The 72,089-nt window shown below is 41.4% G+C and overlaps 1 pseudogene; it reads right to left on the reverse strand.

Moving 5' to 3' along the window:
• Positions 1 to 14,947: 14,947 nt before the first annotated feature.
• On the reverse strand, positions 14,948 to 43,549 carry LOC100730610 (phosphoglycerate kinase 1-like; annotated as a pseudogene).
• Between the last annotated feature and the right edge of the window lie 28,540 nt (positions 43,550 to 72,089).

Here is a 72,089-nt window from a genome sequence, read left to right on the forward strand (position 1 = left end):
TGTAAATAGTGTATACTATTTACTACTCACACTGCTCTGCTTAGATAGAACTTATTTTGTCCCAGTTTGTCTACATGCACTAGATCTGAGGTCACAGACAGCTATTCCAAAAATATCAGGATATAGCACCTTTAAGTTCCTATTAACTTAATCTAGAGCCCTGTATAACTTATACTGTTTAATTATGACTGATCTTAGTTAAATCTGATTTGTTTGATTGCTGTTTGTTATGAACAGGTTTTATTCAAAACTGTTATAATTGATAATATCAAGTCTGAGAGTATAGACAACTATACCGAAAATGACAAGATTCACAAAATACCCATTCTAGCTTGATCACTGCCTGTTTTTGCAGTTTTACACCATTTACAAAGTCATGTTTCTATCAATACTGTTATGTACTGATATATTCGATTATACTATGTCTAATGATATAGCCAATTCTATTGAAGATAACAAAAGACAACACAGTAACCATGATAGAACTCCTACAGTGGTTTTATATGTCTTTTTAAAATGTATCTACAGGAATATGTTTTGTTTTGTCTTGCTTTATTTTGTTTCCCCCTCTAATATAGGAAGGGTAGAAATACATGTTAAAACTCATGCATGCATAGAACATATAACAGTTTACAAGAAATGATCTTATGACACATGACAAAATGAACAAATACTTTGAAGGAAAAAAGACACTACTGTACCCAGTGGTGATCCCGTAGTGTCATGATGTGAAATCCAGCAATACTATTATTCTTTGTTCAGAGTGATTTTAGTCTGCTTTCGTTTGTTTAATCTCAACAAAAATGAAGATATGGATAACTGCATGTATGTTTAAGTGTATAGGATTGATAACCATATTACTAGATTTTGGTTGGATAGTTGAATAGAACTATCTGCAATCACGCTGTTTTAATTCCCACTTACATGTTCCACTTTTGTATCTTGAACAAATATTTGTAAGAGGACAATGTGTAAACATCAACTAGTAACTTATTACTGTTTATTTTTTTTCTTTGAAAGTATGTATTACATCTGCCCATTTACTGTTTGTTTAGTCTTTCTTTAAATAAAAAATGGCCATCTCAGATGGAAAAAATACACTTGGCAAATAAATATATGAAAAAGTGTGCAACATCATTAGTCATTTGAGAGATACAAATTAAAGCAACATTGATATTCCATCTTGCCCTGGAAAGAAAGGCTGTTATCAAAAAATCAGCTGTTAATAAATGCTGGCAGGGCTGTGGGGGAAAAGGAACCTTGCTCCCCTATTGGTGGGCATGTAAACTTGTGCCACACTCTGGAAATCAGTGTGGAGATTCCTTAAAAAACTAATATTAGAGGTCCCATTCAATGCAGCTGTTCTGTTTCTCAGTACTTTCTCAGAAGAATGAAAACATCATACCACAGTGACATATGTGTACCCATGTTTAGAGCAGCATGATTTGTAATAGATAAATCTTGGAAATAACTCAAATGCCCATCAACTGAAGAATAGGAAAAAAGGTTTTTTTTTAGATAATGAAGTACTGCTCAGCCATAAGGAAGGATAAACCTCAGATTTTTGTAGGTAAATGGATGCAACTTGAGACCATACTGATTTATAAATCAGATCCACATGCGTGTACATGGTATTGTCTCACTAGTGTGATAAACAGAATGAGTAACTAAGATCCAAATTGTACAACAGATACTGAGGATTGAGAAGAAACTGTTCAAAAGAAAAAAAAAGTTGCTTGGCGGACTCTGGGGTTTTAGGCCTGCTGGTACCCTCAGTTCTAATACACTAAAAAAAGAAATTGAAGAGGATCTCAGAAAATAGAAAGACATCCCTTGCTCATGGGTAGGAACAACAAACATTGTGAAAATGGCCATTCTCCCAAAACTGTACAGATTCAATGCTATCCCAATAAAAATAACATCAGCATATCTTATAAATCTAGAGAAATCACTCCTACAATTCATGTGGAACCAGAAGAGACCTAGAATAGCAAAGACAGTTCTAAGCAGCAGAGTCAAGGCAAGAGGCCTCAGAATCCCTGACTTGAAGTTATACTACAAAGCTGCTATAATAAAATCAATATGGTACTGGAATCAAAACAGAGCTGAAGATCAGTGGAATAGATTAGAAGATACAACCACAACTACAAACACACTCAACCACCTTATCTTTGATAAAGAGGCCAAAACAAACATGTTCACTGGAACAAGGACAGTCTCTTTAACAAGTGGTGTTGGAAAAACTGGCTCTCCATATGCCAAAAACTAAAACTAGACCCATGCCTATCACCATGTACTAAATTAAAATCTAAATGGATCAAAGATCTGAATATTAAAACAGAAACACTAAATCTATTGGAAGACAAATTGGGGAAAAACCTTTAAGACATAGGAGTAGGTAGAGAATTCATGAACAGGACTCAAACTGCATGGGAAATACTTCCCAGAATCAATAACTGGGATCACCTATTATTAAAAAAGTTTCTGCGTGTCAAAAGAAATCTCCAGCATAGTGAAAAGAAAACCCAAAACTGGGAAAAAATCTTAGTGAACTGTCCCTCAGACAAAGGACCTCTGTCTAAAACATATAAAGAATTAAAAAAAAAAAACCAGACCCTCAAAATTCAAAAATGGGCATTTGAGATGAATACACAATTCTCAGATGAAAAATACAAATAGCAAATAAATACATGAAAAAATGTTCGTCATCATTGGTCATTAGAGAAATGTAAATTAAAACCACACTGAGATACCATCTCACTCCTGAAAGAATGGCCAGGATCAAGAAAACTACCAACAACAAATGCTGGAGAAGCTGTGGGGGGAAAGGAACTCTCCTGTACTGTTGGTGGGAGTTTATACTGGTGCAAGCATTGTGGAGGTCAGTCTAGAGATTTCTCAAAAAGCTGGGATTGGAAGTCCCATTTGTTCCAGCTATTCCACTTCTAGGCATATTCCCAGAAGAACTGAAAACGTCATACCACAGTGATATATGTGCACCCATGTTTATAGCAGCACAATGTGTAATAGCCAGATCTTGGAAACAACCTAAATGTCCATCAACTGAGGAGTGGATAAAAAAGTTTTGGTATTTTTATACAATGGAGTACTATTCAGCTATAAGGAATGATCACATTGAAATATTTGTAAATAAATGAACGCAGTTGAGACCATTCTCATAAGTGAAAATAAATCAAACTCACATGTATAATTACCAAATAGTTTCCCTAGTGTAAGAGATGGTAAGAATACATAAAAGTATGTGGTAATCATGATCCCCCATTATATTGCTTTGAAGCCTTCTAATGTTTTCATTCATTAATTGGAATGGTTTTATTCTGGGTTGCTTGATTTTATTGTCTGTGATGATATGAACAGTTATTTTGAAGAAAACAAAACATTATAATAGCTAGTGCTGATTTAATATCATCTTGTTTTGAAGTCCCATTAAGCTTTTGTTCTTCAGTCTCCATCGGTTTTATCATGTTGTATCTTATTGGATTTTATTATATGTGATAGTATAAACAAAATTTTTTACAGACAAGGAGATAATATAGTAACCATTGTTTGTTTTCTGTTAGTTGGTTCTAAATACCCTGTAATACTTTCATTCTCTTAAGTGGTTTTACACTGTCTTGTTATGTTTGTTGCTATAGTACACGAAGTTGTACTCAAATATTTCAAGGTAAGAGACACTCTGGTAACTACTGTTATGTCTGTTATGTGGGATTGTCTTGTGGTGAAACACTATGTTGCCTAAATTGTTCTGTTCTGACCTGTTTTATTATGTCCTCTTTTATCTTAATCTTTTTTAAAAAGAAAAAAGAAAAAGAAAAAAATGCATGTATATATAAGATAGTTAACACAATTCACCAAAAAGAAAACTTGTACTAATATTATTTGGACAAGATTTCATGCCTATATTTTGTACTCTGATTAACTACCACAAAGCTAACATAAGAATATACAGTGTATTAATTATTGTTACTCTCTAAGCCTGTTCTGAAGATATGTTTCATTGTTATTTTTGTCTTTCTCTTGAGGGAGAGAGAGAGACAGAGAGACAGAGAGAGAGAGAGAGAGAGAGAGAGAGAGAGAGAGAGAGAGAGAAAGAGAGAGAGAGGAGAGACTCACAGGCCACTATTCAGGCACAACACTGGGCTTCTAATTTTAAACTTGCTCCTTCTGAGTCACATTAAAACATATTTTTCAGAACAGGAAAATAGAGTATTATTTGCTCTCTGGTTTGCTGGCTTGATTTGTGCCTCCTGAAGGGTGACATGTACTGTGTATGACCTCCTGTCCTGCCCCTGTTGTAAGTGTCATGGGTCGCCTGGGGAGGGTCAGAGTACAGTGCTCAGGGACACAAACACTGTGTGTGTAGAATCCAGAGCCAAGCCCATCTCCAAGCCAAGAAGCTTCCTGCACTGCAGAGCGCGTTTGCACAGACCAGTGGTGGTGATCCGCGACATGCATGCGGCAGCTGGCTCTTCACAGTTATCCAAAGCCCTAAAAAGCTTTGCCATTGCTGGCATTGGTCATTGCTATTTGCCGAGTAGTGCTCTTCATCCCTCTCCAGTTTTTCCACCGCTTGATGTTGGGGTGCATGTGTCCTGCCAGTCACGTGGCACCTTGATGAAAACAATCAGTTTGTCAACACCCCGTGGCAGTCTTGAATAGTCAAGGGGACGTGAAAAGGCAAATAATCCGTTCTTTACTGGAAAAACATTTGGAAGCACGTTTTATCATGCAATTAGTCACTCTTCCTCTGAGTGCCCCTAGGTGCTTATGTCACAGTATTTGCCAAAATTTGTTTATGTTCCTGTCTCCCCTACTAGGTTTAGAGCTTCTCAAGAGTAGGTACAACACTTGCCTCTTTGTTAGATTTCCAGCCTCCAGCCCTGTGCTTTGCATATAAATAATGAGTAGTCTGCGCTAGCATAATAAAAAACACATGCATGGTATACTTTGTCTTTGTCTCTGGCTACTGGCACAGAGCTCCTAATGCCCTTGGAATTTCCCGAGTAATTGGAGAGTCTCATCTGATTAAGAAAAAAAACCGACCAGAGGGAGGGTGCCTGGCCCTGAGAAAAATTAATCAGGTTAATTTAAAAAACGTTTAGCCCCCTCTTCCCCACAGAGGGCAGCGGAGCTGGAGATGGAGCTGAATCACTAATGGCTGATGATTCAGTCAATCATGTGTAGGTAATGACATTTGATTACAACTGGTGAACAGTGTGGCTGGGGAGTGTCGGGTTGTGGGCGGATCCTGCTTCCTGTGCACTATGAGTCTCTCCCATTGGACGGCCCCTGGGTTGTACCCTTTATAATAAATTGGTGGTGGTAAGCTAAGTGCTTTCTTGAGTACTGAGTCATTCTAACCAAGTGTCAAATTTGAAAGAACAGGCATAGGACTCCCCAGATTTATAGTCAGGTCAGACTCAAGTTCAGGGGGGCTGAAGGTCAGGCACTTATGGCTGGGGTCTAAAGTGGGGGTGGTCTTCTGGGATGGAGCATAATTTTGGGGGTCTGTGCTAATCACAGGTACTTAGTGTCAGAGTTGAACTGGTAACCTGGTTGGTGTCAGAATTGGCGAACTGCTTGGCATTGGGACACTTTAGGCTAGTTTTGTTAGACATTAAGAATTCTGGTAATTTAACACTATTCCTTTTAAAAGAGAGGGCCACGCTCCTTTCCTACTATATGGGGCGCTGTGTGTAAGCGCTTTAAACAATATGCTATAGTAGAAGTGATACCATTTGCTTCCAAAACTGAGTCATAAAAACTCAGGCAGCTCTTCAAGAGAATGAAACAATTACAGGGTATTTAGAAACAGCATACGAAGTTACACTCAAATAATTCAACGAAAGAGGCACTATGGCGACTACGATTATGTTAGATTATCTGGTGGTGGAACACAATGGTGATTAAATTGTTCGGTTCTGACCTGTGTTGTTCTGTTACAATGTCCTCTTTTATCTCAATCTCCTCCCCTTTTTTAAATTAATCTATTTTCTCTCATTTTTTTAATTAAGGGAAAACTAAATTTAAAAATAGCAGGACATATTATAGTAATATTTTTGTTTTCCTATTAACGTGATTTGAACCCCAGTATTACTCTCCCCATCTTGTTCTGATTATTCTATATTCTATTTTGTTTGATAGTATCAAGTTTGAGAGTATAGGCAACCACTTTGAAGGCAATAAAATATACTATGATGCCCATTATGGTTTGACTATTATCTTCTTATGAAGTCCTGTAAGGTCTCCAGTGTAGGTTTTATTGGTCTTGTTCTGTACTGTTTTGATCAATTCTATTATACCTGATGATATAGGCAACTCAATTTAAAAATAGCAAGAGGCACAATGGTAACCATTTTTGATCACCTGGTATTCTATTTTTGCATCATGTACTATGCCCACCCTTCTGTTCTAACTGACTCTGTTTTGCTTAGTCACGTTTGGTTTTATTCTCTTCAAAAAAAGTAATAAGAACTGTGGGAGTAATAAAACCCAAAAAGTGTAATTGTTATCGTAAAAAAGAGAGGAAAGGAAGGTGGACTAAAGGATATAACTGCAGGTATGTTTGAGTGTGTAGGATGGAAAACCATATTACTGAGCTTTTGTTGGATCATTGAACAGAACTGTCTCCAATATCACGTATGAATGTCCATTTTATATGCTTTAATTTTATAATTTGGACAACTGTTTCTAGGAAGACAATATGTAATCCATTAACTAGTGATTTCTTACTGTATATTTTTTTCTTGAAATTCTGTATTACTTGTACCTATTTACTGCTTTGTTTCTTTTTATGTCCTTTCTTTTTTCTCTTAAAAAAAAACTCAGGCAGCCGCCATCTGGTTCTATCTTGGAATTCTCTGGGAATCCCTTAAGAACCAAGCTGCCATTCTGTGAGATTCCTCACCCGCCTTCACCTAGCATGGAGGTTCTTTGTGCCAGATAAATCTAATGATCTAGTCTTCTGTGACTGGTGCCAGCGGAGTGAATGAAGAAGCCCCAAGTGTTTCTGCCCATAAACACTGGAGTTTCCACCTGAGGCCCCAAAATACCAGAGGAGAAACAATCAATCCCTGCTGTGCTCTATCCCGATGTGTGGCCCGCAGGACCCTTGAGCATAATCCCATAGCTGTTATTTAAACCACTTTATCTGGGGGGAGTTTTTCCTCCAGCTATAGTACGCGGAACATGGTGTGCTTACCACTGTGTTATGACCAACTATTTAAAACTTTTTTTCTTTATTTCAAATGATCCTGCAAATTACAAAGTCATTATACCAGAAATGCATATCAAAATTAGGCCTTAAGAATTCTGTGAATTTGGAAAGAATATGTGCATTTCAGCATAAAACTGATACCTTTTGGGGATACAGGGAAATATTTTTTATGCATGGCAATTATTTTGCTACATAAACATATCTTTGATTTTTCCCTAGATAAATCCTAGAGGTGTGTCTGCTGGGTCCAGGGCGTACCAACATTAAAGGCCGTTGATTCACGTGACCAACTGGTCCTGTTTCACCTGTCACTCATCCCTGCCTCTGCCCAGGCTGGGGACAAGCTCTGGGTGGGGTCTGGCCTTTGTCCTTCTCCGTCCCTCCCTCCGCTGCTTCCAGGTCCTGGAAGAGAGTATGTCAAAGAGTGCAAAGAGACAAAAGTCCGCCTGGTGCAGCCGTTTCTTGAGATCCACGTCCTCTGAGTATTAGACATCTCATGGAGCACTTAGGAAAGATCTTCCCCTCAAAAAAAATCTTCCTCTCAGCACAGCTCCCTTAACGGGGAGGTGAGCGGCTGTGTCCTTCTTCCCCTGACATCCAGCAAATACTAGAAACCCTGTGGGCTCTTGCCGCTGAGCCCATCTCCCTGCAGGGAGTTGCCCTCCAGGTACACTGGCGACAAGCAGCACAGGCCTGGCCTCTCTTCACAGCACACACTTGCCCACTTGCTCTCTCATCTCTAGCCTAGTGATGCGCAGCCCCCTGTCCCTGCTGCTCTCTCTCTGTGCAGTTCCTTTTTCCTGTTTGTTTACTGCAGAACGCAAACCAGCAATTTCATTCTTTAAGCAAATGATCATGGAACAAGGTGCCTGACTCTCCTTCCCAACATTTTCAAACCCTGCGATCCATTTGGGCAGGAGCCCAGGAACCGTTCCCTGCCAGGTCAGGAACCCTCATCGGACGCCTCCTCCAGCTCCCACTATTCTTTGTGTTTAGACATGGAGTAGAGGTGGTGGGGGGGACAGCAGTGGAAGTGGCAGATTTCTGCGGGGAACAGCTTTGTGTAGGGTGGAAAGGTAGGCAGGGTTTCTGCTCTTTAGCTTTTTGTCTTCTAGTCTCAATAATTTGACAGTAGGAAAATTTCCTCCATTCTTTTACAGTGACTGCTTAAATAATTATAGGATATTCTCTATGAAGGATATAAATGTAGCCTTTCAAAATCCAAGAATTACTTTCTGGGAAATATTTCTTTATATATACTATTGACATATATTTAATGATATATTGCTAAGCAGAGAATTTAGGTACCGAAAACCACTTCACTTCACATTTGAGAACTACATTTTGTATTTAAGAGGCACACATACAAAATCACTAAAAAAACATTCATCAAAAGAAAAACATTAGAACAGAATCAGGTGATTTCTTCCCTATGCTTTATGGGCTTTTGAAATTTTTATGACAAGTACACTACTGTGATACATACAAACAAATTATTTCTCTAATATAAAAATTGAATGTGGGTGTGTTACACACATCCCCTTTATACAAATATTCTTCGTTCTCATTTTTCTTTTTAAAATCTTTATTTTTAAAAAACAAAACAGCAAAAAGGGTAGCAATAATGCACAATTTCAAAAAAATAAGAATAAGAAATCAACACTAGTTAACACATTACACATTGTTATATTAGAAGTAGTTGCTCAGGGGCTGGGGATTTAGCTCAGCGGCATAAGCGCTTGCCTTGCAAGCATGGAGTCGTGAGTTCGATCCTGGTACCGATTAAAAAAAAAAAAAAAGTAGTTGCTCAAGTTACAAAATCAAAGCATAAAAAATGAACAGATAATCCATTAACAATGACAGCTGACAGCACAAACTATTCTTTTTGATGAACTAACAGAGAATCAGTAGGTTGGTTATCTATCTTGTACACTTAAACATACAGTTATATGTCTATACCTACAAGCTGTTTTTTCCTTTTGAGCACTTTCTGTCCCTTTCATTATTACAATATCAATTGTACATTATATTTGCAGAACTGACGGAGCTTCTCTCAAAGCAAATAAGGAGCAGACATAACAGAATGAGGTGCCATTGCTAACTTCTCTGCAGTCAACAAGAGCACACATGTGCAGGGTCTACATCGGCGGAGGCCTGAGGAGCTCAGGAAAGGCAGATTTATCAGCAATGATCTGGGGAAGAGTCCTGAAAAGTGATCTGCATCCATCTGGCTCACTCCAAAATCTACTGGTATCTGGACAGCACAAATGACCCAATGTGCAGCAAGGTGAGGACCCTCTGTCCAAGGGGGTCCTGTGGAAGTCCAGCTTCTAGAACATTTTCCATATTAATGGATCTTTTCCTGCATTAATTGTCCAAAAATATTTGATTATGAATATTTTTAAAATTATTACAAGTAGGAGCAGGACGATACTAGTTTCAGACAATGTACTGAATTGAATAATATCTCCCCAAAAGTTGTATCTACTTAGAACCTTCGAATGTTGAAATTAGAGTCTTTGTGCAGTCGAGCTGTAGTGAAGTCATGCTGTAGAGTAAGATGGGGCCCCAAATCCCTTACAGTGGTGTCCTGACATTGAGAGGGAGAATCGGAGAGTGTTATGGGTTGAGACCTGGTGGTCAATTTAACGCCAGCTGGATTACATCAGCATGCATTGAGCGAAGATGCTCCACCTGAGGAGGGTTGCCAGGATAAATAGGTGGAGAAGAAGGGAGGTGTGGAGGGTTGAGGCATTAAGGAGGCATTGTGGGTTCTCCTACGAGTTGCTCTTGGTTCTCCTGGAGAAGCTCTGGTCCTCACATCGAGCATTGCTTCCTGGCTCCGGAGGGGATGACATGTGCTGCTTGGTCTCCAGGATGAACTCGTCACGCTGCTTCCTGACTCGTATCCGACTGTGCTCGTCGTCGGAGGAACTCGGGATCTCCGTGTCACTGAGGATGGCTGTGGTGCCTTTCAGGATAGCCCTGCTCTTTGTTGTGAGTGTGACTTCTCGGCTCCAGCGTGGAACCCTTATCCCACTAGCACAGCTCCTTCCTCCTGCTGGCGTAGACTTCCTAGCTTCCACCGCTGACCCTTGGAAGATTAACAAGCTAATGGTGGCAGCCTTTCTCCCTGCTGGCCTGATGACCAAAGAACCCGCTACTCCTCCCTGTCTTCTCTGCTTTCCTTGGTGTTCCTTTCCTCTGGGTAGCGATGTAAATCCACCCTCCTGGCCCAGGCTGGTCCCAGAAGATGCCAGCAGAATGTGGGAGCAGACTGGATGATCTTCTCCCAGTTCTTCTGTCTTTAAAGCTGCAAATGTCTGGCTTCTTTATGAATACTTACTGCTCTTTCTTAAATTATATTTAAGACAGAGACTCAAGCTACCGGTTTGAGAGACGGTTAGGTTTCAGAGACAGCTGAATCACTCTCACATGACAGACAGAGCCTGTGTATTATGGCTAGATGTCCCCCAAGGCCTCACGCAATCTTAGATAGGGTTTTTTTTCAGAGCTGGCTGAATCGAGTGTGTGTGATCTGGGGTTAAGTGATCAGTCCACTGGTTGCTTTGGAACTGTCCTAATCCCAGATGACTGGAGAGCATATAAAAGGGGCAGAAATATGCCACTAAAGCTCCTAGGTGTGTTTGCTGTCTTTGCTGCCATAAATGGTCGCCCCTCTGCCATGTGCCACTCTGCTTCTGAGCCAGCCAATGATGGACTGAAAGCTCTACAGACTGTGACCTAAATAAACCTTTTCCCCTTAATTTTGGGTGTCAGGTGTTTTGTCTCAGCAACAGAGGCTGAGATGTGTATTAAAATGGCCTGTTTTTCTGCGTGCTTTCTGTCAACAAGAATCTATTTCAGCTAAGAAGCTATGACAGCTGAGAAAAATTTTATTTTCTCTCCTTCAAAGCCAAGGAAGATCAGGTCCTTTCACTAGCAGGTGCTGGGACACCGATATGGAGTGAATTTTCCTGCTGAGCTTCCAAAAAGACCAGTCCTGCTCATACCTCGATGTAGTGTCCTGCATTGTGATAGAAGTCATTGTTTTAAGCCACCCATCTTGTAGTAATTTAGCTCAGAAGCCCTAGGAAATAGACACAGTCCATATCAGAAGGTTTCCCCAGAAGCATGGAGTAGTGTCCTATTACATTTTTGGAAGAGGTAAATTTTCTTCTTAGAACAGTTCTCACCTCAACCTCAAAGGACTCGCCCTCACATCTAGGTTACTTTGTGTGCATGGGAGAAATGCATTTTACATAATACATGTCACTTTTCTTCCAATTATGTGACAACATGACCTATTGGGTCATGGGGGAAAACCCACTATCTATTTTATTCTGTAGCTTTTGCTAGCTCTGTCAGAAGGCTTTGCTTATTAGCTTCATTCATCTGGTAACTAAGGAGGGTTTCTAATCTTTGAAAAGCAATTACTTCTGAGTGAAAAAGCACATCTCTAAAAGAGCCAGGAAAAGCCATATGTACTGTAAATATGGTTTTATTTGAGTAGGAGTTTGCTATTTCTGATCAATCTTTAAAAAGCTCTCAGTAGGGCTATGCTTAAAAGAGAATGAGACAAGTGGTGTGGTTTCCAATGGGCAGTTCTATTCAACTGAATCAATAATTATTGCATGTTGTGGATCTACACTAGGGCTGGGATGGAAATAGACCACTGTCAGGCATACCCGAGGGGTAGACAAGTCCCAAAAGACTAGATGGAGCACAAGGAATGACCTCCAACAAAACATAGCGGCATGGCTGCCGTCCCTGCTCCTTCTTGAATCCACACCAAATGAGATAAAGGAATAAAAATAAATATGCACACACCCCAAAGGATAGACAGAATTGGGGGAGAAACCACAACAAATGAGAGCCATCAGTGATGTTGGTAGAATGGAAATCAGGACTAAGAGGAACTGAGAATCTGACAATCTGTCTGCAAATGCCTGCAGAGGCCCTTTGGATCAGAGACCTGGCTTCACAGAGCCTAGGTGAGGGTGCAAAACCAGAAACAGCTGATGTGCTGGAGGTGATGGTGAGAATGAAGTAAAATCAGGGAGTTTGGTTGAAATTCTATTTAAGTATTAATTAGATCTTAGCTCACTCACCCAACTGAAGCAGCTAAGCGGGCACCCAAGGAGGAAGTGTATTGTGGGAAATCAAGACCCAGAGGAACTGAAGCCTCAGGAGAGGGGGCAAAGTCTGTTCTCAGAGTGAATGTTGACATGCACACTACTAGTGGCTCCCAGCCCTCTAGATTCCCACTACAGGAGGCTGACACCAGACACACACACACGGCCCCTACCTGCATGCATACAGAGCCTTGATCAACCCTGATGGTTAATAAATGGTCCAAGTATCCTCAAGTAGCTAAGAAACTTATATTATGAAAAATAGACACCAAAACAAACAGCAACTACAGAGAAAACAAGACAAAATCCTGCAGTTAACAGTCTTAGAGAGGGGAGGTATACCTAAACTAAGAGGTTTGCCATAACACTAAGAGACTATTTTACCCCAGAAACATTGTGTATAAATATCACTTTTTTATCCATTCACTGTTGATTTCCAAGATTTAGCTATTATAAACTACGCTGCTATAAACAGGGGCATGCATGTGTCATTATAATATGATGTCTTTAATTCTTTTGGGAAGGCACCTAGCAGGGAAATAGCTGGATCAAATGGAACTTGTAGTTCTAGTTTTTGAGGATTCCTTGTACTCTACTGATTCTGTTGTGTTTGTGTTAGTTTGCGTTCTCCTCCAACAAGCCTTCTCTCCCTCCACAGCCTCGCCAGTATTTGTTATTGTATGCGGTTTATTGATCATAGCCATTGTTTCTGGGATGGAACTCACATGGTTGGTGATGAGCCGATGAGTTGAATGAAATAGTGTAGTGGAGGTTGATTCTCCTCCAAGCACATGAGAAATACCTTTCTTCTCTTTTCTTAGAAATCCTGTAGCCACTCTGGGTAACTTCATCCTAGGTACCTGGGAGAGTACGTGACCCAGAACACTGAACTCTTTAAGAGTTTCCAGGACCCTGCTGACTCCCAGAGGACAATCCAAGTCCTTCAGCCACCCCATACCTGCAATTCTAATAGCAAGATCTAATCTTTACTTCTCCAGTGGTGAGGCTGGCAAATCAGGGTGTTTGAATTTTTTATTTTGAAAAATATTCCACACCTATAGAATAATTGCAAAAGCTATATATATATGATCCTCACTTAGATTTACCAGTTACTGTTAGCACACCTCTTTATCTAAATATATATCAGTATACAATAATTATGATTATTAATTCTGAACGATATGAAAGAAAATTGTATTCACCTCTTTATTCCTTAATGTTTTAGTGTATGTCTCCTAATAACAAGGACATTATCTCCATAGCCACCATGCAATTTCCCCCCAAAATCCAAGATCAGTTTCAGAATTATGCCTTACATTTAGTGGTCATGTTTCACCTGTCTCATTTAATTGGTACGTTTTTCTGAATTATTTTGTCTTTCCCATTTGTGACACTGACGATCTGAACAAATACTGGCTAAGTGATGTGTGAAATGGTATCAAGTTGGACTTGTTGTTTTCATATGATTACGGTACATTCAGACCACAGATTTTTGCAGAATTACACCATAAGCAGTGTATCCTTTGTGCATGAAATCTGAAAACACAATAGAGCAGGTACATTTTGTATTAGTGATATTAACATTGATCATTTGACTGAGGTGGTATTAGCCAACTTTTCCACTATAAAGATACTAGTTTTCCCTTTGTAGTTAATAAATCATCCGTGGAAAGGTTCTCTGAGACTTTCACCTAATCATTTTAGCATCCAGTAATGAAGCTTACCTAACTCAACTAGTACTATGATGTTGCAATGATCATCTCCTAACCCCATTCAGATTATGTTCATTAGTTGGATTTTGATTCTAAAGAAGGGCTTTTCCTACTTCACTATTTATTTAGCACTAATACAAACTAATAAAAAAATCATAGATTATAATCTATCACTAACTTTCTGTATTTTGATGATAAAATTGCCACAAATTTGACCACTGTGAGATCCTTCAAGATATTTCCAGGGTAAGGGATTTAGCTCAGCGGTACAGCACCTGTCTGGCAAGTATGCGATCCTGAGTTCGATTCCCAGTATGCCCCACCAAAAGATGTTTCCAATATTTACTGTTGTTTCCAATATTCTTGCTATACGATCCCATCATTTATGAACATTTTCCTACTTTTTTTCAGTTTTAGTGAACACTTCTTTTAAACTTAATAGCTCATCAACAACTTCTCTCTCCCTACAACTAGAGTTTCATTTTGTGTCCGTGCTGAGTACTGAACAGTGACAGAGCCAATTAGAGTAAGCTTCTTCAAACTCCATAGAATGCACAATGGTTTAGTCACTAAGAAATTTAAATGGGGACTTGAAGAATGGAGCCAAGTTTAGGATGCAGTAAATATCAGCAGGCACTACACTGTTTAAGGGTCTCTGATGCTGCATCTCTTGACCACTAGCTGAATCTTGATGCGCAGGAATGCTTTAGCTAATGCCAAGAGGAGATGTAGAAAATACTGTTTTGTCTCAGGGACTGTGCACAGGAATCCAAAGGCAGGAAAGCACTAAATTCTACTGAGAGCATCCACCTCAGAAGGATTTTGTTTTCTAGGGTTCTGAACTGTCATCTTCTCCAGTGTCTCTACATGGCTGACTTTATCCTCCGTTTCCACTTGACACTTGCTGTGGTGATACACCCCCTGAAAGTGGCTTTTACCACCTCATCCCTGAGGGCTTTCATTCCCTGGGCAAAAGTTTCCCATTCAAATACCCCACAGGCCCACCCACACAATCTGCTTGGCACAAAAAATAGCCTGAGCATTTTTCTTGCTGCTCTCAGGACCACAGTCCACACCCATTTATCCAGCAAGTATGTCAGAGGACACAGTGGTTTGGCCAGTCTTGGCATTTTCATCAAACTTGTCAGAAGTGACAAAGTCAACAGGCAAAATAATCTTCACACCATCTATGTTGTTGAGCATCTCCAGGAAGAGAGAAGCCATTCCACCACCAATAATCATCTCATTGATTTTGTTCAGCACATTATTGATCAGCTGGATCTTATCTACAACTTTAGTTCTTCCCAAGATGGCCAGGAAGGATTGCTCTGTGTTCTCCAAGCCCTCAGCAAAATAGTTCCTTCTTTGTCAAAAATCCAACAACCTTCTATGGCCGACTGACTCCCACCATAGAGCTGTGGGCTCAGTATGCAGTTCCAAAGCATCACTGACATAGACATCCCCTAGCCTGGAAATGGATCTCAGAAAGCTTCTATTTTGGCTGATGTAGCTTTAAACTTGTTTGCTAAAGCATCGTTTCCCATCCCCTCCTGCTCCACATGGAAGTGAAGGTTCTCCAGCAGGATGACAGACCCGACTGATGGTTGCCACAGGCTTTCTCCACTTCTGGGACTATACAATCCTTTAAGAACAGAACAGCCTTGCTTGGCAGAATTTGAGTTCTGTGGTAACTGTAAGGGGTACTTACTTGTCAGGCACAGGGATACCTTCAGGCCAGCCCAGGTGGCTCCTAAAGACAGATGACTCCACTGTTCAAGCAAATTTGATGCTTAGGAAAGCATCCTTGATTCTTTGGTTTTTGGTAATTTTAGTTAGTCTTCACAGAGACACTGAAATCCACTCTCATAACAACTCACTTCCCCTTCACTTTCAGCCTGTCCAGAGTCACCTTGTTAGAAAGATGTGTACAATACTCACATTTCCTTACTTTTAAAAGCAAGAGATGAATATACTTGCCCTGCCAAGGCCTGGAATCACTTTTCCAAGAATCCCAAGTTCTTTTGGATGGAAAATGGTATTTAGAAGCCAAGATCTATAGCATTGCTACTGGAGTGTCATAACCATTTTGATGAACAGAGACAGGAGCGACCATTGTTTCCCACCTAACACCATAGGCCTCTTTGCTTTCCTCCAGTCCATATATGTGTCTTCTTTCATAGTGAGAATCCTGAATCTTCCCTCTAAATCCAAATATTTACTTTTATTGAAATATCAATCCAAGAAAAAAATCCAAAGGTGCTACACTTATTCTTTCAACCACAATAAATTTATTGCCAATCCATCCATTTTCTAATGCTGTAACAAAATAAGTGAGGCTTCGTACTTTATAAAGAGAAGTCTATTGAGTTCACAGTATTGAAGAGCATGATGCCAGGTTTGCTTGATTCTGGCGAGGAATCTTGGTTATCACAACATGGTGAATGGCATCATGTTGGGAGCAGACATGACAGAGAGAGATCACCAAGTGAGGTGGGAACCTACAGAGATTCAAGATGCAGGCCTGCTCTTTCTGAAACAGCTCACTCTCATGGAAACTGATAGGGTTTTTGGTGCGATAAAAGACAGGATATAAAGTAAAAATGACCTCTATTCTAAGGATGTGGAGAGAACTCCATGACCACCGGGGCCTGGCTTTCTCTGCTGGAAATGTGGGGCATGGGATCTACATATAATTTCCGACTGGGGTGGCACTTGGGGCGGGCATTGCTAACCCATGAGTAGCTGATTGGATTTTTCTTCACGCACAAACAGAAGCTGGGGAAGAAGCAGGAAGTGGTAGGTGTTCCCGCCTTGGTCTTCCACCTCATTAGACCACTGCCAAATATCTACTGAGCAAAATCCTTTCAGAAACTAGCTCGGTCCTCAAGGCCAGCAGAAATCCCTTCAGAGGATGGTTCCTCTAATGAGCAAATAACCTGGCCTAGACCCTGCATCCTAAGGGTTCTACCTCATAAACATCTCCACATTGAGGACCAGGCTTCTACCCATGTGACCTTGGGGGACACACAGCTCTTCAAATCAAGTTCAACTACTGTGTTCAAAATTAGTTGAATTTTTCCTTCAGTTTTCCTTGGTGTGGTCATATTATTCATTGGAAACTTGGCCATGTTTGTTTGAATTCCATTTCCTCAACATCTATAATTACATTTATAAGTAAATAAAATGTACATTTTCAAAATCCAAACTACATCATACACTATACTCAGGGAAGTGTCACCCCTTCCATGCCCTTCCTACTTCTCCACTGTAGTGACAAATTTCACTAGTTTCTAATTATCTGCCTATATTTCCTTTTGCAGCACGCGCACACACTCACACGTGCATGCATGCACACACACACACATGTAACAGTATCTTTCAGATAATCTATGAACATAAGAGTTTGAAGATCCAGGGACAGAGCTGTGCTTCTCCAAGGCAAAGCAAAACATACATACACACATACTTACACAAACATAGACAAAGACACAGACACACACACACACACACACACACACACACAGAAGGTGCGATACAAGATGTGGTGTAGAAGAATGGTTGAATCAAGTAAGAATTTAGGACTATATTCCATTCATACTTGGTCACCCCTAATGGACAATCATCCCTGCGCTGCATAAGTACCAAGGTGAGGTAGACAATCAGTGCATCAGTAAGACACACACACTAGGTGGGTGTGGAGACACGCGCACCTAACATTCTAGGAGGCTGAGGCAGGAGGATCACAAGTTCAGGCCCAGCTTGGACAAGCTAGTGACTTAGCAAGACTCTGTAATAAAGGAAAAATATTTAAAACAAATTGAGGACATCGCTCAGTGTGAAGGCCCTGAGTGCGATACCTGGTATTGTATCAAACAGGACAAAACAAAATCCACAGTGGAATCAGAGGCTCACTATTACCTAAAATTTGGAGTTTCGTTTTACTTCTATGAATTCTAGTTACTATAAATTGCATATAACAGCACCCACCTTATAGGGTGGTTGAGAAGACAAACATGCTTTGCAAAGTATCTTTTTTACTTTACTTATCAATTTCATTTTACCTCATTATAATTAGGGAGGTGCCCATTAATTATAGTCAACGTTGGGGCGGTTGAGTAAGGCTGACCAATAAAATACAGGATAGTCAGTTACATTTTAATTTCATATAACTAAATAGTTTTTATTACATGTACATGCAAGTTTATAGAATAATTTTACACAATATTGTACAAGACATAATGAGGATTTATTTGTTGCTTTCCTGAAACTCAAAAATTATAAAAATTTTTGGTTATGTATGTTACTTTTTTAACCATCATTTCTTCCTTGGCATTGCATAGAGTCGTAACACTGGCTTTTACTGAGTTACTACACAAAGTGTAGAATACTTTAAGCAACATTGTCCTGCTCGTTGCTCTGTGAGACCAGCAGATTAAAGACTCTGGGTGACTGATGGAGGCAGAATGATCCAGAATGGCTCACTCTGCCCAAGAGCAGTGAGCTTCTCTTTTTGCCAGTAGCTTCAATCTCCCACCACTGTCTGCCCAGAGTTGCTAATGAGTGTGGAAATTGACTGCTCTCACTTTTCCTCCCAGCCAGGGCTCGCCCCTAGTGGGAGTGCTAATAAGCCCGACACCTTCCTCAGCGGGAGGCAGAGCAGAAGTGTCCTGAATGATCCACTCACTGCCTCTGAATATTCCAGAACCAGCTAGAACTAGAACAACCGTTCTCTCTCCAGTTTCTCCTGCTTGGTCAGAAGCTTCCAGAACCTTCTACACACCCCAGTGAGAAGATTGACCTCTCTTGTCAATCTTCATACATTCTAGAAGCTCAGAGCATGGAGGCAGTTGGCAGCTTGGATTTATTAGACTTCTGCTCCCTGAGGAAGCAGAGACCACATTCACTAGAGAGCTCGCCTCCTTGGACTGTATACCATGTGGTCAAGTAGATGGTGTATGTTTAAATCTTAAAAATTTATTACAATAGAAGAATACTGCCATTAATCCCACTCAGAATACACACCCTTATTTCAAACACATTTATTTCATTGTTCTTGCCACCTTCTAAAGTCTTTCTGGAAGTCCTGAGTGGTTGTCTTTACCAATAACAATAAAAATACAGTGAATTCTGCTGCCCCTGACACCCAATGCAAAAGCATCATGGTGTGCCCTGGTCCACTTTATTCCCCAGATCTGACACTGTGTGACTCTCAGCTCCTGCTCGGTCACAATGACCACTAAAGGTAAATGTTTAGAATTAATTTGATTTCAAGGAGTCCACAACAACACAGCTAAAGACACTCATGAAAGAGGCCTTCCCAACCACTTTAAAAATTAGCAAGGGTCATGGGGTGAGTGTATTCAAAGTGGGCAGGAGCATTTTGAGGAGATTAATTTTATTTTACTGTAACAATTTTTTAAAAATCCTTAATGTATTTTTTCAAATCACATTGTGTATCTCCTCCACCATTCTTTTTCCTATTTTCCTCGAAAACTGGATGGATAGTGGTGACTTGAAAAGTGCTGAGCTCATGAGAAATTCAGAGCCTGAAGGGAGTCCCGACCTGAGTGCGAGCTGGGATGTTGGTAAGGCTCCGAGCAGAGGGTAAGACATGCGCTTGGCTGTGCCTGTGTGTGCTTGTTGGATGTGTGTTTATGCACTTTGATGGAGGTATGGGTGGGTGATTGGAGAAGGTGGATGAGGGCGTATGACTGTCAAACATTAGCTCTCCTCTCTGTTTTAGAAGAGCTTTCATATCTAAAACTTCAACGAAGAGAAGCAGATAGACCATCTAGGGTTTCTTGTTGGACAAGTGTATTGCGTATCTTGTAAAACACACCTTGTTATAGTGGGAATGAATCATTCCCAGTCTCCTAGCCATGAGCTTGGGTGGCTACGTAAAAAGAAAGGATGACTTTCAAAAGAAAATGGCTATTTTGTGACACCCAAAGGCCCGAGTTATCTAAGAAGCGTGTTTTGGAGAAAGCCCCATTGGAAGGTCCTCCTGCTGCTAATTTCCCATATCTGGAGGACACAACCTTGAATCGCAATAAATTCAGCTTTAAAATGAGCACTTTCGCTTCCAAGCTCATTTTATCTGTCCTTCTGAAATTTCGCAGCCCAACTTAAATTTAAAGTTATTTTTTTCTATGAGTTTCATGCAATTGTATGAGAAGAATACAATAGAAAAGTGATACCAAGAACCAAAGTGGTTATAATTTAGGGAAGGAACTCATGAATATTGTTAGAGAAAGCGTCCTTTCTCCAATGACAAGAAATACAAGCAGAATAAAATAAAACCTACTCGGATCTTTTGTTACATGGCTCTGGAGAGTCCTTGATCGAATTATGCCTCGGAATAAAACGGCAACATCTGTTATATGAAATAACACTGAGTTCTTCCTCCTAACAGCAATACCAAAGGAGTCTTTCCATAAATGTTAGAACAAGGTGATGATAAATGATGAGGGAATAAAAAAGAGGGGATCTAAGAACAGGGAAGAGGTTTCAGTGGTACTTAACAAGCGGTTACGTTGGGACAATAGAATACACTTCCTTAGAACAAATATTACTAAACTGTGGCCAGGACCACCAGGAATAGTATAGGCCATCTCTTTATTGGCAGTTAAGTACTTGCTTCTCCCATGTGGGTGAAGATGATTCCACACCCCGAAGGGGTCAAAGGCAGGGAGGTTCTAAAAACTAACACTCCTCTGAGCTTCTTGTTTTGGGTCCCTTTATTGCTGTTGATTTGCATATGACCTTGGCCGCCTCTGCAAGGTGTACCTGCTCTGCCCTGCTCTGGAGACTTAAGAATGCATACAGTTCCTCAGAATCATCCCTGATGATTTTTTAGTCTCTATCCACAGGGATGAGCTATCGAGATGTGATGTATTCTAATTTATCATTTCTTTTCCAACTTTTCCCCAAAATACATGTTTTGTCCCTTGTAACCTGCTTGGCCTGACGTCACTGTCGATGAGTCAGAGCTGTCTTATTTAAATGCAGCTAACACTAAAATTGTGCTATCGATTTCTGATGCTCTCTTTACTTTTCCTTATTGGTTTGCACAAGTTGGTTTAACTAATATTACTCTAAATATCTACTGCTGCTGCTGGCCCTGTCTCTTTCTCCATTTGCCTGTATTTACTTGCGTCATCTATGTCAAAATTATTTTTTAAAGATTTTTTTATTCTAAAATTGTTACAAATGTCTCCTTTTGGTCCGGTTCCATTTTAGTTACAACAGAGCACATCCGTGCTGATGCGGTACATTCCTGCCCTCATGCACAGGACAACAGAACGCCAGTATGAATAGCGTGTGGGTTTCAGCATTGTAAGTCTTGGGAAAAATCCTGGCTTTATCACTTACCAGATGCATGATTTTAAACAAATAAGCCTTGGTTTTCTCCTTTGTGATTTGGGCTCTTTGCATTTATCTCACAGGGGTTTTGAGAGGCTCAAATGAGGGACATAGATAGTGGCCGTTTGCTGATGTCATTACCACTGTCCTGTAATGCGTCTCTCAGCTAGATCAGGGCTGATGGTCTGTGGAGAAGAGCCACAAAGTCTTCATGCTCCTCAAGTTATGTCATCTCTTTCAATCCTCAGTCTAAAAACTGTGTCCTTCACGAGATACCCTTAAATTCCCAAGTGAAAATGAACTAACCCTCCTTTGCTCTCTGTTAGGACCGACCACAAAATTCCTCTCCAACTTCGTGGTACAGGCTCCAGAAAACTCCTAGAGAATTCAATAGTTGGGGCTTAATATCTTGCATGAATGTGGTAAAGAGTTTAAGTAACTGTTACGCTGTTTGTTACCTGAACTAAAATAAATGCAACATTTTGGATGGAGAAAATATTAATAAGTGTACATACTCTTCATTAATAGCAATGTATGTTGTATTATTAATGTCTGTTTGTTTGAAAATCTTTAGGTTCTCCATTCTTAGCTATCTCATTGTATGACTTAAAGGTAAACGTTTTACCTTCCTATAGGTACCCTGCTCAGTGAAAAAGATTCCCTTTTTTGTAGGGTCTTCACCCAAATGTTCAAAATTTCTTTCATTTTTATCTCTTGCAGCAGTGGGTTCCTGAACCCCCGCTCCCATTAATTAACATGGCCTGGCTAGTTGGGAAGCTTACTGCTAAAAATATCTAAAGTTCTCTCCCTCTCATGAAAGATCATTTAGTCTTGTTCTGGCCACAGCAACTGCATGCAGAGCCCTTGCTATATGTGCCTCTGATGAACATCGCCATCTCTGTCTCCTGGGGCATGGCTCCCTGCTTACATTCCTTCAAATCCTCCCTGCACCCTCCTCCAAGATGAAAATTTCTATTCTGCCATTCTAGTCCAATGCTTGGTTCTCCCTTCCCTCCTCTTTATTGGCCTCCCATGGAAACGACTCAGTGGGCTGCTACTGAAACTCTAGTGTTTCCAAGGGCTACACTAGAACTTCATGCCAGGGAATTGGGATTCTAGACGATTAGAGCAATCACCTCTTCAGTGTTGTTTTTTTTCCAGCACTTGAGCTTCTTGAAGGCAAGTCCATTTTTAAATTTACTGTTTTGTGTAGTACCAAGTAAGAGGCTGGACACATAGAGGGCCTTGATTCCTACTGACCAAGAGGACATGTTTGCCTATTGGCCACGTTTGCATCCTGGGCTAGTCAATGTCAGCCAGAAAAGATGAATTTTCTTGGATATCTTGTTCCAAATTATAATTTATGCTACTGAATTAGAATACTATCAAAAAGGTGATACAGATAAGCAGGAGAAAAAGGGTGAGAGGACAGGTAATAATGGGACAGGAGCAGGAGGAGAACCAGGCTGGCCAGGCATTCAACGAGAACCTACTTTTAGCATTCATGTGTGTCCTGGAAACTTCCTACTTGACCATGCTAAATTCATAGACATGTTTCCAACAGAAGTAACACAGAGTCCTCTCAGTCAAGGATGTTAGAAAGAAAATAAGAATGTCCCACAGTTTATAGTTACTCTAAAACCATGTCAAAATACTGGATGTATTTCAAGGCAAAAACTCAGTGTAACAACAACTTGACTCCAAAAAAAATTAATAGGCTTTATTTTTAGAGCAATTTCAAGTTTACAGACAAATTGAGCAGAAGAGTTTGCATATACCCCTCTCCTTCATGCAGTTCCCTGCTTTTTAAAGTCTTGCACCGATGTGCTGCCTTATACAATCGATTAGTCAATTGAGATATTATTATACATTTATATCAATTAAATTTGATACATACATTTATTATTGATTCATGAAGGCCTATGATCCACTTGAAAGTTCATTCTTTGTGTTGTGCATTCTATGGATTCAGACAGTCTCTGCTATCTTGTAATAGCAGCACAGTGGTCTATGACTACATTTGCCATCAGGTGTCGGCCAGGCCAAGCCCCCTCTAACACCTGCAGGGAAGAATCCTCCACTCATTTCTTCCAGTGGGAGCCCTAAGTATTTTTTTTTGCTTAGCAACATCACTCCAACCTCGGTCTGCATTTTCACATGGAGGCTTCTCTGTGTTGCATCTCTGTGTCTTCACATGGCATTTTTTTTGTGTGTGTTATCTGTATCCAAGTTTCCACTTCTGGAAAGAATACCAGTTGTAATACATGAAAGCCCACCCAAGGGGCTCATGTAAACTGAGTTAAATCCCTCTGTTTCCAAATTAGGTCACATTCACAGACACTGGAGCTTTGGACTTCAGTATTTTCTTTTAAGGGGGGACATGGCTCACACCCATGACAATCTACTTTGTTAGTAAACTGGTTCTGTGGGTGTTGACTTCCAAGTCAAGTTCCATGGGATGGTGCTCTATGACCTTGTCATGAATGGGCTCATTGTTTAGTCTCCTTCCTTCTTGTCCCTGTCAGGCTGTGCACTGTGTCACTGCCCTCATAGAGAAGAGCAGGGCAGAGGTCACTCTCAGCAATTTTCAGTACCAAACAGTTGCAGTATTCATGTATGTAGGGACTTACTGAATGCATCTGGGCACAGTAATACATTTCTGATTGTTATGGTTTGTGCCTAGGTATCCCCTCCAAAGTCTTATGCAGTCACGGGGTATGGACATTGTAGAGGTGGCTACAATCTAGAGTTTGTGATTGATTCATGGTCCAATGCTGGGATTAAGAGCGTGAGAGCCACACCCACCCTGGTTGTGGGGAAGCAGCCTGCATACAATATGAGGGACAGAAAGAGGTTTGTCCCTTCTCCCTTGTTGCTTTTGGTGTCTTCCATGGCGAAGAACTGTTGATCTCTGCCACATGCCACCTTGCTTTGGAGCCAGTCAACTATGGACTGAAACCTCTGCAAACTGTGAGTTAAATAACATTTCCACCTTTAACTTTGGGCATCGGATATGTTGTGTCAGCAACGAGAATAAAGACAATATCACTGATACAGTGTCCCTTATGTGCATTTTCTTAAAACTTCTATCGTTGGAAGCAAAACCAGACATAAGTTATAAAAGCTACAATGTGCCCTATACAGTATCAGAACATTGTTCAGCAAAACTTACATTCTTTGGGAAAAAAACTTTAAAAGTTCATTAAATACATTTCAAAAGTAACATTCCCAAAACATGGAAACATATTTCTGAGAAATGAGGAAATTTCTTCCCCTAGAGGAATCTGCTGCCATGATTTTCTATGATGCAGAGGAGAAATCAAAGGAAAAGGACCATTAAAAATGAAACGTCAGCACTTCGGTCCCAGACACTGCAGAAAACTGTACCCCTGTGCTACATATGCTGGCAGCCGAGAGCCGAGCTGAGCTGCTTTTCCCCAAGCTGCCAAGGTTGGGAGGAAACAGAAAAGAAGTCATTAAGGGCATGACAAATGTACAAAGATTCAAACCACCCCTCTGACTTTGTAATTTTACCATCAAACCTGTTACGCATGGGGGAGTGTGAGAGGAGATGAGTACTGAACCCAGATGTCAAAATCAAAAGGGCGGAGGGCAAGAATGGCCTTTATGAACTTGGAAAAGATATTTTCAGGCAAATGCAATTCTTACAGACTTCTTGCAGCCTCCTGCATCCAGTTTTCAAATTCAACTGCAGTTTGAAACACTCTTACTTTCTTTCAGGCCTCAACCATCCATCTGTCCACCCATTTATCAGGATGAATTAAACTGAAGTCCAGACATCATCTCTGTGCAAACTTACATAAGTAAAAATAATCTTTGTGCTTTAATTTCCTCATCAGAAAGATGGAGATAGCTGCATGGTTCTCTTAAGATTTGTGGGTACTAAATTCGTGACTGTTTGTTTATTCCTCAGTGAACTCCATATTTTTGTATTATTTTCTTATTGTGCTTTGTAGTCATAGATGTAGGGGCAGGTGCAAATGTAAGACTAGGTTATCCCTGTTGAAAATAAGAAAAGAGTGCTTGCTCATCCTCTCCCTTTTATTTTGTAATTCCTTTCTCTGTCCATTTCAAATGTATGGAGAATATTTATCATGATTCGGTGAAGCCTCTTGCTAGGCTCTTGTGTATGCAAAGGCCCAGGGGCCATCTTTCTGAAACATGGGTATAATTGAAGATAGTGCCATGTCTGTTTTTCTGAGAGAGGTAGGAAGTGAGGGGAGACTGAATTCAGTGGACACCAATCTACAAAACTGCCTCCTCTTGTGAACACGAGTGTTTGCTTCTTTGGCAGAGTTATGGTTACCTGAGAACTAGAGATTGTTTACCAAGGAAGAGGAGTGTGATGGGTCGCATTTGCTTAGAGCCGTAAGAGGGGGTGATATTTTTTTCCATCCTTTTGTGACATTGTAGGAGAAGGGAAGATACCTGTTTCCTGTATTCTGTGAGATTCTATTACTGTGAAGCCTTGTGGATGAGACTGACAAGACAGATGAACAAGGGAAAGACCAACAGGTTTATTAACATGTGCATCAGATATACATCCCATGGGAGTGGTCGGTAATGAGTGTGGGCTCTGCAGTATCTAAACAAAAGAACCACACATTTGTAGAGAAACCAGACCTAGGAAAAGGCCTTAGACTTTTAGAGGAAGCAACTTAGGGAAGATAAATAAGTGGGAGGGGAACTCGGAGAAGAGACCAGCCAGTAAGTTTTGTTGGTCGATTCCTCCTGGTGCTGTCTCTGGGGTGATGTGCGTCTAGCACTATCTCTGGCTGATGAAGATTCTTCCCACCCTCCCCAGTACAGGTGTGAGAGCAAACAGCTTCTCTTGCATCTGCTGTTTCTCAACCTCCTTCTGCTCAGAGGGATCCTTACGCCAGGCTGCCAGGCTTTGGAGCTGTATATTCTGAACCCTTTCAGTGTGTACCATATCCTGGTTTAATGCTTATTCAATAATAAAACTGTATTGTCCCCAGCTGAGAGAAGACTGTGTTTCTTTCCATAAACCCACGACAATATTCTATAAAGCTTCACTGAGCACCTGCCTGAACCTGACAAGATCTTTCTACCGCAGCACAGAGCTAGGAGCTCATGCCAGCCCTTTCTTGGCCAGTCTCTGACCCTCTGCTGGCTTCCAGAGCACAGCCTAGGTGCCCAAGAGACTCCTCTCCTGCGCTCTGCCACGCTGCCCCAGTGCCTTCTGCTTCTTTCTCTTTGCCTAAAAGGTGATTAAAGACATCTCCTTGGTGATTCAAGTTAATATTTACTAAATGCTATGCAGCCATAGTGCTATATGTTCACTCACTTTAAGTGACTTAATCCTCAGGTAGGGTCTTATAACACGACACTAGACTTCTCAGCATTGGATCAACCCAATGAGAACAGATTTGATAATTTGTTCATGATCATAACTAAAATTCAGACAGAGCTAAAATTCAAACCTGGGGTCTTCTGGCCTTCACCCTTTGCCAGACCCAACAGATGTGAGTCAGGAAGGAGGCGCAGAAGCTGGGAGAGGTTCCCAGGGAAGGTGATGTCTGGGAGGCAGAACAGGGGGAGAGAACAGGAAGCAAGACAGTAAAGTTAGTCTCTCTTCCAGCCCAATTTACCCCAATTCCTCAGCACCCTTCTCCAAGTACCGCAATTAGGACATTCTCATGTCTGCTCCCAGATGGGCATGGGGAGTGCCTGGCGTCCCTCCCTAGGTACCCAGGTCCACTCAGTTTGCTTGGTTGGACTGGGACACTCCAAGTGGTGGAGAGACGCATGTACACAGGACACATCAGATGGGTCAGGGATAGAGCCAACCCAAACGGTCACAGCCAGGTGTCACTCCCGGGAGGGAGTAAAGGTCAGACACCTGGCTGGCGGGAAGGAAGTCCTCTTTCTTGGCTGTCAGCCTCAGGAATGTCAGTCTCAGACCATGCTGACGCTAATCCATGCTGGGGACATGTGCTAGGTGTTGAGGGTTTCACGAGACTTCTGGTAGGCCCTTGTGGCAAAGACTTGGATTTTCATTATGTAAAAGTAGACCATCCTTTCTTTAGAATGGAAATTTGTGGACTCCTTGCTCAGCTTGCAGTAAAATGCTGTAAGTGAGGGTACTCATTTGGTCCTTGGCAGTTGCCCATGTAGACTGGCCCCTGGCTGGTCTCTCATTCAACCTGGTTTCCCAGCACAAGCTGCAGAAAGCCAGGGGAAATAATAGTGGCAGACAGCAATTCAAATCTAAACGTGTGTGAAGAACTCAACCTGAGAGTATCTCTTTGTCTTATAGTTCTTTGTAAAACTTTATACTAGCAAAAAAAGGATTCTTTAAAAGCCAGATAACAAAATAAACTGAAATTTGCTGAAATTCCTCTACCCTGAGAATAACAGAGTAACCCAGACTAGGTGGTTCAAACAAGAATTTATTTTCTTGAGTTCTGGAGTCTGGGAGTCCAAGGTTGAGGCGGGGCAGGTTTAGTAGGTTTGGCTTCTCCGATGTCCTCTTATGAGCTTTTTCCTATGCACATGTATTAAACTGTTTGGATTTGCCTTTTTAGAGGAATATTGGTCAGACTGGTATAAATACCTTTCTTAACCTTATACACCTCCTTCAAGATTTATCTCCAAATACCAGGCTTAGGACTTCAACATACATGCTAAGAGGAAGGGAGGGATCCAGTCCATCACAAATCAAGATTTTCACATTGTAGAAATCATAATGTAATTAATGTTTTGTAACTTGGTTTTAAACATGTTTTAATGTGTTATTTTTATGCTAACTAGTTACAGAACCGTGTCTGAGTCAAGATTAATGGCCTGACAAATAAATACATGAAAAAATATTCATCATCATTATTCATTAGAGAAATGCAAATTCAAACAACCCTGAGGTTCCATCTCACTCCTGAAAGAAAGGCCAGGATCAAGAAAACTACCAACAACAAATGCTGGAGTGGCTGTGGGGAAAAAGGAACTCTCCTACATTGTTCGTGGGAGCGTAGACTGGCGCAACCATTGTGGAGGTCAGTTTGGAGATTCCTCAAAAAGCTGGGATTGGAAGTCCCATGTGATCTAGCCATTCTACTTCTAAGCATATTCCCAAAAGAACTGAAAACATCATACCACAGTGATATATGTGCACTCATGTTTATAGCAGCACAATGTGTAATAGCCAGATCTTGGAAATAACCTAAGTGTCCATCAACTGAGGAATGGATAAAAAAATTGTGGTATTTTTGTACAATGGAGTACTACTCAGCTATAAAGAGTGATCACATTGAGATATTTATAAATAAATGGGCACAACTTGAGACCATACTCATAAGTGAAATAAATCAAACTCACATGTATAAATACTGTATAGTCTCCCTAGTATAAGAAATGGTAAGAATACATGAGATTTTATGGTAATCATGATTCCCCATTACATTGCTTTGAAGCCTTACAATGTTTTCATTCATTAGTTGGAATGGTTTTATTCTGTTTTGTTTGATTGTATTATCTGTGATGGTATGAACAGCTATTTTGAAGAAAACAAGACATTATGATAGCAATTGCTGATTTAATATCATCTTGCTTTGAAGTCCTACCATACTTTTGTTCCTCTGTTTCCATTGGTTCTATCATATTATATCTTATTGGATTTTAGTATGTGTGATAGTATAAACAAATTTTCTATGGAAAATGGGATAATATAGTAGCCATTGTTCATTTTGTGTTATTTGGTCCTGAATCTGAATGCACTGTAATACTTTCATTCTCTTGAATGGTTTTATACTATTTTGCTATGTTTGATACTATTGTAAATGAAGTTATGCTCAACTATTTCAAAGAAAGAGACATTATGGTAGCTACGTTAATTACAGGTTGTCTTGCAGTGAAGTACTGTGTTGCTTACATTGTTCTGTTCTGATCTGCTTTCTTTTGTCTTTTCTGATCTGTCCTCTTTTGTCTTAATCTCTTTAAAATAAAAAAAAATTTAAAAAAAAAGAATAAAAATGTCAGTGTCATCCTAGGGGATGCCTAGGAAGACCACGTTAGAGGTGTCCAGCATAATTCATAGCATAATGGTCAGCACGTCCATGTTTCCTGACCTATTGGTGACCTCCTCCAACCTGTCCAGATGCCTTACGATGGACTGAGCACAGACAGCCACCATGCGAACAAGGCCAGGGCCTGTCAGAGCTGCAGGACACACGTGACAATCAGCCTCAAGCAACACCAGGGCACGCACAATCAGACAGTTTGGCTCCTTTTGTTTGGAGTTTAATTGATCACAATTTTACTTTAAGGATTTGAGTGGAATTTTTCATACTCTTTATCATTTTGTGTGTTTTCCTAATTTTCTACAAATGTGTATGCACCTTTATGATTAAAAATAAATGCTCAAATGAAAACTATTTTTAAGGCACTAAAAAAAAGATTAATGGCCTGAGTGGAGATACTTAACCTATTTCCTCCTAAGACTGAATTAACAATTCAGTGGCTTCCCTCATAGTTGAGGGGCACATAGTCCAAGACCCCCACTGGATGCCTAAATGCAAAGATAGTGCTCAACCCTGGATATACTGTTTTTTCCCATGATACAAACTTAGGATAAGCTTTAATTTATAAACAAGGCGGGGTAAGAGATTTAAAAATAACTAATAATAAAATGCAGTAACCTCCTTTCATATACAGTTTGATTTTCAGTTATCCAGGGTCAACTCAGGTCCAAAAGTATTCTGAAAATTCTAGCCACAAACAATTCCTAGGTTGTAGATTGTGCACTGTCTGGAGAAATTTGATGAACTGTCACACTCTCACTCTGTCCTGCCCTGACATGAAACTCCTTTGGTCACTCCATCCCCAGTGCACACACTACCTACCTGCCAGTAGGTGCCTTGGTTAGCCAATCAGCTGCTCAGCGTGACAGTATGATTTTCAAGCAGCCATTGTTTTACTTAACAATGTCCCCAAAGAGAAGAATAGTGATGTTGATAATTTGGTTATACCAAAGGGGACTGGAAGAAAATCATATGCTGAGGTTTCTGGAACCTATGTTGTTAATTTCTTGCTGTATAATTTATATATTAAACTTTATCATAGATCTGTATGTGCATAGAGAAAAAACATACATATATACATTCCATGCCATACACACACACACACACACATATATATATATATATATATATATATATATATATATATTCATATATAGTTCCTTTATATTCACATATGTGTACATTGTTGTTCCCTGGTCGTCTCTTTTCAGGCATGCCCTGGTAAGGGAGGATGATTATAACAGTTCACATTACAAGGTCCTTATTGTCAGGCACTGTTGTAGCTACACTGCATGTATTAAATTATTGAATTCTTACTACCCTGGGAGGTAGGCATTATTATCTCCATGTTTCAGGCACTGAGGGATAAAGAGAGTCAATGGTGTCTACCCTGGGAGTACATTGAGAGACATCAGAAAGGAGAGGAGGAGGACGAGGCTCAGAGACAGCTTCACCCTGGTTAGGACCTCAAGTGTCCTAGCATCCGCACCCTCTAGTGTGGTCCTTTCTTACTCAACACAGCTGGATCTCAACTCCTATTCTGGTTCCTGCTGTGCACCTTATTTAAAGGCATATAAATATTTACTGAAGTGACGACGCAATTCTGTGAGGATCTTAAAGTTCTCTCTTACAGAATCATTTATATTTTTCAAAGGTTTTAAAAGCATTTAAAAATTTTTGAGGGTTAGGAGCAAGCATTCTCAGGTCAGCAAATTCCATTGCTGGCCATAGTTGAATATAATACATTTTTTAAAATTAAAGGATAGAAAGAAACCAAAGAAAAGCAGAAAATCCCCTTGTGCTTCATCCTCAAAAACAACCTTCGCTAAGGGTAATAGCATTGGTGTTCCTAATCCCACTTCCCCTTTTTCTAGGCATTTTCAAGTGGTATATGTTCCAGGCCTAAAATGGATATAATTGCTCACCTAGTACGAATGAAGTGTTTCAGTGGATCCTGCATCGTCCTAGTGCAGCGAAGCCCCCATGTTTCTCCAAGACCATTTTGAACTTGGACTGCTCTCCAGCCCAGCAAACTCCACATATTCTTTCCTGAACTGTGACCCCATGATGTGTCCCTAACCCAGCATACGTCAAGAACTCTCTCTACGGCAGCTTAGTGAACTGCAGCCCTGCGGAGCAGTCACTTTCACCCTAAAGTCCTACCAGTCCCTTATCTCTTGGCTCCTTTCACAAGGGCCTTTCTTAGTCCCTAAACTCGGGGAATTGTGCTCTCTCTGGCACAGAAACACTGACATCACTGGTCCTGAGGACTCCATGTTGTCAGAAAAGCAACACCAGCTGCTTCTCAGTTGGAGGCTGAGGACCACACCTACATGGAAGGATGTGCTGTCACGGTGACTGATGGGGTTGTCAGAGATGGGCCACTTTTTCTCTGTGTCCCTCCCTTTCTGGTTCACCCATTATCCACCTGGGAGTTCTGGATCACTGGAATAACTTCTCCAGGGAACATTGTATCAAAGGTATCTATTCTCACATGCTTGGCTTTTAGTTTTTTAAAATATAACCACAATTTTATTATAAAGGATACAACTTGAGAATGGCCAAAAGGAATGGCCAAAAGAAAGAGGAAAGTTCTGGAAAGCAGGAGGGCACCAAGTACAGTGGCTTCTGTCCCCATGGAATCCAGATGCACACGACGCTTACAGCTTTTGTTCCCTGCTTTTGTACCTGTCTCCTTATTGTGGAATAAGGAGTCAAGATGTGGGGGAGAAATCAAAAGCCCTGGCCTTCTGCACCTCCTCCCCGCTTCCTAAGTAGCTTCCAGCTACTGAGTAAATTGATCTCAGTGAAAATTGTGAAAACACAATCCTAATCACACCACTGGCAACTGCTCATCTGTCTTACTGAAAAAGAAAATATTCTAAGTTCTGCGTGCTTTGTTCTCGCATATTAAAAAAAAAGAATAAAAGAAGAGAATAACAAAATGTCCATAGTCTCTATTGACAAGGTTTCTCCATCTCCTGTGCAGAGGACACATTGTACAGGAAACACAAAGTACTGCATTAGAGGCGAATAAACAGGCAATTCTGAAGAAACTATTTTAAATGAATAATTACTAAAAGAACAGAGTTGGAAAGAATTTAAAAAAAAAAAAATCTTGGGAGACAACCAATTGTCCACTGCCGTAGATTTCTTGTCCTTGAAGGAGGATCTGAGGCTCACACTTCCTCCCTGTTGCTATCCACTGATTGCAGAGCTGCAGCACCAGAACCCTGTCCTGCTGCTCAGATTCTGGTCAGCACTGCAGAGTTTCTCACCCTGAGCATCCATGGAGTGGTGCAGCTCTAGGGGGAGAAGCAGCGAGCAATGGGGAGGTGCTTCCAGCAAAGTCCTTGAGCTAGAAAGGGCCAAGATCTGCCAGGGGCTGCAACCTAGCAGTGCGGGGAGAAGCTCTCTTCCAAGTCAGCAGATTCGTATCCCAGCCTGTACCTTCAGGCCAGCCTCTGGAGACAAAAGCAGACAATGTGGATTCAAAGCCCTCATTAATCCAAATAGACTCCCCATGTACAGTCCAACAATTGCACTTCTTAGTATTAACTCACATGAGTTGAAAATAAATATTTATCCACAAACTTGCCCACAGATGGTTATAACAGCTTTATTCATAATTATCGGAATTAGGAAGCTGCCAAGATGTCCTTCAGTAGGTGTATGGATAAACAAACTGCGATACAGCCAGACAATGGAATATCAGCAGCAGCAAAAAGAAATGAGTTATTGGGCCATAATAAGGCATGAAAGAAATTTTCTGCTCAATTTTGCTGTGAATGCAAAACTGCTCTAAAAAAAAGTCTCTGTAGTTTTAAAATCCACCTATTTTAAGGAAGCACCATAAAACTTAAAAACACATCTGGTCACATTATTTTTATTTTATTATTCCTGATAGGTGAGTAAAGTCAAGTGTGTATTGCTTGACTGAATCTTTAAATAGAACCTAGTGCCACACTAGTTTCTCTGTGCTGGCACCATTATTAGTAGTAACACGTATAGAAACAAGTGACAGCTACTACATACTCAGAGTGAACTAGAGATAGAAATGCTTGGAAGCTAATGGAAAGGTGAGCTCTTCACAACTCTAGAATCACCACGTGCAGATGGGACAATCAGAGCTGTAGGAGCAGTTGGGGGAAGTTCCCCAGATTTGGCATGGGCAGCAAGCGCAGAGGCCACATGTGACAACTCTGGGTTCAGACGCAGCTCTTAGCTGTACACACAGCCGCGTTCCTGTGGGAATATGCCAATGGATCAGCCAGGAGCTGGGAAGGAAACCTCGGAGTCTTGTTTTATAGAAAAGGGAAGGGCAAGGTAGCTTGCCACAGCCAGTTGCCACAGGCAAGAAGGAGACAGATAGGACATCCTACAGCTGGAATTTGGGAAGGGCCTGAGCCCAGCTCTGCAGCCCGGACTCTTGACAGTGGAACCAAGGAAAAACCAGACTAAACCACCTGCTCTAAGTGCCTGAATAAATCGTCTAGACTTTATCTCCTCTTGATGCTAAATCCAAGGGTCATGGAAGCTCTTAAACAGATGCTGGGATCAAAGCCCACACTAGGCCAATTAATCATGGTCCCAGGGCAATCATGTTACAACATTTTGGGAGCCAACACTTATTAACCTATCAGTATTTCTTTTTTTTTCTTTCTTTCCTCTCTACTTCCCTTGCCCAAATGGTTGTCATGATCCACTCAATATTAAATTTAAGTGATAAATGTGATTATACAATTATGGTCACATGTGTGTGCTTGTGCATGTATAAACACATGTACGTGTTAGGGTACTACATATGTAGTTACTGACATTATTTCTATCATTTTCATTCATTGGGGAACCTCCTAGACTTTTGTCTATGGAAATAGCTTCTTGATCACCCAGTCCTGTTCTATATCTTTTGTGAGTGTGGTTAGGGTAGAAAGAGACAGAGACTGGATGAGAGGACCTACAGAGGGTGAAAAAGAGGCCAGAGGGAGACAGGCAGACCAGGTGTGATGGAGAGGTGGATGACGGGTTATTTAGAGGAGACTCCAGAATTGCTGCAGCAGACAGGGAAGCAGGCGGAGTGAGAAGGCTGCGGCTTTTGAGGTGCCGTGGCAGAATATGGGTTGAAACCTCTTTAATGTTTCTGCAGAAATGTCAGTAGATATTAAAAGACCTCCACAGTTCAAGTTAGCTCTTGGGCACACGTGCAACTCCAGAAAGAGAACAAACCATATGTAGGATTTAATTAATTATTAGATAAAAACAATTCTGGGACTGTAAAATCTCTGCGGTGTGGTGGTGATGATAATGATGATATAAATCATTTTATTTGATGCTTATCAGGTTTCAGGCTCTACTCAAAGTGCTCTTTGTGGATTTGATGTTTCAAACAGCTCTGCAGGTCAGAAATACTCAATATAATTTTTAAAAAGCAGATAAGAAAAAGGAGGCTTAGAAAGGGCAAATGACAGTCCTATTAAGTGGTGGAGCTGGGATTGAGTCAATTTGGAGGTAAAGGTTCTGAAGTAGGTGGGTGTGTGAGGTGCTAAAAGGGGCGAGTGTCTGGGGAGAAGGAGATTGGGGGGGCTGGGCAGACAACCCCACTACGCCATCTACCTCAGTCCCAGCAGGGTGAATGCTTCTGCTGGACTTCTAGCAGAGATTTGTCACTGCCCTAGGGTGTGGAGTAAGGAGTCCTCATGCTGTGCTGGAAACCTTTCACCAGGCGCTGTTAATCTCTCAGCAATCCATTATGGCTCCCAGATGGAGCTGCCCTGCCACGTTGCCCAGATGCTTTTATTTAGGCTGAGATCACCTTCATTGCCCCTCGCCCCAAAAATATCCTTGCCGAATTGAAGCAACCAAGTCTGTTAAATATGAATTATGTGTCAAGTACTGGCACAGACATTCTTTTATTTAATTCGTGCATCTTATAAGGCAAGAAACTAAGAGAGACCAAGAAACTCCTTTGTATTCTCCAAGTTGGTGTGGTACCAAGGATAGAGCCCAAGCCTTCGCATATAGCATATATCAACTTGTGATCTGTTTCTTCCCCTGTACACATGGTCTTAGCACTGTGTCAGCATTTTCCCTTAACTGCTTAATTATGCAGTTTTAAAATTATGCATTTTTAATAAATAAGAGCTTTTACAAAATATAAGCATAGTACAATTATTGCACCAAACGAAACGAACAATATTCACAAGAAAATCCTCATGCCATTTTCTTTGGTTGTACCACATAAACCTTTTAAAACTGGTTACTTCAAAGAAGTACCCAAACAAGACCCATTCCCTGCACTTAGCTTATAGGTCTTTGACTTTTTTTAAAAATCTGAAAAATTTTCAAACCTTACAAAGAAAGTAAAAGAATAGTTTAGTAAACTCCTGTAATATTCAACAGGAATCACTAAAGTTGGTATCTTCTAAATCTCTCTTAGCTCTATGGTTCTAATTCTTTATTTTTAAAAAGCACTATTTATTTCTAGCTAAACAGTATCTATTGAACTATAGACCTTCTCATATACTTAATATTTTGATTAATTATTCGTATTGTTTCTTTAAGTCTCATACTTACTGTGAAGTGGAAATTAGATTTAGAGTTTGCTCCAGATGAAGGTTTTTGCTGGGGAAATAGTGGAGACAGAGGTCGAGGGAGATAATGTAGCTCACAAGTGACACCCTATTCTTCCTACATATCATATCAAGATGCACATAATATCTGGTTGGTCTAAACTTGATTTTTGGGTTCAGATGTGGGCTTAGATGTGGTTTATCTCCTAACATGCATCATAGGCTCAGCCTTCAGTGTGGTGCTGCTGAGGTAGTGTCCAGTGGGAGATAGTTAGGTCATTGGTGTGTGTTCGCAGATGGGATTAAGGTAGTTCTCAAGGAATCCTGGCTAGTTCTCAAATGAGTTGTTGTCAAAGAACAAGCCTGACCCATGAATCGCTCTCTAGTATCTTGCAGATATTGAGATGAGATCTCTCTTTTTCGTATGTGCTCTCATCACAAGGGTGTCTACTGTGGTATGATACAGCTAAGAGGTTCATAGCAAATGGCAAACAAAGGGCGCTTCTTAACCTTGAACCTTCAGCATCCCGAACTGTGAGCTAAATTGATCTCTACTCTTTACACAGCACTCAGTCTCAGGCATTTTCTTTTAGCAACACAAAATGGGTCAACGTAGGTGTCGTTAACTTAATCTATATCTAATAAATTCCTTGTTAATTTTTAACTAATGGCTTTAGAAGCCATTATTGACTATTTCCTCGAACCATTATTTCCTTATGGTTTGCAAATTGGTAATTTCCGAATGCTGTCATTCTGTCTGCATTTACTAATAATCTTTCTTCTAGGATCAAATAGCAGCTATTTCCTGTTTAAGAAGGGCAGGATAATTTCTCATTCCTTTCTTGATTTCCAGTATGTTGAATTGATGCTCTACCATCAGATATATCTAGCAATAGGTTTTAACTACAAAAATGATGTCCTGGGTTTTATCATGCACCCAGAGTTGTTTATGTATTTATTGTATTCAGTCTTTTGCAGCAATTTTTTAAAATGTCAAACTGCTTCATCTTTGGTCAATGGGATCCCCTTGAAGTTGGCAACCACATCATTTTATGACCACAGTAATCTTGACAGTTGCTTGCTTTTTGGCATGGCAAGATGTTCCAGCTCAAAGAGTCCTTGTTCCTTTTAATGGGAAATGGCATCTAGTGACTGCAGCGGGGAACGAGGGATATTTGTTGTTATTAAGTTATTGCGGATTCTCAATCTTTTCAGTGGCTCTAAATAGGAAATACCAAGTCTCTAGAAAACTAAAAATAAATCATGAGTTATTATAGATATTTCCAATTCCAAGTAAGAATTACAGGGTTTTATTTAAACTTTCTGATTTTGTAATTCATGTTTTATCTCCTTGCCTGAGACTTAGTTCCTTCCTAACAATATGAGGTATATATATATAGTTTTTTCCTGTTTTCCATTGTCTTAATAACAAAAATAAACATTGCAGTCTGTGATAATATCACTATCTAGAGTAAATTTTGATATTTCTTTGTTTCTTTTTTGTCCAGGGGATAGAGTTCCATTAGGGATATATATTACAGTGAAAATATTTGAAATAAGTCTCCTATGTGTGGTCAGATTATTTTTATTTCTTTCCATTTTTAGGGAATTCTTTTCCATTTAAAAAGTATCTAAAACATTTCCTGCTTGCAAAATCAGTGACCTGAAATATATAGCAAATACTGTGTAAAGCAGAGAAACTGAGGACGGGGCCCCATCCATATCTAGGAAGCAGGGCCTCTAAGAGCATAGTAGAGTCCACGCAGTGCGCTTAGCCAAAAGTAAAACTTGAGGCACACTGTGCTGTCCCGGGGTGATGAGGGGCAAAGCCTGCTTACCTCACCCACTGAGGGACTCCCTCATTCACCCCTGCACTCACTGTCCTGGTCAGCAAAGAAAGAAGCTCTGCAGATCCAGCTCCTGGCAAACAGCAGTTACTGCTGCCTGTAGCGGAACTGGATACGCGGACAAGGGAGTAAAGAGGTATAATGGATTATAACAGCCAAGGTTAGAGGGGGGCCTCAGGGAGGGCATGAACCCAGCCTAGAGAGGGCTGGAGGTCACCAGGGAAGGTTCACTTCTCAAAGTGGTACCCACACAGAGTCGTTTTTTCTACACAGTCTTAAGAACAAGGAAGTGCAGCTTGGGCAAAGGTTGGGATGATGGATGAATGGCCAGAGATGGAAAGGAGCTGGCACTGTAGCCTGTTCTGCTGTTTGGGGAGAAGTGAGACCCTGGGGCGGACAGAGGAGAGAGCTGGGAGGATGCTGGGAGAGGCAGGTCTGTCGAGGGCCAGGATTCATTCTTTGTCTACCAACAGTGGGCTCAGGCCACGCTCGAGGGATGCTTTTCTTGGCCAAAGGGCGCAGGCTCACTGACTCACAGGGGCCTATTGCTCTACCCTGCACTTTGTCTAGAGTAGTTAGATCCAGGCTGTCCCAGGATGCCTGCTCTGCCATCTGTTATTCTGTGGGGACAAGAGGCCAGTCTGCTAATATTGTCTAGCATCACACATAAACTGTGTAAAAGGGAAAACACAAAGACAACTCCTACAAAAAAAGACACAATTGTAACTCAATGTTTTTTCAGTCTTTCCAATGGTGACCCTCAATAATAAATACATTTTACCTCATGATCTTGCATACACACACACACACACACACACACACACACACACACATCAATCACATGTCTACATGAAGGTAAAATTCAATAAAACATCAATGCACTTTGGTATTTCCTAGTTTATTTTATTTCATCCAAAGATACTGCTTCCTGCATTCTAAACTGATATCTGACCCTTACATAGGTGAAATCTGCAGTTTTAAAAATGCTGATCTTGCCTGCCTGGCCTTCTATGTGGGAGGCAATATGCTTTGTGAGAGGAAGCAAATATGATCTCTGAAATCAAGGTCTGGCCCTGCACACAGTGTAGACCAGAGGTCAACAAACTTTGGACTGTCAGTCACATCTGGCTTGCCACATTTTTAAATATGACCATCCAGCTAGGAATGATGGTTTTAAAGGTTTTTTTTTTTTTTACAAAAAAATAAATAAAATTGTTTTGTGACATCATCATTATACAAAGGTTCAATTTCAGTCTCCATAAATATGTAAATGTCCAGGGCCATGTTCTAATAAAGTTTTATTGAAACACAACCATGTTTATTTGTTTACAAATTGCTTGTGGTTGATTTTGCACTATACTTTCCCAGTTGAGCAGCTACAAGCATATAATTATAATAATATACGTGAAACAGGCTGTTCACTCTGACTTATTCTTTTCTCTTCCTGTGATGCCAACTTTTTACTTGACTTGTCCTCAAATGCTTCTGTTTCATTTGCCCTCAACAGCTCAGTCTGCTACAGCCTCCAGACTGCTATTCCTCATATACCCCTCCCCTCACCCGCCCCAGGCTCTGGCTAGTGAAGTTCTCTGCCACACCCTGCATAGCTAGAAGGACCTGGACAAGGGGAACAGAAAGTTCCAGAAGCATTAGCTTCCATGGGAGAAGGAGAGTTAGGTGATCCTTCCCAGTCTCTTGGAGCCTGACTCCCACTGAGCTGGGAACGTACTTGAAGGAGTTTTGCCCTGAGGTACCACTTCTCTTGTGGAGACTTGGAGGGGCTGTGTCGACCTCTGATTCTGCCCCAAGGGAAATTGTCCCAAATTCTTCATGCTGTGTGTGGGGTGTGTATGAAACAGCATAAAGAAGAAGCAAACCCCACATGGCACCATGAAGCGACCTGGCTGGGAAAGTGAGGAGGCAGAGGAGACCTTGCCGCTAGGCCTATGGCAGCTCAGGAATTCAGGTCCCACTGTGCTTCCAGGGAGCTGGTTCGGGTTCATGGGCTGAGAAGGGTGACTCCATCAGCAGGGCTGGAGAAGGCGAGCGATTCATTGAAGAGCTCAGGCCCCGCTCAAATCAGCCTGGAATTCTGAGAGAGACAGACAGTGCCTGAGAGGATGCCAGGACACAAAACGCCCTGCCATCCAGGTCTCATGGGGACAGTGGTTTGTGTGAACTGAATGCAGGAGCCACCTCAGGGTGGCTTTCCCAAACCTCTGACCCACAGTCCCTCCCCATGTGACAGTGAACAAGCAAAGATTCTAAAAGTTGCAATGATTCGCCCAGAGTCATACTTTGTAAAAAACCAAGGCCCTAGATATTCTACTCATAGAAGCACGATTCACAGGTAACTTTCCTTAACATTTTTGTAGAAACACACACCTCTTTGATCATCCTCTCAAGACTACCATGAGAGCAGAGGACCCGGTGGGCCTCCAGTGATCAGATCACCTGCTAGGGGCTGAGTATCTCTGGGGTGGGGGACCCCAAGCCCCACACACAGTGGTAAATAAATGCTTGCTATTTACCTACTGACATGGACATTTCTGCCCAACAGTGATTGTATGTTGTAGGCAGCAACAAAAATAGCTTATAGTTTTTGAGTACTATGTGTCAAGGACTATTTAGGAATGTTAGAGGACTACTTTATGGGGTAGATATTTGTATCATTTCTATGTCTCAGATGAGGATTCATACCCAGAAAGATGAACATTTTACCTATAGCTATGCATTAATCAATTTTCCTTTATTATCACAAAAATTATCTCAGGACAATCAGCTTATAAAGAGAAAAGGTTTATTTTGCCTCACAGTTCTAGAGGTCCATGATTGCTTTGGCATGTAGCTTTGGCATGAGGGTGTATGTCATGGTGGAAGCCAACACAGGGAGAAACAAAACCACCCATTTCTTATCCACGGCAGAAGAAAGAGACAGAGATAGGCACCACACTCTTCTCTTTGGGAGCACATCCTTAAGGCCTACAGATCTCTATGAGCTTTACCTCTTTAAGGGCCTACTGCCTCCCAATAATGCCACCTTGAGAATTGAGTCTTTAACACAGAGACACCTGGGAGACACTCAAGGTCCAAATGATAGCAAGCCAGGTAACACATAAACAGAGATGTGAGGATTTAAGTCCAGGAAGTATTTCTCTGGAGTCAAAGCTTTTAGTTTCCACACTATACTTCCCATCTCTCTAGTATGCTAGGAAATAGGAAAGCAGCTTAATTCTCTACAGTTACCATGGTGCTGCCTTAGGAAAAGAAAAGAAAAGAAAACAAAAATCCCACAAAACTTCAGGGCTACACAAAAATAAACTTGGAGGTAGCCTACAGGGTTCTGCTGATATCAGAAGCTAAAGCAGCTCCTGTCAGCGTCAGCTCTCAGTGAGTTGGGCTGCTCGGCTGAACTTGGCCGGGCTCAGTGACACACCTGGGGATTGACTGGCTGTCAGCCGAGATGACTGAGGGGACTTGGCTGTGTTGTAGGCCTCTTTGCCCTCCATCGGGCAGCCCAGGTAACATTCTTATGAAGGTGACATGAGGGAGGGCAAAAACTGGCCCAATTGCACATGCTCTTAAGACTCCAATTGTTTTGAGTTGATGTCCCATTGGCCAAAGCAAGTCGTGCAGTTGAGCCCAGTATCCGTGTAGAAGCTACATGCCAACGGCAAAGATCCAGAAAGGGATGGAAAGCAGGACTACTAATGCACTCAATCTTGTAATCTAGTTTTAAGTACTTAAGTAGAAGTGTTTTCTCTTCTATGTATGTATAGTGTTCTTATAGTGGTTCTTAAGCTACCATATATCAGAATCACTGAGAAACTTGTCTCATATTTAATGTACCATATCCCAAGTGCAGGGATTCTGATTTAGTGGCTCTGAGGGAGGCCCAGACGACTGCATTTTAAATGAGCAATCTGGAAGCTTCTAATGCACTTTCTTAATCAAGTAGGTTCTCAGCCAGATCAAAGTTTCCGCTTTCCTCATCGTCTTTGAAATGACAGCCCAGTTTGGAGACACACACATGGTGCTGGAGGCCGTGGGTTTGAGCCAAAACATCCCCCAGTACGAACTCAAAGATCTCCTAAAGCTGCATGAGGCAGCAAGATCTTGTTTTGTAGGCTAAAATAATATTTATATTGTATTAAACTTTGTGGGCAGATGGTTCTAAGCATAAAATTCACCACACAAGTGGGATTTATTCATAGCAACAAAGAATGAAATAAAACCCTAGGCAAGTTGGTATTTCTGGATGAAGATTTAGGCAAAGCTTATACTCAAGATTTTAGCCGGGGAGAGATTAGAGTTGTAAAGGCCTGGGACTTAACTCTGTAGCTACCAGCTCCTTGAATTTGCCTTCAAATTTCCCCTCCTGTCATTAAAATCTATCCCCACTGGGGGCTCCCATCCTCTATTTTTAGGATCTTTCCTATAAGAAAAGTTGTTGATGGGGATGAAGACCTTCCCCTATGCCTTAATTATCTTGTTTCATCCTCCTGATAATATTTCTATGACGTCGATATTATCTGCTATTTCTAGAGGAGAAACACGAGGTTCAAGAGAAGCTAAGTGACCAGTCTATTTTCTAACATGACACATAAAATATGTAATAGTGAATTCAGACTGTGCTCTTAGCCACTTCACATGATCCAGAGATCACAAAGGGGAAAGAATAAAAGGATGCTAACTTCAAGATTCTAGTGGTCAGGGCCTGGGGATTTAGCTCAGTGGCTTAAGCGCCTTTCTTGCAAGTGTGCGGTCATGAGTTCGAGCCCTGGTACCGATAAAAATGAAAAAGACAAAAAAAAAGATTCTAGTGGTCAGCATACCCGCTAGATCCCATATATTTCTTTTTCCAAGGAAGATGATCCCAGAAAGACTGTTGGGCTGGATAATTACCCTGTGCTGTCATCTAAGTTTTTCTCACTGAGGTGTTAGAAGTCACCATCTATCCTCAGCTGCCCAACTCAGTTGTAGATATGTCCAGTCACCCATGGACTTAGGCCTTTTCTTCTTCTAAACCAAAGAAAGTCAGGAAAAGACAGACAATGGCCTTGGTTGGCAGAGACCACGATGCATTCTGATGGCTGCAGGCCACCATGCACGGCCTTTTTCTTCACCTCTTGTCCTGTTCTCCATGTGCCTGTTTCTGATGGAAGTCTTGATCCAATCATCATCTCTAACTAGAAATAACCAATGTCTACCTACCCTTTAGTCCATTTACTTAACAGATAGCCCAGGACTATGTACTGCTCACCCATCAACAGTAGCTGACTGCAGAGTCCAGGTACTGGGTGTCCCCATTTATTGGACCAATCCCCAATGAATGTCCCTTTTTATTTTTGGCAGTAGCACCCAAACTCTTAGGTTAGTATGTGGTTGTTCCAAGTGATAGCCAGCATGCACCAACCCAGTCACAGGATTCCAAAGACCCTTGGGAAAATCGGTGGTTCAGGTGGGTGATCACATAACATCTGGGAAAACCACTGCTTCATAGTGACCAAAAGGTTCCTTTAACCATAAAAATGTTATTGTGGCTCTTCTGGGGTAAAGATTATACCTGACTCACCTCCTCTGTCAATGGTGCCTTCCAAAGCTTCAGAATCTGGCAGGGTCTGGATCATTACTGCTTGTCGTTCCTAGTGTGAAAGCTGGGCCCCTAATTGGACAGCCTCACTCTCCACATCTCTACAGCCTTCCCATTAGTGGGGCAACAGAGCAGTGAAAGAGGTTCTGAGTGAGCCGGGCCACAGCTGGGAAACACTGTGGAAGAAGCAGAAACCACGGTCTTGTGGACTGAAACTTTTATTGGGTATAATACTGTTCCTTGCAAAAATTCATAGGGAAAATTAATTAAATAATCTGCTCCTACCCATATGATGATTAATGGTGAATCTATCCAGCCAGTCATCCAAGACAAAGATCAGAGAGTCACTCTGAATTCATTCCTCTTGGTCTCCTTTTCCAGCCATGTAAGCAATCATTAAAGCATCCTGGTTTCACCATATACACATTTTCTTATCGTCACCACTATGGCCTTAGTCCAAGCCATTAGTATTACTCAGCTGCTGCAATCATCTAACTTATCAGTCTGCTCTCTGTCACAACCTTCCAGATGGCCACCAAACCTGGATGTGTTTAAAATACCTTCTGCACTTCCCCAAGGCTGTAGACCATCAAACTCCCTAGCTCGGAGAAAAGACACCCCTAAATCCGTAACCAAGATGTGTAGCTCTGCTAATCCCTCCAGCCTCGCTCCTGCCTGACCCTCACGTGTACTGTATCAGTCGGGATAGGCTGCTCTGTGGTACACCAGTAAACATTCCGGAAATTTCATGTTCATGCAAAGAATACTGGGGGTCCAGGAGGGCACCGTCCTGGGTGACACAGAGATGCAGGCTGCTTTAATCCTGTGGCTCTGTTCTCTCAGCCCAGATTCCCTAAGTCTTTTGTGGAGGAAGAGAGAGATCGGAGATTCAGATAAGTCTTCCACCGCCTTAGCCTGGACATGACACCCATCAGCCGCATTACTGGTCAGAACTTGTCCTACTCCTGCAAGAGACACGGGAAGTATAATTTCTTAAGTGCTCATGAAAGAAAGGGAAATGAGTATATCAACATTTACTTTAAAGAGGATAAAACCAAGAAAAACAAAACAGAATAAAACCAATCAAAATAAACCAGTATATGTGATACAGGACTACACATCTTATGAAGTCAACAGTAGTTACCATAATGCCTTTTGTTGTCTTCAAAATAGCTGCAGATACCTTTTGACATAGTAAAAATTGAACAGAACAGAATAGAATAGAAACAATATAAAAAAAAAAAAACAGTGAATGCAGTAAAGGACTTGGAAATGAGCCAACAGTAAACCCAAAATGGCCACCATAATATGTCTTGCAATCTTTTAAATAGCTGTTTATGCCGTCAGATTTAACATAAATAAAAGAGAATAAAACCTGACCCAACAAAACAATGAAAATGATATGGTTTCCAGGAAGGGATCCCTTCCTAGTGAGGTCTTGTTCTCTCCCTCTGTGGTCTGCAAATGGCGCCTACTCATAGAGAGAGGCGTGGGTCTGGCTGTCCCACTGGCCCGTGCATTGCGGTGGTTTCCAGGTGGGAGCATCTCCTTGTGAGGTCTGGTTCTCTCCCTCCCCCTATTGCATATTCTTTAAAAACACAATGTACACTTTTTAGAAAAGAAGAAAGTTATGAAATATCTTCATCTTGTTCCTTAAGAAATTAAAAATAAGAGAATAAAACCAAAAACGAATAGAAGAAAATAATAAAGATCAGAAAACACAATTGCTTATCAAAATGCCAACATCATTTTTCATAAAGATTAGCATTTTGATTCTTACATTTCTGTAGAAATACAAAAGACTCAGAATAGTCTAAATGACTTTGATAAGGGACCAAAATTAGAGCTCCAACCCTCCCCAATCCCATGACTTATCACAAAGGTACACCAATCATGACAAAACAGCATTGATATCGACAGACAAACTACCAAGGTACCAAAATGAAGTCCCAAAATAGATACCCACATAGCAATTGATTTCTGGCAAAGACGCAAAAGCAATTAAATGGAGAAAAGATTGTACCCTCAATAAATATACTGGACCACCTGGATATCCACATGCAAAAACCCCAAAATTTATAGCACATCTAAAATTTCTTAAGACATCCAAAAGTCAACTCAACATGGCTCGCAGTGGTTAGTTAAAGTGAAAGCAGGTGTGGCTTGAGTTGGTGCATTGGCTGAAGTCATTTTCTCTGGGAAAAAATAAATGTTTTTTCTTTCAGCTTGTCAGACTAATGAAACAATATGATGTTCATACATGTGTGACATTTCACTAATAAGTAGGTTTTCAAGGTGCATCCATTTACCTATAAAAATGCCCAGCTTATCATTCTTTATGGTTGAGTAGTACTCCACTGTATAGAAATGCCACATCTTTCTTATCCATTCCTCAGTCAATGGGCATTTAGGTTGTCTCAAAGATCTGGCTATTATAAACTGCGCTTCTATAAATATGTATCACTGTGATGTGATGTTTTTTAATTCTTTTGGGAAGATACCTAGAAAAGAAATAGCTGGGTTGAATGGGACCTCCAATCCTACTTTTTAAAGGAATCATCATTATTGTTAAAGGCTAATAATATTTAGTATCTTCCCATCATGCCCTGAGGATATCAGAAAAACCCGTCTTCCTTAGCGTTGTCTGCTGGGCAGCATCGTGCCTTTGCACCCATTGCCCCCATTCTTTGGAATACCTCTCTCCTTCCTCATCTCCCCCAGCATTTCTTTCTCTGACCACATGTGTCCTGTGTCCCTTGGTTCTGCACAACCCAAACTTGTTCTGCAGGCTGAAAAGCCTCCCTGAAAGCCTGGAGCCCACAGTGAGTGGCTGTCCCCATCCTCCTGTACAACGGGACATCTACTGAGCTTCCCCCTGCTTCCTCCCCCACAACTCCAACACAGATTCCGGCAAGAGCAGTTGCCTAACATTAAATCGAGTAGCTAAGTGTGGCCCTTTCCTAGGTAGGACCTGGGCCCTCCCTCCAGGGCACACCTTCCAGATTCAGCAAGGCTGGTGTCATGGTCCATGGCAAGGGCGGCGTTTAGTGGTTAGATAGGGTTTTGAACTTCTTGGGCCCGGCCAGCAGGGTCATTGTTAGCTTCCAGGACTCTCTACTTTCTTTCCTGGGCCAGAACCACATTATGAGAGAGGGGTTACTGCTAAGGGAGCTAGAGTTTGGGAAGATGGAAAAACTGGTACCATCCGGGTACTAAAGACCTTGAGATGTAATCACCGCATGCTAATGTTGACCTCTGGGTCACAAAGTTGCCTTGACCATGAATCCTCAGCAGCCTGAGGCAAACAGCACCTACATCAGCATTCCCTCTGCATCGCTTCCAAGCTCTGCCTGAACACTGTCCCTTCAGCTGGACTCTGCTTCTCACAGGGCCAGCCTCGGTCACACCACCCAGGACCGTGGCCCCAAATCGCCTGCCTTCCTATCTGTGAAAACTAGTTTTCCAGCTCGTATTCTAATCTTCCTTAGTGATTTGATCTGTGGCCTGGAGCATGCACATGTTCAGTATCTCTGCTGCATTATAAAGGCAATAATTGATATTTATTCTTCCTATAATATTTTCAATAATCTGTGCATCTACAATTTTTCCCCTCACATTTTCATTTTGTTGTTCTCATAACACTTAAAAGTTCAGAGTGACTTAGTGAGGCATCTATGCTTCCCCTTTCCTTACTGTACCTTCTAGATTAGTATCCACAGTAGATTTAATTAGTGCAATATTTACCTCTGCTTCCTGCTCATTAATAAAGATATCACAGTAGAGTGTACTCCTGTGACAACTCGCCCGAGCATATCCAGGTGCTTGAATGTGAGACAAAGACTATTTGATTATTTGTGTGGTAATTGACATAATAATGTGTTCATAACTATTTCCCCAAGGGCTCAGCAGCCTTCTCGGAAGCAACTGTCATGCAATTATTAGAGGGACATATTAAAAAGCAATTAAGTATTTACAGGAGCATTACAAATTTGCGTTTCACGATTCCACCCTGTCCACATCTGCTTATTATCCACACAATGGGAGACGGTGGGAGCATAATGACAGACCCTGAGCTGGAGGAAGACGAGGGACAGTGAGCGGGTCTTCTGCAGGGCCACCGTCACTGTGCCTTGCACCAGAGTGTGTCTTGTTGCTGTCCCTTGAAAGATGACAATCTGGCATTCTGAGGAACCTGCTGGTTTTTGTTTCACTAAGTAGAACTCACATTTGAGTAGGGAACTTTCATAAACCAATTCAGAGAAGACCTCTGTCTGTAACATCTACTCTTAACTCTTCAGTGGTTGATTCCAGAACTCTGAGACCGTTTACACAATGCCAAGAATTCCCAGCACCAAAGTCTCTTTTTCAGCACCAACTTATTTGAAAGTAAAGCAGTTGTCAGGTACTCTCTTTCACACACGCCTGCTATCTATTCCTATTTATTATTTTTCTCACTTATTTATTTTACAATGAGGGCAGGATCTATGTCTCATGTTCATTTGAAGTATTCTCGGCCATAAACATCAAAAAAGAGTATGAATTAATTTACTTAACTGATTCAACCTAGTTGTGAAGGAGGCGTGATCATTTTTACCATAGATGAGAAAAATGTCATCCAGCTGGTTTCAACTACCTGCCCATAGTCTCAGAGCTAGATCCGTGGAGGGGGAAGCTTCTGAGTTTAAATCCAGCTGCATCCACATGGACAATTCCACTTTGACCCAGTGTCCTCAACTCTGCTTCAAAAGGAAATGTCCTGCACATCATAGTTGTGTGTCTAGCGTGGGTCTCAATGGATGGCTGAGTTCTAAGGCTCTGTGGCTCACCCTAGGAAATGTGTGTTGACCAAAGTGATGTGAACTCCAGGAGGGGAACAGAGTAGAGCACCCTGACAATTTAACTGGGACCTGTGGAGGTTGGTGTAAACGAGTGTGGGATGCACCACTCCTTGTCTTTAGTTGCTTTGTGCTTGTCCTGAGCCCTGGCTCCTAGGATGAGTCACAGTCATCAGGATGCGTTCCTTGAACTGAACCACCAGCACCTCCTCCCCAGTCATTTTTCACCAAGGAAACAAGCAGAGAGGTAAGTTGGAAAGCACCACAGGGCAGCACTCCTGTGATTAGAAATGGAATTGCCAGTTCATTTCCAAGTTAGCGATCTGTGGGTTCTGTCCCTAGTAGGTGACCACCTGGTCATTCTTTTTCCAACCAAACCAGTGGAAGCACATTCATTAACGATGACAGCATTTATCCAGGCCTGTGTGTTGCAGAAAATGGGTAGAAAATTGTTCCTATAGCAACAAGAGAATGAAATTCAAGTCTGCTTCTCCAGCAGGATCGCACAGTACAGAGGGCGAGTTCTTTTTCAGACTGATGCTTTCCTGGAAAGGGAAATGACAGCCTTCTTAAGAATACCATAACCTGCACTTTGATTCCAGATCTATTGATTCAGAAAACACAGCCAAGGGTCACAACGCTGTGATGGCATATTTTCCCAAGGATGGCCAAGGAATTGCAGAGGCTTGAAATCAGCTTCCTCCTGCTGGTTTTTCTCTCAAGCCTCTTTTTCTGGGCCTTCTGGTCACTTCTGTTTTCTTTGCCAGGTAATTGTAAATGTTCACAACTGGGCCTGAAACTGGGCTGCTGCCCCTCCATTCTGCTTTCTTTGTGTAGATGGGCCATGCAGAATTGTCATGGAGAGCTGGAGGATTAGCGAGCCCTTGTGTGAACAGAACTGGCTAAGGAACAGGGAAGGTAGCTGGGGTTTACTGATAATCTGTGTAGTGATGGGCAAATAAATCCCTTAATCTCTCTAAGTTTTAGCTTTCTCATTTCTATAATAGGATTTATACATTATGGGATTATTGTAAAGATTTAGTATGAAAAAATGCAGAAACAGTAGAGAAAGCAAGCTAGCACATGTCACAGGCAGCAGTGTCCCTTTGTAAATACTGGATTTCTGAAGCACACACCTCCCCTCCCTGGTAAGCGGTGGCAGTGTGGCAGACTGCGGCCCTTCCAGGGGGAGAACCAGCAGCAGCTCCTGAGATCTGCGCCATGTTGGAACTTAGGACGCTGGGAAACCAAGCAACCAGCCTGCCTCCCTGCTAAGCAATAGTGAGCCTACTGATGCACGGCCTAGAGTCAAACATCCCACTTCCCTACCCTGCTTCTTCTGATCCCCCCCCCGACCCCGTTAGCAAATGGGAACCAGAAATCTGAGCATCTCCTTGGAGGTTGACCATAGCAAATAAGGGGGATTTCCTTCTAGCATCTCTTTGAAGGCAAATATTTTTATTACTGTTTTGCTCTATTCTGATTAATGGTACTGCTCTATTCAATATTCTGTTTTGATAAGTTCTATAACATTCTGAATTTCATCTCATTTTGATATACGTGATTGAAAGAACAACTATTATAAAGATAATGAAATATACTGTGATACCTATTACTGTTATCCTGGTAACCTACTGTGAAGTTCTGTACTAATTTCACTGTATGATCTTAGTTGGCTTTATTCTGTCTTGTTCTGTTGTATTTTACCACTTTCAAAATAAAATTTAAAAAAATTACTGGATTTCCTCCCTTCCACCTCCACTCCTAAGGCCACTTTCTTCCAGAAGACTGACTCTGTCATTAACAAGGTCAAAATATTGATGGGAGAGCGAGCCGCCTTGGAAGACAGAGAAGGTACGGTGGACACCAGGGACTTCTTGAGGTGGAATGGTGGGTGTGTGCTAGGTAGAATCAAGCCAAAAAGAAAGATCCATGACCCACGATCATGATCTGGGGCATTTTGTCCATCTACTTTTAAAAATCTGAGACATGCTTTGCTGGTCACTTGCCATCATCCGTATTCATGTGCTGCACTGAGCCATGCAATGAGGTCTGAAATCCAGAGGGCCAAGAAGACACTCAGTAAGGCAGACCGAAAAAGGTCACCCTGTGAAATTTCACAGGTTCCCCTGATGGAGTTTTGCCACACAATTCTTTTTCATCAGTAGTGAGCAGACTGGGGGAGAACAATTAAGAATTACTTCTTAATTTTGCGACTTGTTCACTTTTGGCCACAGACTTGAACAAGCTTTGAAAAATTCAATCAATAACACATCACTTCCCCAACAAGCAATAGTGAATTCATGGCGATGACTTACTGTTCTGGACCCAGAGACTCCTGGCTCCTAGGAGGATATGGTTAAAGTGGCAGTAGGCAAAATCAAAAGAGAAAACTTTCCAGGTTACCCACAGGTGAACTAATAAACCTTGCTGTGATGAATTGCCTCTAAATACATCTATTGTTAACAGAAGATAAATACTGGGAACATTGGAAGGCAACACTGGAGACACTGGGCGGTAACACCTCCCAGGCAGCAGTGATGGGCTCCCAGGTTGGCTGTTCTTGGAAGTTGACCCAATCATTCTAAAAAAGTCTACAGAAACTCTGGCCTCATCCGGCCAATTTTCCAGCAGTGAGCATGGACATAGAGGTGAGGATCCAAGGAGAGAAGTCTAGAAGTCTAGAATTCCAGAGTGGGTTGTTGCCTAGCAACCACATCTGGGCACCTGTGATTGGTAACAGCAGACAGTGGGAAGCCAGGGGAGCCCTGGGCCTATTTCTGAGTGAATACTTGACACTGAACTGAGCAAGTTCTGTTTGTCTTACAAAGACCACCTTTAACATGCAGCGAAAGAGCCCTGATTGTTTACAATGCACGGTGGCTGGAAGGGCGCCTCCTGCAGACTCACCCCTGCAAAGGCTCCCGTAGTGCTGAGACAGAGGAGCTGCCCAAAGCCCACAGAAAACAAAGAAACCAGGCCGTGGCCCATAAAAACCAGTTCTGTGGCTCCCTGGCCCTAGTTTTCTCTCCTAAGTCAATTGGCAGCTGCTGGACAGAGGATTTGGTAGCAAACACAGTATGAGGCTGACAGGCCCCAGAATCTGCAATATTGTTGGGGTTTGTCACCACAGAAGTATCCAGCTCAGATTCTGGTCCACAGCTGTTCCCATCCCAGAAACACCAGGAATGTTGTGTCCACTTGGGAGCACAGAGGCGATTTAGGAAGACACAATGTCCTTCCTCTAATTGGTTTAGCTCAAAGGAAACAAATATTTGGCTATATTTTTCACTGTTGATTATTATCATCACTTACATAGAAGTTTGCCAATCAATCCTGTCCTAAAAGATTTTCCATCTAAAAATGATAAAACTAACGTCTGGCCTCTACTCCTGGTAGCCCCTTCCATTCCTTTCTGAGCCCCCCTACATGTGCATATGGATTGGGTAAATACACATATTCTGAAGCCAGCCAGGGCTCAACCTGTAGTTCTACCACTTAGCTGTATGATCTTGAACAAGTTACTAAATTGTTCTGTGCCTCTTTTTAGAATACATAAAATGTAAAGTATCTCTTATTTTTGGAAGGTGATTAAATTAGATAATGGATGTGGTCTATGTGCCTGTTGAACCCATGTTGGTATGCACATGATATTATTATTCCTACCTGATGCCCTCAGGAAACGAGCTTGGACTCTGGGCCAACACAGCATTGTATTCAAATTTTTGCTGATTTGAATAGCAAATTCAAATTATTCTATCACTTACTAATGATGTAACCTTAGACCAGTTATTTAACCTTGGCTAGTTTCAGCTTCCTTCCCAGAAAAGAGAACATTAAATATATCACAGAAATGCAGACAGCCCCAAGAGAAGTCCCATAAATAAGACGTACAGGAGCTCCTGATGCATGAAATGCTCTGTAACCCCCTAAACCCACTTTGATTTTTCAAGTACTATGCCATCCTCAGAGTTTTGCAGGTCTCATGGAAGCAATGGTTCTCCATGACATTTCCAGAGCTTTCATTTGTTGTAAAGTTCTAATCAGAGCTCTGCCACAGTGCCCAGCACAGTCCCCAACAAAGGAGGGGGAAAAATGGCTCTGGGTGAGTGTAGGGCCAGCCATCTCAACTCCTGGACAACAGCTCAGAAGTGGTCTCATTTCTACCAGCAAGGTCTAGAGAGCTAGTCTAATGGGACAATATAGTATGACAGATGTATTTCATAAAATGCTTCCTCTTTCCAGAATTATCAAAGGTTCTTAACATTCATTCTTTCATTCATCCAGTCATTCAACAAATAGCATGTGTCAAGTGCTGGGCCAGGAACCAATGACAGACACATTATTTCCTCATTGTCGTAGTTACTTTTCTCTCCTTGCTGATACATAATACCTGACACCCCAAATTAAAGAAGGAACAGTTTAGTTAGCGAATGGTTGATTTAGCTCACAGTTTGTGGAGGTTTTAGTTCATAATCAGCTGACTCCAAGGCAGCATGACATGACAGCAAAAGCAGCAAGAGCCAAAAAGGGGGAGAGCAAGCCCCTTCTCCTCCTTTCTATTGTAAGCAGGCTGTCCCACCTATGGCGGGTGTGGCACTCACACCACCTCTGTGCCCTCCGCTTGCCCAGGCTCAGGATATTTACAAAGTAAGGACCTTGGATCCTTGCTGAGTCACTTAGTTAAACTTTTGACCATCTGAAGTTGGCACAGTCTATCAACCATTACACTCATGGGCATCCCAGGCCAGTGGAGCGAACCCTCAGTGAGATGATTCTCTAAAGCAGGTGTGGCCATGCACTTGGATGTGGAAATAACTGTCATGAAGGAAAACATTTTGGTGCTTCCAGATTCCGGGAAATAGAGCAAGCACAAGGTCACAGGCCAGGCCAGCCCAGGTTTGGTCTGCAGAAAGGGAGGGAGGGGAAACCTGGGCAGGAGCCTTTACTCACTGGTACAGAAAGGATAAAGGAGAGACAGTAATGGCCTTGGGGAAGGGGAAGGTGGATTAGGGCAGAAAAGGAGTGGCCCAGAGGGGAGGTGGCTGAGGGATGGGTGTGGACTGGTGGGTCTGTGTATCAAAGATGTGCTCTTCCCTTCCTTTACCTGATCTCTAGAAATTGGCTGCTCTGGAGGGGCAGCCCCTCTGTGGTCTGCAAATCTTCACAGAAACCATGATTATGACATAGGCGAGTCCAGATACAAATTTTCCTTTGTAGGAAAAATACAGTGTCCCTGATCCTGGGCTGGGAGTGAAGAGCAAGCTCCTCTCTGGAGCTGTCAGAGGAATCCAGCTTCTCTGCACCCGCTGTAGGACAGCCCAGGGTCTGTGCAGGCTGCCGGCTGAGGTTCCCAACCCCACACCATCGTGGGGGTTGCTTTGTGATTCCGCCTCCTCTCTCCCCCGTAGCTGCGGATTAGTCACAGTCGCCTTCTGAAAATCTTAGTAAAAACTCTTCAAAGAGGAAAAAAAAATTGAAATAACAAGAACAAAAGCTATCCTACTAACACAATTTTCCAGCAAGGCTGAGCAGGAAGATGGGTCAGCCAGCTCAGCCGCACCTGTGCCCACAGAGCTCTCTGCACATCCACGGCACACGCTGTGAGCCGCAGCTGTGTCACAATTTAGTCCTTGGCTTCTAGAGATCACAACGCAGCAGGGCCCAGGAGCCACCCCTGCAGCAGAAGCATGAGAGAGTTCTTTGTGACCCAGATTCAGCTGTGTCTTATGAACTCTCTTTCCCTTCTGAGAAAAAGGAAAACAATTCCAAGGAAAGAAAACTAGGAAAGGAGGAGAACCAGAGGGGAGTGAGACAGTTTAGGTGACTCTGTGTGCAGGGAGACAAGGAAAGGGGCGCTCTCATTCTTGGAGGGATGTTGGCTGACCATGGTCTTCTGCTAATAAGCAGAGATGCTCACCTGAAATCTGTGATCCTGCAGTGACACGACGCCACCTTGTCCCCCTCCTTCCTGGGTGCATCCAGGGTTCACAAGACACTTTCTCTCCCATCCTGCCTACCTGAGAACGGGAAAATCCAGTGTCCCTCAGCTACAGTTAGGAATCGGATGTGAATGTGTGTGGCCTGTGCTAGGTGCCCCCGAGTGAGACAGGGCTCCACTCCGGCGGCAGAGAGAAAGGCCACGCCCTGTGCTGGGGCCAGTGTTGTGGATTCAGGGCCCATGAAAGAAGAAAGGTCTGTGTCCACCTGGGGAAAATCAGAGCAGGCAAGTTTGCCGGGCTGAGGAGTAAGGGAAGGAATTGGAGTCAGAAAAAAATGACATGGTGGAGGCTCAGAGCTGAAATAGCACCATTTGCTGGTCCACCAGTGGACGTGTCGTGATGGAATGGTAACAAGGGAAGGAGGAAGGGAGAGGAGGAGGAAGGACGTGCTACGAAACTTCTGGTTAAGGAAGTGTGGAATGGATCATGTCAGATCTTAGGCGCCTTTATTTAAGGATAATAAGCAACATAAAAAGACTTGGTATGATTATACTTGCATTTAGAAATATCTGCTTGATTAAATATAGAGATGGGAGACCTAAAGGTCATTGTAAAAAAATCATGTCATGTGCATATACCAACTACCCACAGTGGGTGTGATCGTCATATGTCACAAACATGAATTAATAATAATAATAATAATAATGGGAATCTAGAGACAGAGCGAGAGAGGTGGGGAAGGAAGGGAAGAGGAAAAAAAAAACAAGATATGTTAAGTACATGGCCCTAAAATGAATCTAAACCTCATGTACTCCAGACAGGTACTAATAAAATAAATCACAGCCAGGGATGCAGACGTGGAATCTGGCTGTGGTGCCAGGACCTGAAAACAAGGAACACACACTAGAGACTTTCAGCTCGTGTGAACAACTCAAGTCATGAGGGCTTTGGTTCAGAATGTGAGGGGCAGAGTGCTCTCGCCCATCGGGAGCCCAGTGCTGCTCCATGCTAGCTGGGAACACTGGGCAAGTTTAATTTCTCAGCACCGGACTTTCTGCATTTGTGAGTGAAGAAAAAAGTTGCAAAGCATTCAGAACACCCTCCCTGGCACCAGGTAAGTGCCGCGTGAGCCTTGGCTTTTATTAAGAGTTTTGGGTGCAGAAGGAGAATAACTAAAAAACACTTTGGAAAAGCAACTAAGTTTGAGAAATGGCATCTTTGTTGCAAGGCTGTACTTTGGTTAAGGACAGAGCACTTTTACTCCGAATGCAGTCCTTTCTCTGATGATGCTGCTTTAATCTGATCTCAAGTGAGTGTCCAGGGTGGGCAGCAGCCCTTCTGTGCTTTCGCTGGGCCCAGTGCCTGTATCTTTCCTCCTCCTATTGAGGTCTAAACCCTGCCTCTTCAAGCCCCAGGAAGTCTCACCTTGCATCCACTTCTCCGGCACTCAGTGGTCCAAGGTCCAAGGTCCAAGGAGAATGACCTCTGTGGACATCTCCCGAGGACCAGCCCCTCAGTTTCTGACCTCACCCGGGGACCTGCAGCTGCACTTAACTTCCAGCACCTGCGGGAAAAAGAGGGAGGAGAAAGACTACGACTTGAATACAGAGCCTGCTTTGAGTGTTTTCTCTCAAGGGCAGATTGTATAGTCTCTTGACCAGTCCCTGAAGACAGGTGTTTTATACAGCACGTCTCTATTGTACTGTTGTTTATGACTAAAAGAAAATGTACCGACACTTGGAAGTCTGCTGAGCTCCTGACGGATGGGCGGGCCTACACTAACCCCCGAGCCCAGCCGCGCCTAGCCATCTCCTGCAGAGGAGGAGCTGGGCGGATCCAGAGTCCCTGCAGAAGCCCGTTCCTTTGTCTGAAGGACTGAATACTTCTGCAAGCAGAGAGGCATCGCAGCTTCCTGAGGCACCTCAGCCTGTGGTGAGTGCCCAGCACAGTCTGCCCAAATCTCAGACTGTTCCGGACCCCCCAGGCTTCTGGGTGCAGAGAAGTGGAACAGTGGGTTAGAGGCCACTACAGCTGCCTCCCCATCCCCCCCCCCCCCCCCCCCCGGCTACACTTGGAAGTCTGCTGAGCTCCTGACGGATGGGCGGGCCTACACTAACCCCCGAGCCCAGCCGCGCCTAGCCATCTGCCTGCAGAGGAGGAGCTGGGCGGATCTGGAGTGCCTGCAGAAGTCCCTTCCTTTGCCTAGAGGACTGTGGATATCTCTGCAAGCAGGGAGGGATCACAGGCTCCTGAGGCACTGTGGCCTGTGGAGAGCACCCTAACCCGGCTGCAATTGAAGAGCTGTGGATCTTCCAAGGGGCAGGTGGGCGCACAGTGTCCCTGAGGCCCAGCTTGTCTGGAACTGCGGAGTTCTGAGCAGGCAGAGGAGGGACACTGGTTCTGCAGGCCCAATGGCTTGGGGTAGTGCGGTGTCAGAGGCTCAGTAGCTCCAAGCATAGAAGGGGATTTTCAACAGATCCTGAGGAAGCTTTCAAATAACACTTGAAACACAGAAATATACAAAATGACAAAACGAAAGACCAAATTACAACCTCAAACCTCCAGCCCATCTCAGGAAACCCTAGGAGCAATGTATATAGAAGAAAATATATCCCATCCACCTCATATATCGGACATAATAGCTACTGAAGTTGACAAACAACTCCAGGAAGCTTTAAAGAAATTCAAACTCGAAATAATCTCCCAGATAAAAGAAGAAATGATAAAAGAAATGAAAGAGATTCTAAATATATCTAAAGAAAACACAGATAAAAAATTGGAGGAACTAAACAAAAAGATAGAATCCCTAGACGAGCAATATAAGAAACAAACAGAATACATAATGCAGATGCACAGAGATATACAGGAAATAAAAAACTCCACTGAAAGTTGTAAAAACCGCCTTAATGAAAGTGAAGATAGAATTTCAGACCTTGAAGACATGATTGCAGCTAGTGAACAGGAAAGGAAAGATCTTTTGAAAATAACAAGGAATCAGGAAACAACAATTCAACAACTGCAAGACGATGCAAAGAAGAATAACATAAGAATGATAGGGATTAATGAAAGAGAGGGAGACAACATAAAGGATGTCAAGCGGATATTTAGAGAAGTAATAGCTGAAAATTTCCCAAGCATGAGATCAGAAACTGACATCAAGATCAGTGAATCATATAGAACTCCAAACACTCATAACCAAAATAAAACTACACCCAGACATATAATAATCACCATCCCAGAAATCCAACACAAGAATAGATTACTAAAAGCTGTCAGAGAGAAAAGACAGATCACTTATAAAGGAAAACCTATCAGAATCACAGCAGACTTCTCAGCACAAACAATAAAGTCAAGAAGAGCATGGAGTGAAATATTCCAGATCCTAAAGCAAAATGATTTCCAACCAAGACTGATATATCCTGCAAAACTATCATTCAAAATAGATGGTGCAATACGATACTTCCATGACAAAGAACAGCTGAAGAACTTCATGAACACCAAACCGACCCTGCAAAAAATATTGAAAGACAGTTTAGATACACAAAGGAAAAAACCACTAAGCAAAGCAAATAATTAAACAGAACAGAAAGATAAAGATGCAACAGCAGAGAGATAACATTCCTACAATTAACCAGCATTTAACAGTAATAACCATTAATGTAAATGGTCTCAATGTACCAATCAAAAGAAACAGACTAGCAGAATGGATCAAGAAACAAAATCCAACCATATGCTGTTTACAGGAAACCCATCTAACCCAGAAGGATACTCACAGACTGAAAGTCAAAGGATGGAAAACAATTCTTCATGCAGCAGGAATCCAGAAAAAGGCAGGAGTAGCCATTCTGTTTGCAGACAACGTGAACTTTAAACCAACAATGACCATAAAGGACAAAGAAGGTCACTACATACTTGTAAGGGGAAAACTCCAAGAGGAAGAGATAACTATCTTAAATATATACGCACCAAACTCCAGAGCACCAAGTTATATAAAACAATTATTAACAGAAATGAAAACTCAAATTATCAGTAACACAATTGTAACAGGAGACCTTAATACGCCATTGACACCAAGGGACAGATCAACCAGACAGAAAATGAGCAAAGAAATAACAGAACTGAATCATACCTGTGAACAAATGGGTTTGATAGACATATACAGGATGTTCCACCCAACAACATCAGAATACACATTCTTCTCAGCAGTACATGGATCATTTTCTAAAATAGACCATATATTAGCTCACAGAACATATTTAAACAAGTGCAAAAGAGCTGAAATCATCCCTTGCATGTTATCGGATCATAGCGCTCTGAAATTAGAAATTAATGATAAAAGATACTGCAAAAATCCCACAAACACATGGAAACTGAATAACACACTCTTGAGTAATCAGTGGGTCACAGAGGAAATTAAAGAAGAAATCAAACAATACCTAAAAGAAAATGAAAATACAGATACAACTTACCGGAACCTGTGGGATGCAATGAAAGCCGTCCTGAGAGGAAAATTTATTGCACTGAGTTCCCACATCAGGAAAACAGAACGAATACAAATAAATAACTTGATGCTACACCTCAAACAGCTAGAAAAAGAAGAGCGAGTCAAGCCCAAAGCCAAAAGAAGAGAGGAAATTATAAAAATCAGAGCAGAAATCAATGCAATAGAGACTAAGAAAACAATCCAAAGAATCAACAAATCAAAGAGTTGGTTCTTTGAAAGAATAAATAAAATTGATAAGCCCCTAGCCAACCTTATTTAAAAAAGGGAAGAAAAAGCTCAAATTCATGCAATAAGAAATGAAAAAGGAGAAATCACTACAGACCCAATAGAAATACAGAGGATCATCAACACCTATTTTGAAAACCTCTACTCTCAAAAGTTTGATAACACAGAAGAAATAGACAGATTCTTAGAAGCATATGAAGTGCCAAAGCTAGATCAAGAGGATGTAAAACTGTTGAATAACCCAATCTCTGTTACTGAAATTGAAAATGTAATTAAGTCCTTACCCACCAAGAAGAGCCCAGGCCCAGATGGATTCACTGCAGAATTCTACAAGAAATACAAAGAAGACCTAATGCCGACACTCTTCAAACTGTTCAATGAAATTGAAATGGAAGCAATCCTTCCTAAGTTGTTCCTGGAAGCAAATATTACTCTAGTACCAAAACCTGAGAAAGACCCAACTAAAAAAGAGAACTATAGACCGATCTCCCTAATGAACACAGATGCAAAAATCCTCAATAAAATATTGGCAAATAGGATCCAGCAAATCATCAAGAAGATTATACACCATGACCAAGTGGGATTCATCCCAGGAATGCAAGGATGGTTCAACATACGCAAATCAATAAATGTAATCCACCATATCAATAAAGCCAAAAATAAGAATCACATGATCATTTCTATAGATGCAGAAAAAGCCTTCGATAAGGTCCAACATTTATTCATGATAAAAACTCTACAGAAAATTGGAATAGATGGTCTTTACCTCAATATAATAAAGGCCATTTATGACAAACCAACAGCCAGCATCATTCTAAATGGCCAAAAATTGAAAGCCTTTACTTTAAAATCAGGCACAAGACAAGGATGTCCTTTATCACCACTCCTATTTAATATAGTACTGGAAGTACTAGCCAGAGCAATTAGGCAAGAAAGAGAAATAAAAGGGGTAAAGATAGGAAAAGAAGAAGTTAAGTTATCATTGTTTGCAGATGACATGATACTCTACATAGAAGACCCCCTAAACTCCATTGAAATACTCTTAGATACAATAAATAAATTCAGTAATGTGGCTGGATACAAAATCAATACTCAGAAATCAATAGCATTCCTATACACGAACAACAAAATTACAGAGAGGGAAATAAGAGAAACTGGACTATTCACATTAGCAAGCAAAAAAATGAAATATTTAGGAATTACTCTTACGAAAGAAGTGAAAGACTTATACAGTGAAAACTATAATACACTGAAAAAGGAAATTGAAGATGATCTCAGAAAATGGAAAGACATCCCTTGCTCATGGATAGGAAGAACAAACATTGTTAAGATGGCCATTCTCCCAAAACTCTTATACAGATTCAATGCAATCCCAATAGAAATACCATCAACATACCTTATAGATCTAGAGAAATCACTCCTAAATTTCATCTGGAACCAGAAGAGACCTAGAATCGCAAAGGCAATTCTAAGCAGCAAAGGCAAAGCAGGAGGCATCACAATCCCTGACTTGAAATTATACTACAAAGCAACAGTAGTAAAATCAACATGGTATTGGAATCAAAATAGAGGCGAAGATCAATGGAATAGATTAGAAGATACAACCACAACTACAAACACACTCAACCACCTTATCTTTGATAAAGGAGCCAAGCAGGTTCACTGGAAGAACGATAGTCTCTTTAATAAATGGTGCTGGAAAAACTGGCTCTCCATTTGCCGAAAACTAAAGCTAGACCCATGTCTATCACCATGTACTAAATTAAAATCTAAATGGGTCAAAGATCTGAATATTAAAACAGAAACACTAAATCTATTGGAAGACAAAGTGGGTAGAAACCTTGGAGACATAGGAGTAGGTAGAGAATTCATGAACAGGACTCAAACCGCACGGGAAACACTTCCCAGAATCAATAACTGGGACCACATCTTATTAAAAAGTTTCTGCATGTCAAAAGAAATCTCCAGCATAGTGAAAAGAAAACCCACAAACTGGGAAAAGATTTTAGTGAACTCTCTCTCAGACAAGGGACTCTTGTCTAAAACATATAAAGAATTAAAAAAACTCAGACCTCCAAAATTCAAAGATCCAATCCAAAAATGGGCATCTGAGATGAATACGCAATTCTCAGATGAAGAAATGCAAATGGCAAATAAATATATGAAAACATGCTCATCATCATTGGTCATCAGAGAAATGCAAATTAAAACCACACTGAGATTCCATCTTACTCCTGAAAGAATGGCCAGGATCAAGAAAACCAACAACAACAAATGCTGGAGAGGATGTGGGGAAAAAGGAACTCTCCTGCACTGCTGGTGGGAGTGTAGACTGGTACAGCCTTTGTGGAGGTCTGTCTGGAGGTTTCTCAAAAAGTTGGGATTGGAAATCCCATTTATTCCAGCTATTCCACTTCTAGGCATATTCCCAGAAGAACTGAAAGCATCATACCACAGTGATTTATGTGCACCTATGTTTATAGCAGCACAATTTGTAATCGCCAGATCTTGGAAACAACCCAAGTGTCCATCAACTGAGGAATGGATAAAAAAGTTGTGGTATTTCTATACAATGGAATATTATTCAGCTATAAAGAAGGATCACATTGAGATATTTATCAATAAATGGGCGCAGCTTGAGACCATACTCATAAGTGAAATAAATCAATCTCGCATGTATGAATACCGAATAGTTTCCCTAATGTAAGTAATGATTCAAATATATGAAAATATGTGGCAATCATGATTCCCCATTATGTGGCCTTGAAGCCTTATAAAATTTTCACTTATTAATTAGAAAGGCTTTATTCCGGGCTTCTTGATATGGAAATATTTGAAGCTATAGTATATGAAGTTTTATCCAAATATCTCAAGGAAAAAGACAGACACTATGGTAACTATTATTCTTTAAAAAAATTATTTAGTTATTTCTTATGTTTATTTTAATTAAGGGAAAAATTTAAAAAATTAGGATATATAATAGTAACTCTTTTCGATTTCCTATTAACTTGTTTTGAAGTCCTGTAATGCTCCCACGATCTTGTTTTGACTGATTAGACTCTGTTCCATTCTGTGGGATAGTATCAGGTCCGAGGGTATAGGCAACTACTTTGAAGGCAGTAAGATTCACTAAGATGCCCATTCTGGTTTGACTATTGTCTCCTTTGGAAGTCCTGTAATGTTTACAATGTCTAAGTTTTATTGGTCTTGTTCTCTACTGTTTTGTCCAACTTTATAATATCTAATGAGATAGACAAATCTTTTTAAGGAAACAAGAGACAACGTTGATAACTATTGTTAATAACCGTATACTCTGTTCTACATCATGTGCTAAGTCTATCCTTGGTTTTCACTGACAGCTTTGTTCTGCCATATTTGACTTTATTCTCCCCCCCCAAAAAAGTAATAAGAACTAAGGAGTAATAAAATCTAAAATGTGTAAATTTTGTTGTAAAAAGAGAGGAAGGGGAAAAAAGAGCTCTAACGGATATAACAGCAAGTGTGTATAGGGATGTTGAATAGCTGACTATATTAATGTTTTTGGATCATTGAACACAGCTGTTTGTAGTCTGTTTGAATGTCTACTTTGTATTCTTTGATACTGTGATTTGAGCAACTATTTCCAAGATGATAATATGTAATCTATTAACAGGTGATTTCTTACTGTTATGCTTTTTTTTTGTAGTTCTGTATTATATGTAACCTTACACTGCTTTGTTTTGTTTTGTGTTTTTCTCTTTTTCCTCTTAAATAAAAAAAAAAAAAAAAAAAAGAAAATGTACCTGTGTCACAGCCCAAAGCAGAACTTCTACCCTTAGCTCCTTATATGCCAGAGCACTATGTAGGATTTGTCATAAAGTACATGCTGGATAAGTGCGATTTCCTTTTAAAATGTATATTAGATAACTATGATAAAACAGATGTCAAAAATGTAAACACATCATAATGAAACTCTTAGAATCAAAGTTAAATTATAATCAAAGCTTAAAAGCAGCCAGAAAATGGATTTTAGATTTTATTATACACAAGGAGAGAATGATAAAAATGGTAGTGACGTCATCAGATAATGGAGACCAGAAAGCCAATGGGAGGAGGTGTCAGAAAAGTTTTTTAAAAAGCTGAGAACTAAGTGATCAAAAATCTGTGTTATAATAAATCTGAAAATAGTTTTTCAAACAGAAAAGAAATAGCAGTTGAAATCTCAGATCTACAAGAAATAAATAAAATTGCTGGAAATTATGGGAAATTGTGGGTAAATGCAAAGACTCTCCCTTTATCTCACAATTTGTTTGAAAGGAAATGATCAGAAGAAAAAATAACATTTTATGATGTTCATAAGTACAATGGATGATAATAACAAAGAATAGAAAAATAAGTAAACTTAGTACGCTGTTATTAGCTTCTTATATTATGAATGAAATGAAATATTAATTCTAAATAGAATTAATACACAAGTAATAAACTATCGATCCATATTTAAAACCACCAAGCAACTGTTTTAAAAATCTTAAGAAGACATGGATAGCTGAAACACTAATAGAAGAAACAAAATGGATTACTAAAACTCTAATCAATTCAAAAGACAGGAAAGAATAAATATCACAGGGGCAAATATCAAATGAAACAAATTTTTAAAAAACCCCAAATACTAAGAAGAAGAAGAACCCAATCATGTCCATATGTATATTAACAGTTTACAAATGAAATAGCCTAATTAAGACTCAAAGATTATCAGAATGAATAAAAATGCTTAGATCCAAATGTGTTATGTCCATGCAGATGCACCCTGAATTCAAAGACTCAGCCAGGTGGCAAGTAACAGGAAGAGAATGGGGTCCACACAAACAACAAGCATCAAACAAAACGGAGTTCAAGACAAGTGAGAAACAAGAGATACAGAGAAATAATTCATAATGGACAAAGGCACTGTTGCATAATAGCCCCAAATGAACCTCACTTAAAATCATAGCTTTAAAATGCATGAACTAAAAACAGGCAAAACCAAAGAAATAGATACATTTACAGCCAGACAGTAGTTGTGGATTTAACACTTCTTTCTCAGTGCTAAAACAAACAAAAAACCCTAAGTAAGAATATAAAATATTCAAACAAAGCAATGAACTAACTTGACCAAATTGACGTCATGGACCTACAATCAAGCACTGCAGAATGTGTTCTCTAAAATGCACATTGAACCTTCAGCAAAATACATCAAGTGCTGGATCATAAAATAACTTCAAAGGAATGAAGCTGTAATTTTCTTTTTTCAAAAGCCATTATTTTGTACCATAAAAAATAAATTAGAAATCAGGAGATACATAAATAGGAAGTAGTATCTTTTTCAAATGAGTAAGGGAACAAGAGACAAGAAGGGAAAGGAGGAAAAGGAGATGGGGAATGAGAATAAAAGGAGAAAATGGTGAAAACAGAACTTTTGCAAATGGGAAATGGAGTTGGAGCACGGAGAGAGGGATACAGGTGGGAAAGAGAAAAAAAGAAACAGAAAAAATAAGACACATCATGTCCATGTAGCAACTTCCTACAATCAATGTGATCATTATGTGCCACAAACATGCACTAATACAACACAACAAAAATGAATTAGAAATTAATATCAGTAATCTAAAAAAAATCTCCAAATACTAAAAAATCTAGTGGTATGCTCTAAATAATTTGCCACTTTCCCTTGGGCCAAAGAATAAATCAAAAGAGAAATTAAGAAGTACTTCAAAGCTAATGATCATATTTTAAAGAGGAGGGTACAATGAAAACACTGCTTCAGAGAAATTTGTAGTTTTAAGTACTAATGTTAGAAAGGAACAAAGCTTTAAGATCAATAATCTAAAAATAATCTAAGCTTTCACCTTAAGAACTCAAAAAAGAAAATCAAACTGAACTTTACATAAAGGAGTAGGTGGTAATAATAAGAGCAAAATCCAAAATTATAGAGAAAATCATCAAAGTGAAAAGATGGTTCTTTTGTAAGTTTAATAAAATTAAAAACCTCTAGAAAACTAGTTAGGGAGGAGAAGGAGGAAGAAATAGAGAAATTAAAGGATAATAAAGGAATTGTATGGGCAATTTCATCTCATAAATTTGACAACTTTGATTAAATGGATAAATTTCTTGGATAAGATAATTTTCAAAAGTAACAAAAAACAGAAAATTTGAATATCTCTTACATTAAAGAAATTAATTTGCAATAAGAAACCTTTCCAGTAAGAAAATTCCACACCTGGGTGATTTCTCTGGTAAGTTCTATGAATATTAACAACATTCCACAAAATCTACCAGAAAATAGAAGAAAACACTTTCAACTCATTTTGTGAGCCCTCTATAATCTTGGCACAAACCATTTTCTTATTATAAGAGAAGAAAATTACAGATCAATATTTCTCATGGACATAGATTTTAAAATGTATATAGCAAAATTCTAAAAAATAGGATCTAGGAATATATAAAAATTTAACTCATAACCAAGTGGTCAGACCCTATCCTTGCTTTTTAAAATGTAGCTTCAAAACGTAATCTGATCTTGTCCTCGTTCTGATAAAATTTAAAGTGACTCTAGTAAAGGGTTCTCTTGTCATTAAATGTGTAAGTCTGTACCATGTAGGTATCAGTTGACTGGGTTCCTGCTATGTGAGTGTGCCAGAGAGCTAATGTGTTACTTCACAACTTGCAATTGAAAGTATCTGTTGAGAAAGTCAGAAACAGGAGGAAATAAAAATTTCTCAGAATTCTAGTATCCTTATTTGTCCAAAGTTCCAAAAGAAGAGCGAGGAGACTCTTAACAGTTTAGATGTTTCCTTAAAGCCTCCTAGACCAAGCTTTGGGGAGCTGAAGCCTGGTGGATCTCTGGGGGCGTGGTCTGGGAGGTCCCGCCCCTTCCCTCCTTGCATGGTCCCTTCTGGCTGCCATGGCACAGTCTGCTGCTTCTCTGCCAGGCCCTTCTGCCAGGACACTCTGCCTTGGAGCCAGCTGATTATGGACTGAAACCTCCACAAACCGTGAACCAACACAAACCTTCCCTCTTTAGAATTGTATGTGTCTAGAATTGTGTCTCAGCAACAAGAAAGCAAGGTGGGAAGTAACTCCAGGACTCTGGGACTTTCAGTTTCTCAGTAGATCATCCTCTCCTCCGAGAAAAGCTTCACCCCTCCAGTACTGACTAACACTTTCCCCGTGCCCACTTCTATGTGACCACAATCCTGCCATTTCTCTTGCCTCTTCTATGTCCACAGTCCTGCACTCCTTTATTCCCTCTCCTTTCACCCAAAGTGGCAAATAAAATATTTTATACTTCTAAAACATTTAGGAATCTGGAGAGCAAATTCTCTCTTCCAACTTTACACAGTTTCCCCTTGATCTAGCTCAGCCATGAGCTTTAAAAACGACTCCCCTTGCCTGTCAGACCGCCTCAGCCTCTTCATCAGAGCAGTGGGCGAATTGAAGCACAGTTTGCTTCTTCTCCTTCACACTCACCCTTTCCTAGGTGCTCCACCTGCAAGACCTTCAGCTAGCACAATTCACGGAGGTAACTAGGTCCTAGGGGCTCTGTGGTTATTGCTGTAGGTCCCACCCCCACCCCTACCTACCTGGAGCCTCTTACTCCTGCATGTAAGAGAGACCTTCATCCAGAAACACTACATTGTGAATAGTTGGTGCATTTCATAGAAGATTCTAGAACCAGCAGGATAAGAGGACTCTAAAACATCATTTAGCAGCACCTTTTAAAAATCTATCAGTAGGTAACAAAAAGGGTGACCAAGTAAGTATTCTTGCATTTGCATATAACTTGACATGGGGTATATAGTCCCACTAGCACAGAGAGATAATGGTATGACCAAAAGATGTTCCTTGCCTTGATAGTTGTGGCAGGGAGAATAACGGCCCCCACATATACCTGCCTCTCAACCTCTAGAACCTGTGAATGAGCCCCTTTACATGGCAAAAAGGAAGTTAAAGGTATGATTAAGACCAAGTTCTTTGGGAAATAAAGATTACCCTGGAATGTCCAGGTCCCTGTCTAATCATCAGAATCCTGAAAAGCAAAAACATCTTCCTAGCTGTAAGTGGGCCATGAGGCTATGGAAGAATGGTGGGAAGGATGGCGCATAACGGGTATGAGCATGGAGAGGAGGTCTGGGGCAGGGGCACAGCAGACTCCGGAAGCTCTAGAGATTCTCCCCTACAACCTTTGGAGGGAATGCAGCCCAGTGACTCCCTGACTTTAACTCAGGGAGACCCATGTGGGATTTCTAAGAACTGCAAGCTAGTAAATCTGTGCTGTCTTAAACCAAACACAAAACTTCCATTAGTAGGAAACACCATGAGTTTTCCCCAACCGGTCACCCCAGCACTGGACCTGCACCAACCCGAGAGGCAGGCAGTTAGGAAAAGGTGAAGTTTGATGGGCTACCTAGCCACTGGCTGTAACACCTACAGCTGGTCTGGGAACCACCTGAGGGATGGTTTTCAGTGGTGAAATAGATGGGTAAGAAGAGACAGGCCCGCTGGCTGGGGATATAGCTCAGCGGCACAGCGCCTGCCTGGCAAGCCTGAGATAGTTTGATTCCAAGCAGAGAGAGAGAGAGAAAGAGAGAGAAAAGGGGGAAGGAGGGAGAGAGGTATGTAGCTCAGTTGCAAAGGCCCTGAATTCAATCCCCATACCACGAAAAGGAAAAAAATAAAGAAAGAAAAAAGAATTAGCCCACTTCCCTGTCCCTGCCTGAGGCTGTCCAGAAAGCAGCCTGCCTGGATCCCCTCAGGCTTCCTGGCTATGCCTCTTCCATGGCACTGTCAAGTGTCCTAAGCAGAGAGGGTTGGGTGTACATTGCAGCTGAGTCACTTCCTAGACAGCACTGGATCGCTGAGCCCAAGAATCCTCCAAGGGCAAGAGGCAGAAAGGGAGCTGCTGGGAAAACTGGACCAAAGCTCACAGAGGAGGCCAGATAAGGATATTAACGACTGACCTTTACAGACACAAAGTATGCTGAGCACCGTGCTAAGTGTTCCTCCACGCTTCCATAAGTGAGCCAAGATGCGATTTGCCAACGGCTTCCTCTTCTTAAGACACTTAATTCAAACCATGTCCAGAAGCAATGTGAAACCCAGCCAAGCCTCCTGCTGCAGCACGCATGCAGTGATAGATTAAACCTGCAGCCCAGGATTCCTACTCACAGGGCCCAGGAAGCTTCGCCAACCCCTTCTTGTCAACAGCACTAGACCACTGCTCATCTGGACCTTCACAGCCTTCCTGAAATCTCCACAGAGCCCCAAATCCACAGACAAAAGTATTGGCAGACTGCTGGCTCTCTTCTCATTCACTTGAAAGCTACTGAGCGTGGAGCATGTAACAGGCCCAGACATTTGGACTGCATCGGTAGACAATTCAGTGAAACCTGCCCTCCCTCCCCGACCCCGGAGAGTTCACAGTCTAGCATGCAAGGGAGACATGAAAAATAAACACCTAAATGCTGTAGTGTGTTGCAATCTGATGAGGAAGGTAAGGAAGAGAAGAAGAGGGAGGAAGAGGGGGGGGGGAACAAGGATGGGGGGCAAGTTACAACCGTGTAACCGCAATCCAGACAGAAGGAGCAGCCAGTTCAAAGGCCCTGTGCTGGGAACATGAGTATCTGCTGTGTTACAGGAAGAAAGAGCAGGCCCGTGTGACTGGAGGAGAGGAAGTAAAAAGGGAAGTGGAGGAAAGAGGACTCACCATGCGCGTTGGGCTTCAGAGCCATGGCAAGGGCTGGCAGGATGCGAGCCCTGGGGCATTCTGAGGAGAGGAAGCAAAGAATCTGACTTTCACTTGGAAAGCTTTGCTGCAGGGGAGCTCTGTCTGCTAAGAAGACAAAGGTGGCCCAGGGTCTTTCAGGTTGGAGATGGTGGCAGCCTCCAGTTCTCCTTTGAAAGTGGAGTCCAAAGGCCGCGCTGCTGGAATCACTTACTATCTGCCTTAGCTGAGTAAATCCCCTCTTCAGGCTGTTTCTCCTTCCCTCCCCACCAATCAACATTTTAAACATTTTCAGAAAGACAGAGCTTTCTTTGTTTCACGAAATCAACCCCTGATGCTGAGTCGTTGGCCTCACTTGGTCATAGCAAAACCTCAGAACAGATATAAGTCTGTGTACTAGCGAAATGTCCATCTCCACCTGGCTCCTGTGAGGTTCCTTGCATGTGATCAGCAGAGGCAGCAGGTAAGAGGGGGCTCTGGAGTCAGAATGTTTGGGTTCAGATCCCAACAAGGACATTTACTACTTGTGTGATCTTGGACAAAGAACATTAAACTTCAGTTTAAAATAAGGGTAATAATCTATTCATCATTGGGTTACATGTATGATAACCATAGTAATGATGCCATGGTTACAGTCTGGGCTCATTTTCAGATGTGGTTGAACCTGGCTGGGAGGGCCCTAAGGCTTGGGGAAGCTCTCCTGAGCCCACCTTCTCATCTGCAAGTGGCAAACACAGCACCGAGCTGAGCACCACCTGGAGGGTCTGGCCCGCTCCTCACCTCCTATACTCCATCATGAAAGGGGTCGGGTGGTGTCTTGGTTACTTTTCTCAGTGCTGAGCACTCAGTTAAAGGAGGAAAGGTTTATTTTGGCTCACAGTTTGTAGAGGTTTCAGTCCACAGTTGGCTGGCACCAAATCAGGGTCGCATGGCAGAAGAGCATCACAGAGGAGAAAACAATCCATGGAGTGCCAGGGCAGGCAGAAGGCAGGAAACACCAAACAGCAAGCAGCAGGCAGCCTCGGCAAGGCTCTGTTTTCTCTCCCTTGTGTTCCTGTTCAGTCTGCCTGCCTTTGGGTGGATAGCACTCAGGGTGGGGCTCTCAATCCCAGCTTCACACACACCCTAGATCCAGCCGTCTCTGGGAAACCCCACCTATGACTACATGAAGCTTTGAGGGTTTATCCAGACACAAACCATAACAGATGGGCTTTCTTCAGGGACCTGCAAGGTCATAGGCACCTCAGTGTTCTGTGTGAGAGAAACTGCAGGAGAGTCACAGAATCCTTCAGAGTAAAAAACCTCTATGCTTACACCCTCATAGAAGCAGACATTCCCACCCTTTCGGAGGGTTCCTGCTAACCTAGACCTCAGAGCTGCTCCGGAGCAGCAGTCAGGGAGCCAACAAGCCAGAGATGATGGATTCTTGTGGGGGGACATTGATAACGTGGGAAATACTGAAAAATACTCTTCACACCAATGAGTGAAGATTACTAAACCGTCAGCACTGTGTTTCTCAGGCTTCTGTTTTTCTTTATCTGCTGCTTTGTTCTTATTTTATTATTTTAAGACTTTCTTCTGTTTCAGTATAAGTTTTCCCTCAAAGTGTGAGCAAATGCCTGGAAAAATAAACTTAAACTAATGACTTATAGAACTTTGCAACAGTAAAAACAAAAATACTAGCTGAATTGAAGCCAATCTAAAATCCAGTCCCAGAGACCTGCCTACAGTTTAGCTAACCAAACATTGTGCAAATTTTGCATTATGACTGGGAATGAAGGGGGATGTTTGGGGCAGAGGCTGTTTTTATTTTTTTTAAAAATATATTGCAGAAACTAATTTTTATATTCAGCACCTGCTCTTATTTTATACTAATAGAACCCCAAATTTTAGCTAACTGCATGATATGTGTGGTCAGGTAACTAGCTCTCCTAAGGGGAATGTAACTGCAGGTTCTGCAATCAATCAGACATTTCTAGATATCTGCACGGGGAAGTATGTTTATTTTAGATGATCATGCAGTTAGCTAAAATTTGCGGTTCTATTAGCATAACACAAAAAACGGGTACTGAAAATAACAATTACTTTCTGCAACGTATTTAATAAAAAAAACAGTCTTTGCTCCAAGGCAAATTCCTTTAACTCTTTGATGTGTAGTGAACATGCATATAATTTCTTTTACAAAACTGAGTGCAGGGCCAAGGATTTAGCTGAGCGGCTCAAGAGCTTGCTTGATAAGCGTGAGGTCAAGAGTTTGATCCTGGATACCAAAACAAAAAACAAAAAACAAAAAGGAAACCCAGAGTTCATACAGTATGCAACATTTTTTGTTCTTGTTTTGTGCATACGTTTTTTTATGTGTAAATATCTTTTTTTTGAAATCTCAGAGGAAAATTAAATTAATTCTACCTAATGAAATAAGCATGTTATTCAAGTCACTCAAATCAGTAATGCTTGTTTAATGCATCACTGGGCTTGGGGGCAGGGCGGCAGTTCAACATCAAACGAAAAAGCTGGAGGGGGCAGGGTCCTTCCTCAAGTAACACTCCTGAGAAGGCAGGTGTAACTGAGGACCCCTAGCAGGACTCACTTCCATGCTGGCCTCTGCCTCATCTCCAGCTCGACCTTCAAGTGCTGCCCAGGCGAGAGTGGAGCTCATGTTATTTTGGGAAAATTATTTGATGAATTTTATTGTTATGATATTTAGGGCTTTATTCCCCTAGCAACTTCTCCTAGGATTTAGAATCTTTCTCAGAAGATTAAGGATTACATTTCAGATCAGCACCCGGAGTGGGGAGTTATCTCAGCAGCTCTCAGAAATGCCAGTTCCTGTTTGCTCCTGTTTAATAGGCCTGCTTTATATACTTGGTGGCCACAAGTGTGTCACACATTCTGCTTATCAATCCCTCGAGGGCTGCCTGAAGCAACTCAGATCAGCTCCACTCAGAATCCTCCTGTGGGCCCCTGTTTCCTCTTATACCGGATTTCATGTACCTGCCAGGTTTGCAGACACTCCACAGCCTGCTCCTGTCTGTCCCTTCCAATACAGCTTCCCCAGCTCATACACTGCATCTCAAGTCCCTCGCCTAGAGTGGAGATCTTTTTTAAAAGAAATGAGACTTTGAGAACCAAATGGACCCTGTTGCTTCTGAGCCTCTTAAGAACAAATGCTATTTAACCCTTTTGAGCCTTGGCTTCCTTTTGTGTTGAATGGGAACAGTAAAGATGGTTCCTCAGAAGAATGAGGGGGTTAAATGAGATCACTTTTGTAAAGCACCCCACACTGTTCCTGGTCCATGGCAAGGGATTAAGTAAATGTAGTTTGCCTCTCC

Source organism: Cavia porcellus, unplaced genomic scaffold (assembly GCF_034190915.1).
Source record: "Cavia porcellus strain 051 isolate PalLab524CR breed Dunkin Hartley unplaced genomic scaffold, mCavPor4.1 scaffold_7, whole genome shotgun sequence".
Taxonomy (NCBI): domain Eukaryota; kingdom Metazoa; phylum Chordata; class Mammalia; order Rodentia; family Caviidae; genus Cavia; species Cavia porcellus.